This window comes from Platalea leucorodia (genome assembly GCF_965183815.1).
Source record: "Platalea leucorodia genome assembly, chromosome: 6".
NCBI lineage: Eukaryota > Metazoa > Chordata > Aves > Pelecaniformes > Threskiornithidae > Platalea > Platalea leucorodia.
The window spans coordinates 30953814-31014761 of NC_138828.1; the positions used below are offsets into that span (position 1 = coordinate 30953814).

Sequence of the window (60948 nt, forward strand, 5' to 3'; positions counted from 1 at the left end):
TAAGCTGTTTTCCTGTGTTCTTGAAGAGCTGCCTAACTGGTGCTGTTCTTATCTTAGAAAATATTGATAGACACTGAATATGATAGTTTAATATATGCTGAGGAAAAGAGAAGCCTATGCTTGTTTCTAAATCAAGCCTGTTGGGTTTTTTTTTTCCCTCTGGCCAGGTAAGCCTCAGCACTTCTTATCTCACAGTATTTGATGTAAGTCTAGAAAGAAACAGTGTTTGTACAGTCTTAAGTCCTGTCTCTTTTTTTTTTAAGGGAATTTTCTGGAACACTTCTTATTGAACATGCAACTCAGATCCTCCTGGCATCTAAGCGAGGAACTGCAGTTTGCAACCTTATGTGCAGAGCTTAGTGTGAGTCTATAACCCCTTCCTCCTGACAAATTTGTGAAGGTAAATGGTGAAGACGTATCATAGCTCTGGCAAAGACCCCTGTTCAGTAGGAAGCTGTTAATTCTTTGGGGAAGGATACTCTTGCTAAAACAAGATTTACAGATTCTTTGCCATGGTATTAATCCTGCTCTGACAGTGAATGCAGAAAACTTAATTAATTCACAGGTATCTTAGAAATTGAAGGATCTATTCAATATAACCATTATTTTATTCTTTTTCCTATTGCAAGGTTTGGAATGCTCTTATTGGAGTAAGAGGTCCAGATGTCCTTAAGGTACTAGGGTTTGTGTCTGTACTCAGAAGAGCATTGAGGAGAGTATCACTGTTAGTGACTGTCGGAGTTCTCAGGTAACAAACTTAGTGGAGAACAAGACAACTTCTGGAAGATGGCACCGATATATCCTTTTACAGAATGGATTAGTTCTGGCTGAAGAATTGAATTTAGTATTTGGGACTGAGTGTTGTTCAATCTCTATGTCCATGAGAAGTCCCTTAAAGTCTTGCATCTCTTCAGCGTATCTATCTGGTCTGATTGACATATGTGCCTTGACAAACTTAGAAGTAACAGATTTTACCGGTTTTGTTTGTGTGTTTTGCTCAGCTTTTGTATACCTGTGTTCTTCCACTCCACCCTTTCTTCAGTTTTTCTCCTTACTGTGGAGCCCAGCGAGGATTTCATCCCTTAAAGTTTCAGGAGACTTCTATTAGCACCCACAGTGCTGACCTCTGAGAGGTTTGGGATTTTTTTTGAAAGGCCAGAGGACAAACCATATAGAAATACATTAGCCACTTGAATTGAAATAGGTTCAAGAGATGCATGATGTTTGGGGAAGGCTTTCTTGCTTCAGTGATGCTATAATGAGTAGAAAATCTTACCACAGAAGCTTATAAAGGCAGTGTGCCATTAACGTGTATTAAGCCACTGTGTGATTCTGCAAGTCTCCTGTTACATGGGGTAGAAATAAACAGAAGCCCCCCCCAAGAGAATGAACGTGGCCTTGCATAAGCTTATTTTGCAAACTATTATGGTATTTTTTAATGTAGTATTAACGCTATAAAATCTTTGGGATACAATCATTTCTATATAGTTGGGGTGCTTAATACAGTTAGCTTTGCATAAATAGTGAAGGGTTTTTCGTACACTCAGAAGATGGAAGTTTTACATTGGGAGGTAGTAGTGCTATAAAAAGGAGGACACAGTTTCTCATGATTTGCCTACAAAGAGAAGTTAACTGAAATGTGTAAGCCAAAGCATACCGTTAAGTATGTACAACATATATTAGTGTAAGCCTCCTTTGACCCCGATTTTTGTAGTATAAAAATCCTTTGGTTTGGGAGTTCATGGTTTGCTTGGGAATGAGTTCTAAGCTCAGTAACGAAGCTGCCATGGGACAAGTGCGGATAGCGAGTATAACCAGCGTAAGAGGTAGAACTTGTGTAAATGAATCATGACCCCCTGTGTCTATTGTTGACTGTACTAACTGTTTTTAATGGTTTTTATAGTTGGAGTTGTATTTCATGAGGATATCTCCAAGTCTTGTTTACATAATGATTTATGTTTCCTGAGAATCCATTCCAAATTCATTGAAAGCTGCACTTCAAGGCATCGTCACACAATCAAAAGCAATTGAATTAGAGCAGAGGTAGGTAGGTGGCTCTTACTTGATTTAGCTAGGCTTTTTTCCACTCCTACTTCATATGTGCTGCATTTCACACTCAGAATTACTGTTTCAGTGCAAAGGATGTGAATTTTCATAGCCTTAACTTTTTATTTATAAATTGGGAAAGAAGACACATTCTGTTTGGATTAACCATAAATGATAGAGAAAATTCAAGCTTTAAGAAAATGCAGGTAACCCTGAAGCGTATTTTTGCATATAATATTCTTTCTGATACTGATACGACTGATGTAGGAAAATATTGCAACTTTTCAGAATGAAAACATGAGAAGACAGGCTTGTGGAAAGCCATTGACCAGTTACCTTGAAACTTTTGGATGTAAAACTATTTCCTTGAAACAGCTTGCTTTTTTTTAACGTGGCTGACTTGGCATCTTACTGGCCACACATGCATTATGCTGTGCTTTACAGGGGGGGAAAAAAGGAAGATGAAAAGAGAAGTTGCCATTTGCTGCTTAACTGAAGCTAGAACATCTCTGGTTCACAGGGCAGCAGACCGATACAGAAATAGGTTGTAGTTGACCAATCAGCCCTCCTAACCTTGTTTTCCTTCCCACAGCCACCCTGCAATGTTTGTCACCACCCTGTAGAGACCTGAACTTCTTTTTGCCTGTTTCTCCCACATACACCTACCCTGCTAGATAGGGCTGCCTTTTGCTGCCTTCCCTGGTCTCGTGGGGAATCTCTTTCATGTAACTTAGCCAGGCAGTGCCTGGGGACTCTGAGTGCCTCAGAATTACGAACCAGTATTTTATGCAGTTGCTAGGGCATGTAATGCCTCTTGAGGTGCAAAGCATGAAGAAAGGGGGAAGGGGGAACTTAGAAAAGAATCTTTTTACTCTGTCAACTGCTGCAGCGGTTCTAGTTGGGAGGAGATCTTGTAAAAATATGGAAAAAAAATGGATTAAGAAACTTTTTAGTTTAGGTAAGTATAGGTGAAACAACTGCCATGTATTAGGATTAGGAATCTAGAGTGCAGATACACGGGGACAGAGAGTGAAGGGGAAGAGCTCAATGTTGTCAGTCTCACTGAATTTTTAAAGAGAAGTTACCATGTAGTATATGCTGACGCATACATCATGAATAATTGAGGGTGTGGACAGTGGAGAGGGCAGCCAGCTGTACCTTCTGAGCCAGCTGCAGCTAACTGATAAGCTCTTCTAGAAGAGTTGTGCGAGGAGGAAGTAGCAGTAATCATAGCTTGTGGTTACAAGATTATGGGTCATTGCCGGGAAGCTGGAAGGGTAAACAGTGGATCAGCATCCTTGGTACTGAGAGAACACAACAAAACAGAAGAGGTCTTGAAAAATCTCCAAGTTCAAATTGCCACCAAGATGTTCACTAAACAACGAGTGACTCTTTCCAGTCACGCAGTGGCTTTCTCATGTCAGCGTTACGCTGTGCACTGTTAACTGTCAAAGCAGGAGATGGCCGAAGGAAGCCTCGTTGCACCCTTCTGTCCTCCAAGTAAACCTTCATGGCTGTGACCGGGTATGGAGGACTCCAAAGTGAATATTGAGGAAAATTGTTATTTGTCAACTTGCTAGGCATATTGAACTGCTTCATTAGACTGAATTGCCTAAATTTTTTTTTAAATACCTTTAAGTGTCTTTTTGGTGTGTTTCAAATTTCTCAGGGCATAGTTCGAGGCCTTTAAAACTATTTGTCAGTATGACCACTGCTGATAAACTCTATTCAAAAAATGCTGAGAGAATTAACATACTTAATAATAACATACTTAACTTTAACATGCTTAATAACCTTTTGGAGTTACGACAGCTTCCTGTGGTGAAGAAGCCCTTTTAACAGAGCGCCGTACCTTTGGAAATGATTGTTTGCTGAATGCTATTTATTTTGCTAGTATGGAAAAAGTGCCAAAAGCTTAGGTGGCTGCTCACTCTTGAACTCACTAATAATTAAAACTTCAAATACCTTTAGAATATTGCGGCACTGTTGTGAAATATTCTACAGACATCAATGCATGCTGCATATTTATATACAAAGGGTTAATGGAAGTTATAGTGTAGCTTTCCTCCTTTCAGTAGATCTATACCAGTTTAGACTAGCTGAAGGTCTTTGCACTTGCTGAAACAATCTTAGAGGATTCCCAGCAGTGATCTCTTGTGGTTTTTAGATCCTTTCTTACAGGCTGTCGTTGCTTTGTGCCTATCTGCAGCCCTAGTGGTGAGAAAGCAGAGCTCTTCCATGGAACTGTGACACTTGTAGCAGCTATCAAAGGTATAGGCAATAATTTGAGCACCAGATTATTTGGATCCACTGGGCTGAGACTTTAACTGTAAACAAAATCAGTGTGAGTAGTATCTTAATGAAGCCACTCCCTGAAGAGGTTGGGCCCTTCTTTCACCAAGGACTGAGCTGAAGAGACAAGGTTCCTAAGGGTCTTTATTACATTTCTAGCCATAAAACTACCGCCTGCCTTCCCTGCTTCCAGTGCAAGTATCAAAATAGTAAAATTTTGACTAGTACCAAACCAAGAAATTTGTAGTTGGACAGCACGAGAGTATGACAGGACACAAAACTGAATGAAGCTGCATCAGGAGAAGTTCAGATTGGACATTAGGAAAAGCTTCTTCACCGAGAGGGTTGTGGGTCACTGAAACCGGCTCTCCAGGGAAGTGGTCACAACACCAAGCCTGTCAGAGTTCAAGGAGCATCTGGATGGCACTCTTAGTCGCAGGGATTAGTTTTAGTTAGTCCTGCAAGGAGCAGGGAGTTGGACTTGATGATCCTGATGGGTCCTTTCCAGCTTGAGATACTCTATGATCCTTCTAGTACTTACTCTCTCTGTTTGCTGCAGTAGTCTTTCCTTTTTGTTTCAATGAGAATCGAACACATCACACTTTTTTTTACAGATGGGTATGTATAAAGTAGCATTTTTAGTGCTGTTTATCTACTAAGTCATTTGGGAAAAAAAAAAAATAGAGCCCATATTGAAGTATGCCTGCTTGATGAATGTGCATGAGTCAATTTTTGTAACTCTTGCTCCTGAGACGTTTGTACCAGTGAGCGATGTGGCATGTAGCATCCTGGACTGCACGAGGATGCAGTTCCGTTACGTAAGGGGTTCACACTGGAATCGTTCAGACAAGTGAGGCTTTTTTTGGATGTAGGCAGGCTCTTGGCTTATGCTTAGGTTGCATAAGTGGGGCTTGAGTCGATGGAGTGGGGGCTTTATTGATTAAGAATTCTGGCAATCCTTGTAGGTGCTGAAATCATTAATCTTTCAAGAGGGGAAAAAAGTGTCTCTTGAGGACCCACAGTTTTCAGTAAAGTTATTTTGAATATTCCCTGGTGCTTGCATTAGGGTCACTTTTGCAGAAATGAATGGACAGAGTTTGTCCTAGTGCTGAAGCCAAGTGCATTACCCCCACTAAACGTTTGAGAAACAGAGGTCCTGACCTGCCCCAGCGGTTTGTCTGGAGTGACTGAGCTAGAGAAAGAAACGCAGCTCCCAGCTGTTTTGGCAACTCCAAATCCATGTAAGTTTACTCATCCAGTTTATCAGCTATAAATTTTTGTTGATGTTCTCATAATACTCACCTGGACAGAAAACATTCATTAAAACAGTAGGCTGGATATATGTTTCCTATTTAGCGTAATCTGTTTGGTATGTCCTGTACTCAGCTGGCAAAATGCCGAGAGAAGTACACAGCGTTAGTAAGACTCGGTGAAGCCTCTCCAACTTCCATCAGGGGAGAAACCATTTGTCACCTGTGATACCCACATTTTGAGGGATTTAATTTTAGGTGTTTAGGGATGAGTCATACATTGTATTGTGGTCACAGACGACTGTGTAGTTTTAGACCTTTAAGAAAGGCAAAGCAAGCTGTTTCATAATGTCTCCATATGTATTACTGATTTCCTGTAAGTGCCAGAGAATCAGTTTTGATTCTAGATATGCTTTAATTAAGTTTTAATGAGAGTTCACGGGGAGCTTGGACAGCACCATACCTAGCCTTAAGACAGTGACTTTGCTGCTCATGAGACAAAGGGTAAATGACAGTGGTCAGTGCTACATAATCTTATAAATAGATTAGAATTGCCTCAAAATTGTTTAAAAATTGAAGAGAGTAAAAGCCATGGGAATTCCACCTCCTGAAGAACTTGTCTTTAGAAATCCGGTCATGCTGGCTTTTAAGATCCGTATGCTTTTTGTGTCTGTGCTGTGGAAGGCGGTGACCTGAAACCTAAATCCTGTGGTTTGACCCATCTCAAAACAAGATGTTATGTAGAGGTATAAATACAGGCTTCTGCCCCTGCGTACCTGATGGAGTTTAAGGGTATACTCAAGGTATCGCCTGCCTTTCTGCTTATGCAATTTTAAAATTATTATTACCTATTTTTTGCTTTTTCTCCTCCATATAGCATTTGTCTGGAGCAGTAGCTTCCTTTCCACATACTTATTTTTAATTACTTGTGATTGTTAGTGTTGAGTAATTTTGTTTGCTAAGGAAATCCCCTTGCAATGACCTACAGACTTTACAATAATTATGAAAGAAACTTTAGGCCTACTACTTAGATTGTCATTTTGTATTTTGCTCACGATAACCGTACAACGCTCTCTTCTAGTGACGTATTAATAGTGTCCTCATCTAAAAGCAATGTTAATTTATTTCCTCATTTTATTTTACCATCCTTTTTGGACGGAATTCAAGATAAACACAGAATAATGCCTGAAATGTGTTCTTTCTGTCTGTCCTTTACAAATCCATAGCTGGAGGGCTCCCTGCACCATATTGCCTTTACACCAGCCCAGAGAGGAACTATTTTGCATAGCGGTTCTATGTTTATCAGAGGCAGTCATGAAACAGAGGGCAGGCATTATGTTGAGGAGCCGTAGGGCTTTCGTACAGATGTGCTGTACTGTCTGAAGGTATTAACAGTCACGCAAACACCAGTCCGGTTTTACACCAGTATTTATCCAACGTGCCTGCGTCGATACTGCTGCATCTATGCAAAACTCCCAAAAGCAGATGATCCTTCAGTTGTTTTGCATCACTGACAAATGGTCTGTGGCGGTGGTATCCGCAGTGGTGTACGGTTACCAAAAGAGATAGCAAGCCCCGATAGGGACTGCTGTGAACACAAGTCCTCTTTTGCTTCAGAGGTGGTAACCTTCAGCAGAAGAATGGTACAGGGTGGACAGGTGGGGGCAGTAATATCTTAAAGTACTGCAGCCAAATCTGTGAGAACCTGTTTGCTTAAAGCCTTTGCATGAACTCATTGAACGTGAATTTGAAAGAGAAAGCAGCAGCAGCCGCCTGTCGTGATGATAGAGATTGCACAGCAATTGGAAACAAAAGACTTCTGGATTAACACGGCAGAATTTGGGCAGCTTCAATGGAACTGCTCTGAATTTATTCTAATAGAGCCGAAGGCATGGTTTTTGCCTTCAGCTTTTTGTCTTTGTTGATAAAGAATATCCGCTTGCACTATTGTAAAGTAAGAACTGTAGTAACCTCCTAAATTTATGGCATTTCAGAAAGAAATTGAATATGGTACACAGTAAAAAAAAAGCCACACAAAAGATCTTGCTTTGTGTCTTAAGATTTTAGAAGATAAAACCACAGCCTTTAAGACTCTAGTATCTTTAAACAGTAAAAATGTCATTTGTTTAAAAATACCCTCAAACAAACAAAAAACAAACCCTAAAACTGGGACATGAAAATGAGACATGATTTAACTTAATTATAAGCCTTGAACAAGGAAACAGCATGTTCTCAGAATACTTAATTACAGCATTGTTTTTAGGTTGAGTTTTTTGTGTGTGTGTGTGTCGCTCCAGTCAGTCTTCAGCAGAAAGAATAAAAGGCAAAGAAAACACGGAAGTACAGTAAACATCTTGAAATGTAGTTTCCTTCTTACTGGGAAGCTACCACATGACTTGCTGAAAAAGATGTATTAAAAGCAAAAAAAAAAAAAAAAAAAGCCAGCTTGCAGTTGTTCTTTGGTAGCATTGAAACTTAATTCCCTGTAAATCTGCTTCTTGAGAAATAATATCTGACAAGACCTCTCAAGCAGCACTACAGTGTTTGAATGCTTTTAGTGTTGTATGAGTGAATTTAAGGAAAATACACTGAATTGTTTGATTGTCCTGAAAGCATTACTCATTGACAGATGAAGGCAGAAACAGAACAAGGTTTTCTACTCTTAATCTACAATGATTTGAACTGAGTCTGAACTTTTAAAGGTGAGGAGATATTAATTTTGACTGAATTCTACAACATGCGGAGCCAGTTGGGTTAACTCAGTCTTCTGTGATGATAGCCTTTTTTTGCCTGCTCACTAAAAGATGGCTGGGAGTTGAACTGAAAGGGGACCTGCATTTCGGTTAGTCAATATATTGACTGTGAGTTACTCAGTCTTAAAAAGACGCACACAGTAACTGTTGGAACGGCGAAATTTCTGCACAGACTTCTGCTGCCAAACAGTATGGGTCCATCCCATCCCTTTTTGAAGTTGGTAGCAGGGATTTTTTCAGAGTGACAAAAAGATCAGCTACTGTTTCTCTCCTTGGACCAGTATTTCTCAGAACTGTGCCCCTTGTGCTTTCACAGGTGAGAATATCACCTGTGCTTATATCATGTACTTTTTCTTTATGTGGTAGATGAATGGAAGGACTGACGTTTTTATGTTGTATTGAAACGAAGGGTTGTCAGCTGAAAAGGATTTGGATCAAAACCAACAAGGCATGTTCACCATGTTCAGTAATGTTTTAAAGGCATATCTAGGGTGGATTCTTACGGTGTGCTGAATTAGGTGTGTGAAAGCCAGGAGGTAAAACAACTCTGGTATCCCTGTTCTTGTCTGCAGTTCAGTCTTGCGCTCTATGCTGCATACCAGGAGCAGCAGCATGGTTTTGTGTCAGTCACACTTCTTATGTGATTTGGTGTACGAATTGTGTATATGTTGTTAAAGTAATTAACTCTTTAGCATCCCAAGGTGCTGTATGTATTCCTTCCTCCCTAATTTTACAGTCTATAATTATAGACAATAAGAAAACATAAGGACAGAAATGGAAAAACTAAATAAAGTCCTGCAAGTTAATTGGGGTTTCTTTGAATGCTCTTGGTTAGTTGCATTTCTATGCAGAATCATGTGTATGCACCTACATGTAGTTAGTAGTTTTCTTTCTTCGTATGCACAGTGACCTGACTCTTCTGTTAAAAGAAAAAAATAAATCATATAGTAACAGGAAGATACGCGACACTACTGGTAGCATTACTCCTTTAAAGGAATTTGCAAGATTTTCTGGTTTTTAAGCATATGTCACCTGCTCACTTAAGTGTATTCTGAGACAGCAAATTACCTGCCTGACCAAGATTCTGACCTCGTTCATAAATGAAGTAAAAATTACACAAATCCAAACAGAATATTTATTTCATCAACTATGCTTTAAGAATAAACAATAACACCCCAAAGCCCAACAAAAAAAACCCAAAACTCAAAACCCACCCCAAAAATGCTACAAACCATAAGCTAAGGTTGTGGAGTGGCCGCTGAAATGAGCGTTTTCGATTTCATGTTGAGCTGTGGGAGGAAATAAAGTCATTTGTATCTGAAGAAAAGCAAACCCAATGCTTTCTCATCTGCTCACAGCTGAGCAGGCATACAGGGAATCTAGGCTTGAAAGTTTCTTGGGTACCTTTCTGTTGTGTGCTGTCACAACCTTCGGAAGGCATGTGGGCTACTCACTCTTGCAATTGTGAGAGTCTCCGAAGTCTGAGCACTTTTCTATATCGTGAAATGAGATTCAGTGGATTGCACAACTGTTTTTCTACCTGCTGTACTGCTTCAGCTGGAGGAACAGCTAGGCAAGTGCAACCATGCCGTGGTGTGAAACATCTCCATTTCATGGTGATCTAGGCCCCTCTGCACCAGGGCTCAGTGGAAACAGCATGAAGTAGGGTGGCTGGCTACCCCTAAAAGAGAGCTCAGGCCAGATTGCCTTTCGCTCCTTCCACTGAGCCATTTAAGAACTTGTTGCTTTAATTCCTGGTTTTGGGCTGTGAATGAAGGGATTAAGCTGGTGAGGGCATGCAGGAAAACTACAGTGTGGTTTAGAAACCATACTTCAGGTTGTTTCTTTGGAGCTGACCCTTCTGCTCCTTTGCAGATGAACGTACTCCATTTTTATGAACAAAATCCACAGCAGCAGTGCTAGCACTGCTTTATGAGAAACCAGAGTAGTTCTTTATGAGATGTTCATGACGTTTGTTCCAGTTTTATACGCCTCTGTAATTTTATAGGGAAAAGGAGGTGGAAGTCTGAGGCCATATAAAATCTCATGACTTGAGGGAGCCAATACTGAAAGTACCTGTTGCAGTGTGGTCACAGCTCTTCCTCATTCCTCCCACTTCACTGCAGTTTCCTAGAGCTCTAAGTAAATTTGCTACAGCTGAAAGATTTGTAACCTTGTACTGCTCCTATTATCAATGTTCCACTCTGCCTCTTCTTGGAGAAAAAAAAAAAAACCCACACTTTTTTTTTTTATTCTTTCTTCTGCTCTTAATGTGTACGCCCTGCTCGGTAAGCCGTCCTGTCCTCACGTTGTGCCGACTTGCTGCAATAGCCGCTTGGACAGGGGGGTCGTGCAAGTGCCCATCGCCGCTGTAGCCGGGGAGGGGGCGGGAAAGCGGTCGCGTCCCCCTCGCTTGCTGCCGGGGACGTCCAACGCGGGCTGCGCTCAGCCGCCAGCGGCGGGGGAAAGCCGCTCTCCGGCTGACTGGAAGCCCTCCGAGGAGCCGCGCTGCCTCCTCCTCAGCAGCGCCATCTTTCCTTCCCGCCCCTGCAGCGGGACCGTTGGGCGGTCTCCCGGTCCCGAGGAGCCGTTAACGGGCGGCGGGAGGAGGCGCGCGCCCGCCCCGCCCCCACCCCCTCCGGCCGCGAACGGCCCGAAGCGCCGCCCCAGCCCCCTGAGGCCGCGGCCGGGTCGTCCCCCGCCCCGTCTGTCCGTCCGTCCGTCGTCCCGCAGCAGCGTCTCCGCGGGCCATGGCGGTGAGGCGGCTGCGGCGCGGGGCCGCTGCTCCACCCGGGCCGCCCGCTCGCTCTTCCCGGCGGCCATGCCGGCTGCCCGCGGGGCGGGCGGGCGCCGCCGTGGGCCGCGCTGCTCCGCTGCTGTTGCTGCTGGTGGCGGCTGCGGGCCGGGCCGGCGCCTCGGCCGCGGGCGGCCCGGAGGTGCACAGCCTGCGGGGGAGCTGGCGGTTGGGCAACGGGAACGGGTCGGTGGTGCTCCGAGGGGAGGTGCCGGGCTGCGTCCACACCGCCCTGCACCGCCGGGGCCTCATCCAGGTACGGTAGGCAGCCGCGCCGGCACACCTCGCCCTTGGCGGCGCCCCGGCGGCGGGGCCGTGTCCAGCCGTGCCTGGGGCGCGGTGGGGAGAGCCAGGCAGGGCGCTGCGGTGTGGTGGGGCCCGAGGAGAGGCCTCGCACCCCCCGACGTGGGCAGCCTGCCACAAAGGAAAAAAAACAGCCCGTCGTGTGAGATTTCCAGAAGCACGGTTAGAGGCAACCCCCTCACCCCCCAAAACACTGCTCTGTCCCGGGAGCTGCCTCAGCCGCTGCAGGTTTTGCTAGCATTGCTGGTGCAGCAGCCAGACTTTGTTTCCTTAGCCCCTCGAGTGGCAAAGGGTCTGGTGGCTGCAGCATCCTCAGGTGGGTAACTGGAGGTTATCCACAGCAGAGCAGTCCCAGATTGGGCCAGGGATACAAATGCAAGCCCGCGCTCTGGAGCGTGTGAGGTTCTGTGGTTTTGACACGGAACCAAGGTGCTGACACCAGATACCTACAATATCATCGCAGAATGTAAGTCATGTTTACCTGCAATATTACCAAAAGCGAAACCCACTCTGTTGAAATTTGACTTGTTGGTGCAAGAAGTCTAGGGATTTCAGGCATTTCAGTCCATTAAAAATCCCTTTTAACACTCGCAGAGCACATCAGTTGAGATTGTATACGCCCATGCTGCCTAAGGGAAGTATACTCTGAAACATGAGTATAAAACTCTTACCCTTAAAAGACTAGTTCCTGCCTTAACACTTTTAAGAAGCTTTGCTGCTTCTGCTTACTATTGCCTCTTTAGTTTTTAGATTTATGAAAATGTAGTGACCACTTTCTGGGACGAACGATCAAAACTGCAGTTGTAGATTGGTAGCAAAATACCCTGATACCAGCATAAGCTGCTTGTCACTCAGACCTGACAAGAAACATGGCACTAACTGCGTCATCGTTAAAGTAAGATGCCTTTTTAAAAGGAAATGTGTGGAAAGTGACGTGTACCTGGAACAAGGAAAAGAAATAAAACATAGTGAAGTTAACAAAATCATCTATAAAACAGATAAATACACTTCTGTACTAGAAAATGTGAAGTACTATCATACATTGTCTGAGTATATCAGACGTGTCTATATATTGTATTTATTGTGGGCCCAATGTTGCATTTCTTGTATAGCATTTGTTTAAAAAATACAATCCGCATGCATATATTTTCTATTCTTTAATTTTTATTCTTCAGATTGTTATCTTGCTCTGCTCTGATGTTAGAGAGGTATAAGGAGAAAGTGACGCCACTTTGGGCAGGATAATTTTAACATTATTCTGTGTTGGCATAGGTTGGGAATCCCAGTACTAGTAATAGATTCTGAAGAGTGCGATTGCCAGATAAAAGAAATAGTCAATGTTGGAAAGTAAATACACTAAGAAGGGATAAGCTGAGCCATGATGGTCTGTTGTTTCAACATCTGTGTGCTAAGTGTCATGACATTTTGAACATATAGATTTAAGGTTTTAAAATGGCTTTTCTGAAGTTTTAAGAAGTGCAGTGGGCAGGTAGACTGTATATGGAGGATCAGTGAAGAGAACTGTGCCAGTTTCTTCCATGAAAAAGTGTGTAAGGTAAACTGAACGTCTCAGATGTTCAGCTGTGCTGGGAGGTGTTGCTATAAGAAGTGTGAATAATCATTCAAGAGAAACTGTGACCAATGCACTGACTCATGCACGATAATGACGTAATGAAAGACTCACATTTAACTACTCACATTAAGTACTCTTATGAAGTGAGAAAATGCAATTCCTAATCCAACTGCATTGCTGTAAACTGACTTGTACTTTTAGTCATTTTAAGGGATCATGAACTCTCATGTGCCTGGGCAGAACCCCAAGCCTGCCCAGAGGCGTGAAAGCTTAGTCAGCCTGCTGGCCAGCAGCATGGGTCTTGCTAATAGGTAGATGAGTGCTTGGCTAATTAAATCAATGATGGTTGGTTGTGGACACTTAGAACATGTTTATGTGAATACAAGTACGAACTTGCTCCAAACATGTGCTGATATGGCCGGGTGTGAACCTGCTGTAGTCTGGAAACTGTTGCTAAGTTGGTGGTGTGAGAATTAGTACACTCTTTCGAGGAGCTGAGTTAACCGAAATACTTCACTAGTGTGGTTGCTTGACCTCTGGACTGGACCTGGCTGGTGTCTGGCTAGTTCCATGCTCAGAATGAGCTAACTTCTTTCTAGGTATAGGTGTGTACAGGTAACTTAAGATCTATTTAAACCCATTCTTACTCAGTTTAGCAAAGCCCAGTTTACAGAAAGAAGCACTCACACAAATATTTGCACCAGGATAACTAAATTGTTTTAAAATCACATTTTTGTTGAAAAGATAGAAAGGAGAGCGTACCAAAATATGGGAGCCGCTTTAGCAGATTTCAGATCTGTTACAGATAGTGTTAAATGTAATCAATCTCTGCCACCATAGTTGTAGCATTCTGCAAAGCAGCAAACCTGGGTTGTTTGGAGGGAGCCAGTGACATAATTAGTTATTGCAGTGCGTGGCTTCACGCTGCAAAGTATGGCTCAGCTGTTTGTCCTGAGGTTTCTTCACTGCAGTGAAAATGCTTATGACCAAATGTTTTCAAATGCAGCTGCCTAAAATCATATTCCTATATTCCTATTTATACAAAAGCATGCACACAGCCTGAATTTTAGAGCCATAGAGCACTGGTTGCTCTGTTTCTTTAGTGCTCATTATCTCTGGAAATCAGCCCTTTTTGGGGTTGTGTCAAGTGTAGAATTAGGAGTTTTGTTATAGTTGCCTAAATACAAAACCTTTAGTCTTGAGTATTTTTTCATTTGTTCCTTTTGCTCTTCACTGTGGAGTGTAGGATTTTTATTCATCCTACTGAAAATGTCACTAGGCCAGCAATCCAAAAGCTTACTGCTTGTAATCAAAAGCGAAGATTGGTCTGAAAAGCTGTACCAGGAAATAGGAGAACAAAGCTAGTGGGAACTAAATTATTCTGGATAGCAAGACCCATACGTTCAGCGACCTAGTGAAATCTATGCGCTGTTTTTCTGTGTGATCTGCAAACTGCAAGTAGCACTGCATCGTTTGCTTCTGTATCCTTGGGAATTTTTCATGGGTTAGTACTCAAAACAGAAATCTAAAACAAAATTTGGGAGGGCCTGCTCCAACAATGTAGCTTAGTGGGCATCTCACAAATGAAGGGAAGGAGGGCAGCAAGAATAAGGTGCCGGATATTAAGCCTGCAAAATGTGGCTTAGAGTGCAAGAGTAGGCTGGAAGCAACTTATTTATCAGTCTGTGGTTCATTTCAACTTTAGGTCGATGTGCAAACTGTTTTTGCCCAGGGATGCTCTAGCTGATTGCATGTCTGTAGCCTTACTTTAATCTGCTGTGCAGGCCATACATTTGAATTGAAAGACATCTCTATGACACTGACGGTTCGTTACTCATCTTTCTGGATCCTCTTAGTATTCATTCTAGAAATGTCTTTACTCTTTGGCTTATAAAATATACACTGGATGAACACATCTTTCTGAATGCATGTATCTCTTAGAAAATGCTCTTGGGGAAGATACTTTTGAGTTTCCTACTGAAGTATTATTTTCTTCTGTGTTCAAATGCTGGATTAACTATGATAAAAGCTCTAAGGGCAGGAGATAGTATCAGAATACATGTTCAGCTGGGTTGTTTTAAGAACATTTCGTAAGGACTCCGTAGCCCTTACTACTATTTACATGTGAAATTTAAAAAAGACATGAGAAATGCACACAAACAAGGGTAATATTCCCTTGAATAAAGTTAGTGCAAAGCTCGGGCATAAGCACGGACTTTTTACAAACTTGCTGCAAATCTGTTGCTAACCCTAGATCTCTGGAAAAAGATTTGCAGAAACCATTTTGTCTGAAGATTTAGTTTTTAACTTAGCATAGTATTTTCTTCAGGCACAGTTCTGATAAGCAATATGTATCAGCAGGTAACTTGTGCATTAAATCTTTGTGCTAGAAATAGTCGTCCTCTAGCATGTACTGTCCAAGTACAGCATGATGCCATTTCTGCTGGCAGGTGACTCCTATAAAATTTCAGTTCTGATGAATATGGCTATTGTAGCTGGATTTTCTCATCTGCCAGCCGTTCGCATTCGTACAGAAAGGCTGTTTTGTCTTATTAGCTGTCACTTTGATTTGTAAAGAACTATTATGGGGGGTCTGCGACTGTGATGCTAATGTAGGGGCTGGATAACACTGCGGTTTCTGCCCCCTTATACAACAAGGGCATGCACTTGACACAGAAGGTTACAGTGGTCTTGGTCATACTTGGGTATTAAAATATATTATAAGAAGCAGAAGCTTATGTATCTCAAGTGATATTTCTGCAGTTCTGTAAAGTAGTGTGGGTTTTTTTGTAGCTTGTTCTGCATTTGTATAAAATACGTTGTTGGCGTATATTGTGACACTTCATCGTAACTTAGATTTTTTCAGAGCAAGCCAGGTAACAATTGCGTTGGGAATCCTATGGTTCTAACAGGTTATGGCATTCATTGATGAAATAGTTGAGCATTAGTGACATTCAGTTTACTGCTTTGTTAGAGTAACTACTGAAAATGAATCACTTTAGGATGAACTTCCAAAATTCATATTCCAAGAATACGATCCATTCATCACTACTGTTAGTTCAGCTTGACTTCAAGCTGTAAATATGTGAAACTGGGCTTGCTGAAAATTGTATAAATGTCCTGACTGCTGTCGCTTCAGATATCAAGGAGTGTGTGGATATAGAGAAGTATCTAAACTATTTAGCTTCCAGTCTGAAGTCGGCAGCAGCAAAATCATTAAACTGTAAATCACGAAACATCACTTGCAAGTTTTATTTTGGTAATCTGTTACATCAGCAGGATTTTCTTATGGTGTACATTATAAAATACCAGTAGCGTTGATTTATGAGAGAAGAGCATGCAAGGCAGTTTCAAATTAGATCATAACAAAAGTAGGGTAAGGCAAAGGAATCTGGTTTTTGTTCCCTTTATTACATTTCATTTTATTATACACTGATTTTCCGCCTGGATCCAGCTGACACTGTCTAGTGTGCTTCAGGTGTTCGTGCCGTGCTCCCCTGTACTCCTGGTTGTGCGGGGGCTTGAAGCCGGCCCTTCGTGGGGCCCGGGCATGCCTGGCACAACCCGCTCACTTGGGCTTTGAACCTCACTCTGATGTGCTCATGTCTCATCCGTTTCCTGCTTAACAGGAGAAGCTCTTGGCTTTTCAATATCCCCTTAAAATCATTGCAAGGAGGAGCTTCCATCTAGCCGCTTGGCAGTGCCTTCAGTTTAGTGCTGCCAGGGCTTTTGAAGTCCTGCTGATGTCCTGTTATCCGAACTGGAAATTGCTTCCTTTTGATGCTCTCTAGCAGGGCTTTTTACCTCATCTTAGCAGGTGATTTGCTGCTTTCTTAACAGCATTGAAGTTGGGAGCAGAGAACAAACAGGCAGAGAGCTTGAGTGGTTCAGAATTTTTCCCCAAATTGCAGGGAGCAGGAAAATGCAAGGCTGTCATGTTTGGTGGGATCTAAAAATAGCTGTAGCTGACTCCACCCCTCTATGACTTGCTTCCAGGAACATGTTGAGCTAATGAATGTGAAGTATATTTAATACATGTGCAGTTTATTTCCTACCATCTTTCAAATTCTCCCTTAAGAGTTTTAAGATTGTCTTTTTTTCATTCGGTTTTCTGAAATAAACCTTTAATTTTAATGTGAGCTGATTTAATGTGGGATGAAATTCTGTTTCAGATAAATCCAAACAATTTGACTTCTATAGGTACATCTTCCAACACTCAAAACAGTTGCATTTAATGATGAAAAAGTCAATAATCTCACAAGCGTGTTGGAGAAGTAATTTTCCTTTTTTACAGGACTTTGTTGTGGTCAGGCATTTTTCCTGAACCTTGAGAACTGCCTTAAAAGCATTGCTTGAACATTGCCACATGACTGATTTTACAACAAGCAACATTTGTCATGCTTAAAATGACTAACCAGTATGAGCATTTAACAGCTTTTCTGTGTGATATAGAAGCTGTATTACTAGTTATGTAGCAATATCAGTAAGCTGTTAAGTTTTATATAAAAGGTACACAGAACTAGGAGCTTCCCATCTAAAAAGGTGGATGCCTGAAGAAACAGTATTCTTAGGAGTCAGATGAGGCTAATTAGCACCTTCTGTAACACATATTTTAGCAGTCAATGCGTTTCTTGAAGTTTGAAGGCTTTAGACTAACACAGAAGAAGAAAGCCCCTTCAGGAAACAGAATCTGCAGTAAGCTCTGAGGAGATTTAAACAAGCAGCTCTGTTTGTAAACTGCTGTAAGAGCCCATCTGATGATACAATTTCTGCCTCTGATGAAACATTCCTACATTTCTCTCTGCTGCTAGACAACCAATTTTGTGTTCTCCAGTCATCAGGTGTTTCTTCATTAACATCTCAGTATCCATGCTTTCCTGGAGAAACAGCCCAGGTTTCTTTTATTCAGAGTCTTGATCTTTGATGAGGCACTGATGTTGGTTGTTTGACCACTAACCAAATTGTTTTTTGCTTTACAGTCTGCTGATGATAATGCATTTACAACTTGCATCTTATGCCTTTTGTTTAATATTTCACACACACAGGTGGCAACGACTGGAATTTAACATGCACATTTTCCAAAGCATAACCTAAAATAAAATAGTATATAATGTTAAAGCAAGACAGTTGTTAAAAATGTGCTTTTTAAGGACATATTTTGGGTTTTCACGGTCTCTGACATGTGATGCTTGCTTTTTGTTGTCTCAATACAGTAATCTTAACAGAGTTTCTTTTATGAGCCTAAATTTTGCGTTTTAATATTCATGTATTAACCTTAAATTTTGCATCTTAATGAAAGTCTGAGATATATTCCCCAAGCATTTTGCATGTAAAAGTAATGGTACGGATATCTTAAAATTCAGTACTTGTTCTAGTAAGCTCATGATGACAACTTTTAGAGAATACACTGTATTACCAATACAGAGGTCACAGTTTTACTGAGGTAACAAGACCTTTCCTTCTTGACTCGTATTCCCTTGTAGTAAGAAATTTGATTGATCAAGCATAGCATGTAGAGGCAAGGCAAGAATTTTCCCTCTGTATGGGCTCAAAGAATGATGCTTATATTGCTGTGGGACTCCAGAAGAGATTATGCTACTGAGGACAGTCACTTGGATGTTATGATTTTGCTCTGCTGTGTAAATAGGTTTGTGTTTATACTACAGAGCCTGACCCTATTTGTAAAACTAATGTGAGATATGAAACAATGTTTTAGAGAAGATTTCAAATGCAGAAGTGTCATTAGTATCTATACTGACTCCTGAAATGGGGAGAAAAATTAAGCTTCAGCAAGAAGGAAGAAAAAAGCTGGGCAGATTTTCTTCAGTGTGAATCTGGATATTCAGGGCAGATAGCTGTGCTGGTACTGTAGAAGACTCGTGTCGAAGGGAACCTTAATGCAGCTACTCTCTCTTAGCTGGGTTTGAGTCATGTAGTCCAGAAGAGATTGGTCTTTGGTTTGGGAAAGCAGTTCAGCTCTGCAGCTGCCGAAGAGGATTGAACTGAGCTGTCAGTCACTGACCCGGATTACCTCCACTCTGAACTGTCTGACATGGGGATGTAACACCGTACCTTTCTGCTGCCTTTGTATGAGGTGCAAGGTGGTGGGTTGTCAGGTCCACAGAACTGATTTGTTCAGCCTAGGTGAGGAACGTTGTGACCCACCATAAGGTAATAAATACAGCATGAATCCAAAAAGGTCGAGGACATAGCTGAGACCAACTGTGCCTTTATTCTTCCTGAGTAGTATGACTAAAGGGAAAAGAACGCATTCAGTATAAATGCAGCATTATTCTCAAAAGTAGTCATTTAATTTTATACAACAAACCAAATTGTGTTGCTTCTCCTTCTTCTCTTTCTCCCTCCCTCCAAATATAACAGTTTCATTTAGCCTTACCATATCACAACTAGTTGACAAGAAACAACTGGAGTATTTGCAATTATTTTGAACTGTAGAGATTTGTTCACTGCTGTCCCTAGAGGCCTAAAATGCTGTTTCTTTGCCTCTTAAAATCCTATTAGTCTTACTTTCTCCATCATTATGAGGGTGATTATGTTTCTGTTCCTCTCATTAAGTCACAAGCTGTCTTGATTTTTTAAAAATTTCCAGCCCAGTCATTTCTTATGTAAAAACCTGCTCCCTCTAGTTTGAGTATGAATGATTATAGCAAACAGGTTTTGACCTATATAAGTAAAGTCAAATATTACCAAAGCTTTGCTTTCACATATTATTTTGAAGGTAAAAAGGAATATCAGGACTAACTAAATAAGGTGGATTTTGCATTTGCAGACTGTCTGAAATAAGAAGTGCTCATCTAATGGATATTATGATGCATTTCATGTCGTAACACTATTACTAAATAAGTCTTGTAATTTTCTTTTTGTTGGTCTGTTGTTAGGATCCATATTATAGATTTAATGACGTGATGTACAGATGGATCTCGCTGGATAACTGGACTTACAGCAGGACATTCAAAACTCCTTTCGATGTCAGGTATGCAGTAAAGATCTGTCTAAAATAGTTCCGTGCCGTCTTTCATGCAAAATTGCTCGTTAATCCATCAGCTCAAAATCTGCGTAATACTTTTGTATCTAATAAAACAAATTATGCAATAATGTGCAGCTGCAAAGCTGTTGCTAAAGAACACTCAGTAGTTGCCTTTCCCTATTTTTTTAAATTGTTAAAAATTACTTATGAATTGCCAACTAAGGAAGAATAATACGTGGGCTAATTGGAAGCTGGCCTGTCTGATACCTGCTGGGTATGTGAACACGCTGTGTTGCAGATTTGAGCCAGTTCAGCTGTCATCCTAATTTGACTATTTAAAGATACAATGTAGCCACACTTAGTCAGACATTTTTGGAGGTAGTTGAGACAACTGCTGCTGAAGATAATGGTGACATACATTTTTATATTGTCTGTCTCCTGGGTGTTGTTAACTCTAGGTATTCTAACAGTTTTTTACGTGTATGTTATCTTCTGTAGAAAGTGGCAGAAAGTGAATTTGGTTTTCGAGGGAGTAGATACAGTAGCACAGATCCTGATCAACAATATCACTCTTGGGAGAACAGACAACATGTTCAACAGATATGTAAGTAATGTGTTTATTTCTGAAGGTGCTTCTGTTTTTTCTTCAAAGCCCTTTTGTGCTGAGCACTTTCAGTGCATTCAAGTACACATAAAAATAGGTCCCTGGACGCAGGAAGTGTTGACCTGAGGACTGAATGTGTAATCAGATAACTGTTGGAAAGAGAAGCGTACTTACCTTTTCAGTAGCAGCAGGGTCAGATCTAGAGGTGAGTGTGTCTTTTTCTAAATGAGTGGACCCATGCAAGAGGATCAGTTCAGCTAATAATATAAGTCTTGCTTCTTGGGATCTGTTACAGCTCCAAGAAAACGTAAGCTTAAATCAGTTATATTAGCTGTAAATCCGCTTATTAATTGGTATTAGAATGGTTTACATGTGAATACTGAAATGAAAATGCATGTGTTGCAAAGCCATTGTAGGTGTTTCCATGCTTTTTTATATATAGGTTTTTTGATTTTTAATATTGGGCTTTTGATAACATTGTCTTGTGGTTTTGGGCTTAGCCTATGTCAGCATGAGAGCACTCATCATGGAATGATCTTGAAAGTAGCAAAAATATTCAAACTAATTTTATAGCTTTCAAATACAAAATTATTCTGGGTACTAGCATAAGGGACAATCCCAGCTTTTCTCTTAAAAGAATCAAAAAAGGTAAAGTTAAAGAAAGAATGTTAGTGGAATAACTGAATTACAAAGGAAATCTGGTATCGTCATATCTCAGCGTTTACCATTCTGGCAGGTTTTATTGCAGAGGTACCGGACTGAGACATAAGAGCTAGATTCTGCCACCTGGGTGTGTGTGACCTGGGACAAATCACTTAGTTTCTCTGTGACTTAGTTTTACCATCTGTGAAATAAGAAATTTCATAGAGCTTTTATGAAATTGTAATTATTTACTATTTGGAGAGTATCTAAAGATTGCCAGTAGCAGGCTCTGTAGAGTTGGGCAGTGATATTATTTTGTCCTTATTTCTGCAACTTCATTCTGTCTCAAATTGTAACAGTTCATGAAATGGCCTTCACTGTAAAACCAGAGTGAACTGTATTAGACTGAGTCTAGGATTACTGTGACCCAGACTTCTGCTTTGTTCACCTGTTCCACGTGACAACTCTGTCTGCAGGAAGGACTCTGTGAAGGCTCTGTATGGGGCATCTATTTGCTTTGTAATTTTCTGCTGTATGCTACAGACATAAGTGATGTTAGCTGGGCTGCTCACAAGTTGGAAAAAATTGCCAAGACTTGGCTTGTCACAAATTAATACTATGAAGAAGAAATGGGTATTAGCCATTGAAACCATATTATCTTGATAACAAAGGGTAATTCTGAAACTGAACATTTATCCTTCTATCCAGACACACTGAAGGGGATTTTGTGAGCCAGTGAGGAAGCCCCCAAATGCTTTATTGGTGCTGGCGTAGAATATGTATCTGTACATTTCGGAGATGAGAGTGCAGGTGGCATGAAATACAGCTTTGCAGGATTCATGCAAAAGGCAGCTCAGTGCTTTGCGGTAAATAAGCTGGCAGCACAGTGTGAGTTGGAAGGACTCCTGTATAGACCAGCTTTCTGAGTTGGAGCAAGGTGTCTTTCTAAAGATGCAGATGAGTTCTGAGTGAGGAAGGAGGGTAAAGATTCTCTCGCTGTCCTTATCCTTCAGGCACTTCCATGTGCAAGCAGAGTGCTGCAGCCTGCAGTGGGGGCTCAGTATAGGGAAAGAGGTTTACCCAGAAACATCTCCTTGTATCTGGAATGTTACTGTGTATTTTCTTTTTTCAGCTTAGAAGTAGCTTTTCTTTTCCTTCAAAACCAGAGCCTGTTGAGACTGTAGTTCAAATGCCTTTGAATAATATATGTATGGTATTAAAATCCCAATGTAACAGTCATTATAAATCTCATAAATAAATGTCAGCGCTGTAATGGTTTTGTTCTATTTTCTTGACCTAGAGCTTTGATATTACCAGCGTGATCAAGGAGGTCAATTTTGTCGAAGTCCGTTTCTTATCAGCCGTTTCATACGCAGCAGAGCAGAGCAGATGTCACAAAGCATACAGCATCCCCCCGGCGTGCCCTCCACCTGTGCAGAAAGGAGAGTGCCATGCTAATTTCATCAGAAAGGTAGGGGCAGAATTGTCTGTCTCTGGCTTCAGGCTTGGAAAGGGGAATGTACCACGTGCTGTCCTTACAGATGTATTCTGAAACCTGCAATGTCATTTTATAAGTAGGGCATACTTTTCATTGCAGCTTCCTTCTCCTGTCCCCACCAGAAGCCTGTAATCTAGCATGTCGATAATACAAGAGGCATAAGAAGGCCAGGCTTCCTATCTAGGTGATAAGAATGTTTAAAGGGCTGTTTCCATCAAGGAGTCAGCAAGGAGACTTGCTGCTAAGAGAGCAGGATAGCGTTGGGAAATGTGTAATCATTACATTTTGATCCACTGGATGGGTTTAGCAATGTATGCTGACAATAGAGTTCACACTTGCAAATACCAGTGTAGACTGCCAAGGCTGTAAAAATCTCAGCCAAGCAGCTTTGTGAGTGTTTGCTATTGCTCATGTGCTGTGCTATTTATACTGGGCAGCTCTGGCATGTCCCAAGAAGTGTTATCTAACAGAGGACCTGTTCTCATCTTATTACGGTGTTGTGAAGTGTGACTTATAAGTACATATTTGGTGAAAACAACAATGTAATATACAATGAATGAAGCTCAGAAACTCTCATTTAAGACATGGCTTCATTCCTGTTAAAACTTGCTCAAGGCAAACTATCATTTGAGTAGCATCTCATATATTTCTGATAGCTTTGTAGCAGCTAGAGACAATGGCTAGGTGATCTTATTTTGGAATTTCTCTTTTTGAGTGTTTTTGCATTTTTGTCTCCACTGAAATGCCTTTCTTGTTAATTATTTTTAATCTTTTCAATAAAGTCAGTTTAGAGCCTCCTCAGAAAAATGATTGGAATCCTCTTAATCTAAACCCAGATGTGATATCCTTTAAAATTTGTATATGGAAAGATGGACTCTATGTTGTCCTGGGAAGATCTTTCAGGATTAAGATGCTGTCTTTATTACTACTTGCAGCTACTTTTATTTTCACTACATTTTAGAATGTTGATTAATTCTTCTGAGTCCACTGTGTTTCTTAGAAATCAGTGCAGGGAGGAACTTGGAAGGAAGAAGGCGCTTAAGCAGCTGTAGTCTTATTTATAGAGCAAAAATGGTCAGGAATGATTTTATGCTTTACTGAACCTTTAAATTGGTAAGAAAGTACTTTAGTGCTTTTCCTCAAAGGAGTTGTTTGCCCGTACTTGGAAGCTGCTCCAGACATTTCCAGAAACATTTTTAGTTCCAAGTATATGGCAACAACAGCAGCGATGTCACAATTAAAAGTAAACAAACATACTAAGACATTGCTAAAGTAAGCTGGCTGCTTACCATCTTAAAGTAATGGAGAGCTGTTTACACATTTGAGGTTCAGTATTACGTACAGTAAACGTATCTAAATCTTAATAGGATTTTGTGTCAAAACACAAGCCTTTCACTGGTAATGTACTTCAGTGATACAAGCGTATTGTTCTTATACTATTTCTGATAGCAGTCACTGCGATACTATTAGTGAAACCTGACAATCTGTCAGTGATTCATTTGTTTACTTTTTATAAAAGGAAAATTACTTTAAATTTGACTTGTTTTCTAAGAATGTTTTGTCCCTGTTTTTACACTTGAAATAGGTACAGTGCTTGCTTCCTGGAAGGCTCTTTTGCAACTTGATAGGCAGGCAGGCTGACTCCAGCGATGCAAAGGATAGGCCAGACTTGTGCAATGTGGTTTGCCAAAATTAGTATGCCTCGGCTGTAAGTTACTAGTCTCTAAATTTAGAACTGTAGGTCACTGTAGAAGACTTTAAGGAGATCTATTGTATTTGCTTTGGGGGCTGGGGCTGTGTGAAGCTTGGAGGGCAGCTGAATAGATGTCTTCAAGGGATTTGTTAACTAGAGGTCTGACCAGGTTTGAAAACAGCTAAATGGAAAGCAGTGTAGGTACTTCTCTGCCTGACCAGCATTTTATAATTCTGACAGTTATTCTGATGTTAGAACCAGAACTAAGGTATTTCTCAACCATGTTTTTGTTTCCTTTTTTTTTTTTTTTTTTTTTTAATAAGGGAACCATAAAAAGGGGAGAAACAGTGAACATGACTGAACTACACAAATGCACCAGACATACACATCTCTTTCCCTGTACTAATCTGTGGTGTTACAACAAAAAATAGAGGATAAAGTATTTCAGATATACCCATGATTTTTAATTTTATATTGTTCTTTTAGAATACTTTAACTTTTCTAACCAGAAGTTTTCTGCTTATTTTGTCTTTTAGGTATACAATTAAATACTGACATTACAAACTAAGATAATTCAGAGCTGCATTAAGAGTACCTTGCTGCCTTGGTTTTTTGATCTTTACTGTTTTTTTTAAGTGGTGGGCTAGGTGGTGTTTTGCTCTCTCACTAATACAAAATTTTACTATACGTGGATGTTTAATACAAAATCATATTTTTTTATATAAGTAGTAGAAGCAGAGTTCTGGTCAAGAAATAAGTGAAAAAATACTGTAGGCTCTTCTGGGTTTATGGAAATTGGAAAAATTCTTTCAGTACATGACAATATTTTATTCCTAGATAGCAAATAATTTTTATTTCTGACACAGCATCAAAATCTGTGTGAAAAATAGGCAATTGTAACATAATAATTCTGTATTCCAGGAGCAGTGTTCATTTAGTTGGGACTGGGGCCCTTCTTTTCCCACTCAAGGAATCTGGAAAGATGTTAGGATTGAGGCCTATAACCATTATCACCTGATTTACTTTTCTTTGACTTCTTTCTTTGGTAAGTCGTGTTACTACTTTTTATTTTGTTTCACCTTTGGAATACAAACCATTTTATTGTTAAGCTCAATTAACTGTCAGTTTAGGAAAGGTTCTACTGTTTTATTATGATTTTGTGTGTAGTTCTTACCACAGCACACCCTTTTAGGTCTTGAAACAGTACTTCCATACAAACAATAGTGATTAAAAATGTTAGAATTCAGAATCTTTTTTGGCCTGAAGATCCCCGAATAACTGCAGAAATAGATGTAGTATAGCTGAGGTTAGCCCCTGTTCTCCTGTTCAGAAAAATGACTTTTTTATTGGCATGTGTTTTCACCAAGACTCCCAACAAATACATCTCACTTTTTTCTCAACTCCATTTAAAACAAAGGCAAAGCTGCTATGGGAAGTTAGTTTTGTGTTGGGAAGACAAATGCACAGTGAGCAGAGTTTCAAGACCGCTGAGTTTTCAGGACACAACATGAAGTCTGAGAGAGAAGAGCAGTTGTGCTATGCGAGGATAATTTGTTAAGGCTGCAATTTGAGAGGGTAGCGTCTTGCATTCCTGCTACCTAACTTACCAAACCGGTTTCCTCCCTTGACGTGGTCTTTGATTTTCCTCTCCTCATTGCAGCTGAGCAAAAGTAGTTAATTTTCTGTTGAAACTTTCTGTAAATGGTAATATGCCCCATTGTAGACCACCCGCATGCTTTCTTTCACTGCCTGTTGAGCCCAGTCTTCAGTGGAGTAAAGGCTAGCACGTGAGTCCTCTGCACTGAGTTGAATTTCAGCCCCTGGGAATAGAGTTGTTGTGTATGAATAAAAGAGGAAGACGTCACTCCCTGGCTGCTATTAAAGCTTCCTGAAATAACTGCAGGTCTTAGCTAGAATTAACGTGACTGGAATTTCATGGAAAGCCCCAGCACAGACTCTGTGTGCTCTCTAAAATTTAGTTACAGTAAAAATCTCTGGGCCCTCCCACATTCCCACAACTCCACCTTCTGGTAGGTAAAGTCTTGCTCTCTGGATAAGCAGAGAGAGCAAACCTCTTTCATTCAGCAGAGAGTGGTTTGGAACCAGAGCCAGGGCTTATTAGTATTCAAATATAATAACATTTGAAAAATAAAGAGTAAATTAACAACTTGAATTTAAGCTGCCTATGCAGTTATATTGCTCATCAGATTTGCTGTTATAGCCTTTTGACCACTGAGTCTGTAAAAGATTCATTGTTCTTGATTTTTGTGCCTAGACCCCACAGTTCATGCAGGTAAGAGTGGGCTGGAATTTCTATACGCCCTTGGAGGGGAGGGAAAACAAACTGTGATGGCTGACCCTTACGGGGTGGGGCGGGTGTTTTTTTAACCCCTTCAACATTTCTGAAAATTGGTCTTCCCTGGGTAATGCTGGCTGTAATATAAACTTGGGAACACATTCATTGCTCTTAATTCTACAAAAGACAGTGAAAATCACACCAGGGCTGAATGTAATTCTTTGCTTTTGGAAGGACCTCTCTTTCTCTCCTGGAGGAAGGAGAGCTAGAATATATCCATGAAAAGAGAAAGTAAGTGTTTAGTAGCTTGCATATACAAAATGTGCCTTAGTTCTAGTTTTCCTTGTTTTATTTGCTTTTGCTTAGATAGATGTTCATCTGTAATAGTTAAAGTACAGGATTAGCCAGGCTATGTTTGTAGATAGGTAATTTAATTGCTGAAGTTAGTGGGAAATTTACACATTAATCTTGAGTACCCTTGACCCTGGCTTGCCTTATTCAGTAAGTTCTGTAAAGGAGAGGACCCTCTGAGGTAACTGTAGAAATCTCAGGGAAGTCATTAACTTGTTTCCTCCACCACACTTTGGTGGCAGAAGGGACATAAAGATACAGCTTGTCAAGTCTAGACACAGTGGGCCCAATTCATCCCCAGCATAACTCCATTCATTTTGTCTAGTGACTCTGGGATGAATTAGGCCCATTTTCTGTTAATACGGTTTTTGTTTCATCAACAAAAGTGATTGTACTGCTGTGTGATTACGATCTTTCCCAAAGAGTACTATGTTCATACGAGTGCTGACTAAAAGCAAATATAATGTCTACGGGAGTTGGTGGGAAAAAAATCCTTCCTAATGAAGTGACTGCTGTCATGGTCTCTGACTTTTGTACAGAACTCTGAAAAAACCCTGGATGGCTTTTGAATGAAATAGAGAGAGTTATAAAGCATAAATCATATTGCGTAGTTCTCTTCTGAGTCAACAAATGTAAACACAGATACCAAATGCACTAAACAAGAAGATTAACCTTGTAGGTCTGGTTCAAACACAGCCTGAAAATTGTTAAATTTAATCTGAGTTGTCTGAATTGTTTCTTTGATGAGAGATCAGGTTAACCAATAGGTATATAAACACAATTCCTAAATTCCCATTTTTTTCCCCCTTCACTTAGTAAAGAGTGCTCGGCAGTGGAGTCTTGAAATCGAGTCTATTTTTGATGTCGTCAGCTCCAAGCCAATTGCAGGTCTTGTGACTGTGAACATTCCCAAATTGCAAACGCAGCAAACATTCAGTGTGAAGCTTCAACCTGGAGAAGGCAGCATTGTGCTGCTTGTAAACATCAACAAGGTAAGGAGGTGTGTGTGGAACTCTAGCCAACTGCAAAATGTTTCCCCGGCCTTCCAATGTGTCTTTCTGCCTCCATGCCAGTTTTAGGCCTCCCTCCCCTTCCTTTCTGTGTTCCTGACTTTAACAACAGTTCTATACGCCTTACAGGATAGCAGAACAGTTCTTTTCCGCTCTAAAAATTTATGTCTGTGGGGCTACATAGCTCAGTGTCAAAAAGATGATGAAGCCTTTCCGTTACTGCAAAACAAAAAAGATCACATCGTCATCGGGCACTGTTAAATGAGCTACTTAGGTAGATAACCTTTGGATATCCTGTGTCACTTCACTGAACTGGCAGTAGGTGTCTTGTCTGCCATGCTATTGTTTCCTAGTCTGATTGGGACTAGGATGGACTACAATATGCATGGCTCTCCCAGGAAAGAGAGGAAACATTCCTCAAACCTCTCAGTAGATACTCTTTCAGGTAAATAAAAGCAAAAGGCGGTAAGGTTCGCAGAAATTTTGTGGAGTAGTACTTCCTTACATTGGCTTGTAGTCCCTTGGGTAGACAAAACTCATGAGGAATTTTAGAAAGGTAAAGGATGCTCTAATGAGGAGAGAACTCAATTGAAAAACGATTAATTTGGTATACACCCCAGTGATGAAAGAGGAAAGCATTGGTCTGCTTGCCTTCAGAGGGGGTGTTGGGGAAACTGTCTGCTGGTAGACTTAATTCACCAATATTATTTCACTTCTATAGAATTTGTTTTGTTTGTGTTTTTTTTAGAAACTGTTGAGTTTTATCACACAAGTGTCATTAAGAAAAGATATATAGACTTGAGAGATGAAGAAAATCAGTGTGTCTGTTCTAGTTGACAAATAGGTAGGTGTCTTGAAATAGGCAGTGAGCCCAGTGTGGCAAAAAGAAGCATGAACTTTGTCTTGGCTTCTTGCTCAGAGAGCAGGGCCCTAGTAGAGCTGACTGTGCAGAACTGAACCTGAGAGCGGCAGGCCCAGGCCAGCGGGCAGGGTGGGAGCCCTGGCAGGCGCAGCGGCAGCTGCAGCTGATGGTGTTCTCCACTGCAGCCAGCAGTGTACTGGGAGCTGCTGTCCGCTTCACTGCCACAGGGCACAGTGAGATTTGTGGGTGAGCGATGTGCTGCGAGCAGGAATTTGGGGCTTCTGACAATTCTGGCAGTTAATAACATTTGAGGGTCTGCCCTCAAACTTTTGTGTATTTTACTAGCTCTACTGATTTTCTCTCTTGCTGTGTAACTCTGCATTTGTTTCCCCAGTTTGAATGCATTATGCGTGTATTCTCAAGTTCTTTTGTCAGTTGTTTGAGTGGAGAAAAAGCATATGTTAAAGGCAAGCAGGGTATTTATGTTCTAGTATGCACACTCAGTGACTTGCATACTTATGTACTTTGTTTTGTTTTGACATGAAAGCATAAAAGCATACAAACATACGATTTTTGTTACTGTTGTGATCTGACACGCAAGTTGCACGAGCAATTACAAATACCCAGTTTCATTTAAAACAATCATTATTCTCTGCTTAGCCTTTTCAGGGATTACATTAAGCAGGCACTGCAATGTGAAACTTCAAAAATTATTTTGGTTTATTTAATTGCCCCACCCCCAACCTCAGAAGAAATCTGCTAGTGGAGTACGACTGCAAGTTTGTGAGGAAGCACTTCCTTTAGAGCAGAGGAACAGTGTTTTATTATTCTTTGTACACAGAAGGCTTTGCTGCATGAATTCATGTCAGCAGATTTTACAAGAAGCCCTGCAACGTGTACTCTTGTATTGATGAGCCTAACGGAGCCCTTATTCTGTATGACAGACCTGTGTGGTGCATGTTAAAGAGTGAAGCCTTACCAGAAATTTATTTCTAGTTGAGAGCTTATTGCAGATTATGTTGCGAAGTCAGTAGATGTTTGAGTGGTGTGTATCACCCGAGATGTGTAGCAGTCTTCCTGCAATTGCCACACAAAATGCTGTGTTGCTAACATGACAGCATTTTGCTTATCAGCTACTGGTGAGCATGGGGATGACATCATTAGTGGCCAATGAGACACACCAGCCGTGCCAGGTGGCTGCGAACCGTCCCTTGTTGTTGAGGCACACGCTGATTTTGTGCTTCCATTTGTATCTGTGCAACACAGAGATTAGTACTTCTGCACAAGCGGTTATGATAATTCTGCATCAGGGAAGCTGAAATGTTAGTAGATACATTCATGATTGTGTCCAAGTATCGCTGCAGCAAAACATATTGTTGGGCTGCTCTCTGGCCTCATTTTATTTGAAAAGATTGAGGCACTCCTTACATGACTCTATTCAGTGCTGATCCTTCCATTGTTTGGTTGCACGCATAATTGCTTTCTTTCCACGATTTTTGTGTTGTGCACTCAACTGGCAACAGTTGGCAATAGGATTGAGCAGCAGAAGTAGGCTGCTGGAATGAAGATATAAATATTACTCTGCGACTAGAAAAATGAGACAGCTAAATCATTCTGTCATCCTAGAGGTAGTTTTTTTTTATGTTTGTAGAAATTATGGAGTACTAATGATGTAATTAGGAAGCATAGAGAAAAAGCAGAAAACACTGAAAAGAAAGAATGAAACTTATAATTTGACTTAAATAAGCTTGACATAAGTGAAGCAGTCAGTATGGTCACATATTACCAAAGTCACAGTTGAAAAGTGTCACCTCTGTATATTGAATGTTGTATGTGATAGGTAAAAGGGTCAATGAGAGGAGGGGTATGATACAGAGGCTAGCGAACAACGTCTGCTCCTGACACAGATATTTGAGTTTTGGAGGAATATTCTGTTAATATACCTCAGCTGAAGGGTAACAGCTGGACATGCATGTGTAGGTGTGCTCATGGCCTATTGTGGACACAAGATGAAGCGACAGCCTGGACTTCAGTGGAAGAAATCATACTTCTCTCTTTAAATAATTTTCACCTCAGAGCTGCAGCTGGAGAGGTCCCAGTTACCATGGCTCAGCTGAGGCACATAAACTCATTAGACTTGTGGTAATTCACTAAAAGATATCTGAGCCCCTAGGTGCATGTTACGCTTCTTTTTATACACGTTGCTCTGAATTTCTCTCTTGTACCTTCAAGAGTTCTACAGTTGAGGCTTGGTGGCCAAATGGACATGGAAAGCAAACTGGATACAACATGACAACAACTTTCGTCATGGAGGCAGGATACCAGATTGAGAAATTTTCAAAGGTGAGCTCTTCAGCTTGATTACAGCTGGCATTTCACTGCTACTGTTAGGACATCTGTGCTGCATAGCAGGTATCTAGTGCTCTTAAATATTTTGCTGGATTGTGATATGCATGTGAAAATGCTCCTGAGAAACAAGAGGTTTTTCTAATGTCACAATGCATGCTTAGCTGTTTTCTGGTGGCCTTAACTTGTATGGATGCCTTTACTTGCATTCGGACTGGAAGATATGTTACAGTTACTTGGAAACCTCAGAAAGAAAAAGATGTTTACTTTGTGAGTCTTCTATTTTATGAAAAAAAGTACTTTTAAACTTGATACATCATGCTGATGTTTTTGTGTCATGCACTGAAAAACCCTTTTAGATTTCTATAGGTTATATGAAGGTTTATTATTGAGATTTTTCTTGTTGATGGAATTTTTAAAAAATATTTGGGATAGACACATTCCTAAAAAGCTAACATACATTCATTTATTAGAATGTGATAGATGTGTTTCAGGTTTAAGAAGAGGTAACATCTTAAATATGACCATGAATGTAATATTCAGGGATATTTGCATAAGGGTTCCTGCAAATATATATATTATACTGGCTGTATAATTATCTGTTTCTTTTTACTAAGAAGCCTAGAAGAGGTAATTTTCAAATGTCCATTGAAAAAAAAAATCATATAAATTAGACTGGGCTCAACTGATTATGCCATCAACATGTGGAAACAACCAAGTAAATTTACACATTTATTAAGTGTTTCTGATGTTTATTGCTTCACTGAAAACTGATCTGGTCACCAGGCATCTAAAACTGCTATTTGCTGTAACATTTGTTCATGTGAAAAATTCTATGAAAAGCAGTAGCTTCTGGCATCCTAGCCTTTATAGGGCTAGCCCTTAGTTTGATTATGAAGTCATAATAATAAATAATTCTTCTCTATTATTAGCAATTTAATTTTGAAACAATTAAAAAAACCACACCAAATAAACACGGCATGTTATGCTTGGAAAAACTGATTGTAGGAAATATGGCTATAAAGCCTGTAAAAAGGAAAATTCTGTTGTTACTGTGTGAGAACTGCACGATAGGAAAACTAATTGATTCCACTTGGGTAGTTGCATCATGATATTTCATAGAGCCCTGTGGTATATGATCATAGGCACTTCATGGTCTACCGAAGATATTCAGGAGCCTCTTCTTTTTTTCTTCTTAAGGGGAAAGAGCGGGGGGGGGGAAGCAAACGCACCACGTAGTGGGCGTTATAAATTAACCAGCATATGAAACCTTTACAAATTCATAGTGTGAAGTCTAGTCTTCCTTCATGTGTTCTGTGAAGCTCTGTCTTGGATTCTGACGTGCGTCCCCCCCAAGCTGTACGAGTGCAGAAAGGCTCCATATGCATTTTTTCATGTTCTAGCACAATTTGCTCTCGTGTCAGCAGGACTGAATAGCAACATTCATATGGCTTAATAAAAACTTTGAGTAGTTCAGAAGATACAATCGAGGATAAATGTTCCTGAAAGTTGTTGTTCTGTTGTCCACCCAGTACTGTATTCAGGTGAAATATGTTTACTGCTCCCCTCCCCACCCTCTGCTTTTTAAAAAAGAAAAAAAATAGGGGTGGGACATTTCACAAGTGGTTTGTCTCTGTAGAACGGTATATGTGAGAAAACACAGCTTGGTCTTATGTCAGATTTGGCTACCCTTAGTTTGAACTACTCTCTGGTTTCTGACATGTTAGAGTAGTCTCCAACACATTAACTAATTCTTTGGGAAAATTTCTAGGTAGTCTCCCAGTATGTACTTGTGCGAGCTCTATAGAGCTCTAGCCAGCTGTGCTGGGAACCTCTTTGACTGAGGGAAGAACCTACTCACTCCTGTTGAGAGTAACAGAAGAACAAAACAGAATAAAGCCAACATCCAGGACAGAGTTGGGTTCGGATTTGTTTTGTTTTTCTATTTGAATGCTTTGGTTTAGAGTTTGTTTCTCAGGTGAATGTGAAACAAAGTCATAGCCAGAAATTCTCTCGGAATGAAATTGTTTTTCTTGAGGGAGGGTCTATTCAGTCCTGTTTGCTGTTGATAAGTTGCTTTTCTTCTTGCCATGCCTCCATCAAGGAATTTATTACCTTTTCATTGCCTTGTGAGGCATTTGTTTGCTTTTTGATTCTGTTTCCCCATCTTTCTGTATGCTTATTTCTTCAACACTATAATCAGATTTTTTTTTTTTATTTCATGAGGCTATTTTAGTACTTGGAAGATCTTAACCTCTAGCTGTCTTTCCCTCCTTCCCTCTACACTGTCTTTTCCCCACAGGCCTTTTAGCATGACTTCCAGAAGTCTTTCCTTTTGGCTTTGTAGTTTTCACGCCACTTTCATGCTGTGTGCTAATTTGTTAGGTCACTGGGGCGTTCTGTGATCTTATTTCAGCTCTGGGCATCTTCATCCCTATTAATTTTCCTACTGCTAAATCTGGGAATGCCAAATGTGATCCACAGGTCACTTAACTGGGTACAAAGTCTTTGTATGTGACTCAAAAAGACAGGGATCTGTTTCTTAATTGTGCACAGAACCAGCTGATTAGTCTGTGGTGGCCAGAGAGCCTCTTCTGTGTGCTCCAAGACTGGGAGAAACGTTCAGTCCTCAGGCAGCAAGGTCTATCAGACAGATTTCAAGGTGGCCAAGGTCTTGGTAGCCAGAAAGGGACATAACCAAGCATGTCAGATGCTAGTTGTCTCCCCTTGCCCTTTTACCTCACAAGGCAGAAGGAAGCTGCTGTAGGAACAGGAAGAGGTGCTGTCTTACCAGGTGGGCCCCTGGGGAGCGATGGAATGGGAGAACAAAGGCACTGAACCCTGGAGGCCTGGGAATGTGAGATGGGGCTGAGGAGCTTTTCCTCTTGCTCGTGCTGTATGGGTGGTCCTGGCTGGCTGTTTCAGCCTCTCAGATTGCCTCGGGTTTGGCCAGTTGCATGAGTTCCACTTGAGCATGAATAAAGCAATATCACATTACTTCTGTTAGTAATATAAATACTCCATTACAAATGCACTCTGAGACAGTCCCAACCTGCCCGATGACATCCATTAAGAGGACCTCCCAAATACTTTGGGACCCCCAACTGTAAATCCCTTTCCATTTTGTGCCACAAAAAAGAGCCACACTGGAGACTGAGGAGTTTTTCTCCACGCAATTGAATTCACTGGAGGAACATCAGAACTTTTCCGCTGGTGTAGTACTCATAATGTAGTTGTTCTTTTATAGCCTTCAGTAGTTAGGCTAACCATGGAAGTTGTATGAAATATTAGTTATTTTTTTAATTCGACTTCTCATGTTGAAATAAATTTGCAAAATTCTAGGAATGGGTGTTAAGACTCTTGTCCTAAAGTTAAGCTCATCATTCTGGTCTATATTCAACTGACCCAGTGTGCAATGGGATCGCAGAAGAAAAAAGGCAGGGCACACTGTTCTCAGTACTTGTATGTGCATGGAGATATTGGGCAAGGAGTCTGAAATCTCCTCTCAGTGGTCTGACTTCGTAGTTTTTCTCTGGCTGCGAATTTCTTTAGTGGTATGGATGCTGAGCCCCACTTGCCATTAATCCACTGTTGCCCCGGGGCAACACTGTAAAACAGTGCAGGACTTCGAGCAAGTCCCATTTTTTTATTCATTCAGTTTCTATGTTTTGGTCATTGCCATGATGCAGAGGGGTTTAGTTTGAGGTCAGTGATCTGCAGTCTCCACTCATGAATCTAGTTTGTCATGTGCATTGTCTGTGGCCAGGTGTTCAATTAATAATTGGCCAGTTGACTAAGCAGCACCAAAGAGGGAAGCAAAAAAAGCAGTGATTTTCTTTGTCTTCTCTACCACTAGAAATAATTTTTTGTTTATCTGTATGATTTTTTTTTTTTTTATAAGCTGAAAGTTTAAAAAACACAGTCCCACAGTGGGATTAGTCATTTCCCATTTGGACTTCAGCTTTGTCTGGTGTGTGAAATAAAGAATTACATTTTATCTTAAAGACAGGTATATCGCTTTCACTTAACTAGGTTTATTTTAGCCTGATTTACTGATGGATACTTGTCTCAACTGTAGCTTGTGGCAGAGAGAGAACAGGCTGTACCCTAGAAGCTGACCTTTTGAAAAGGTATAGCAAATAGTCATTTGAGGGAGGAGTGGTTGCCATCTTAGGGGTAGTCCAGAAAAAAGTAGGTTCCTGCCCTCCTGATCCAAACTTGTTGCTTGGTGTGAATTGGCTGAAATTTGCTATTAGCTTTCCTTCACTTTATTTAATTTCCCAGTTATCTCCCTATGATAATGAGCAACAGGTACCAGAAAGAGAAAGAATTTTCTTTCTGATCTAGATAAGTTGAACTGGAACAAGGATGCAAGAGAAAAAGAAGTCTACAGTCTCCCTGAAAGAGATGTTTTCTGTAACACTTTGCAGCTGTGCAGGAGCCTAACGTGGCAGCTGCCCCGCATCTGCCTCATGGCAGGTGGGGAAGACACCTCTACAAATAAGGGGTTAGTGCAAAGTATTATTGCAGTCAACTAACTGCGCTCTTGTAACTGTGGAATTGGCTGTGTTTATGTCGGTGCAATCACGATACCCCTGAGAGTAGCCTTGTTGCTTTGACTGAAGTAAAATCCCAGCAAATGTCCATAATAATTTCTTGAGAACTTTTCTTCCACCTGCAGCAGGAAGAAGGAAATGCTTTCTTTTCTCAGTGTCTGCACTACACAATACCAGATATTAGGCTGAAAGAGCAGCTGTAAAAGTTTGGCTTCCGCTTGAGATGTGCTTTTATCTGGAATGACCTTTAATACCTTACACAGAGTTAGTGGTTATTTAGCTGAACTGGTCCCTCTGAAACCTTATTGCTGATCTCGCTGTTCAAACACAGCTGCGATGGCCAGAAGCCCCTTCGCTTCCAAACTGGCATTTGTGTTTGCATGCATATCTTTTTCTCTTTAATTGCTACATCTACTAAAAAGGTATCATTTCAGGGCAGCAAAAGAGGATTTTGCCTTTACTGCATGAATCTGAAGCTAGGCATTCTGGGACAAGACTTACAGCTGAGCTGCTGCAGTCTCCTTCTGTAAGGAGAAAATTGCAGATTAAATGGTGTGTCTGATCGAATGCAACCACTGCATTCCTCTTGCTGGTCCTCAGCTGGACTTTTGACTGAATTCTGTGGCAAGCAAACATGCACCTGTCTCTTACACACATATATACATGCATGCACATGTATGCTCATTTGCGCATGCTTTCTCTCTCTCTTAATATGATAGTAACTTTAAGAAGTGAACAGATTTATCGCTCTCTTTCTCTCCTAATACGATAGTAACTTTAAAAAGTGAACAGGTTTATCAGAAGGGTTCTTTTCAGCCCTGTTACAGTGTGTTTTAATCAAGCAGGAATTTAGAGATGAGACTGTGTCTTCTGATTCCTTGATAAATTAAGCTGTTAGTGTTCAGTTGAATCCCTTTTGGAATATTTTTTGTGATTTATTTTGTTTTAATTAATTTTTATCTGCTTTAAACCTAGGTTTCATGTTTTCACAGGCCTATTTTCGGACAGTAGAACTTGTTCAGGAGCCTATTCCTGGCTCACCAGGTCTGAGTTTCTACTTTAGAATCAATGGCCGACCCATTTTCATCAAGGGCTCAAACTGGATTCCAGCAGATTCTTTCCAGGACAGAGTGACCTATGACACGTAAGCCACATTTGATGTTCTTGAAGGAGAAGGGATCACGTCTTCCTCCTCCCGATTCTCTATCCACCCCCAATCAAAGGGTGGCATTGGGAGGTGGAACTCCTTTCAAGGTAGGACACTAATTGTTGTGGGTTCAAGGCCTCAGAATTAGGGCTTAGTTAATAGATTTGAGTGATGTTCAAGGCATGTAAGTGCAATAACAGATGGGAAGATGGTGTTTTGCTGTCAACAGGTTATTGGCCTTTCGGGTATTTTTAGCAATGGTCCTCAGACTGTCTGATCCTATTGCCTGGGATACGTTCATTGGTACTCAAAGGAAGTGCACTTCAGCCATGTCCTAACCCATCTCGTGCAGGGAGACCTAAGTGCATAGTAGCTTCTCTCCCTTTTTCCCCCTCTGGTCCAGGCTTCTTGGATTTCAATGACACAACACCTCAGAGACGTAGGTGGGATGGGGGCCACGCTGTACTTTCACTAAACTTTGTTCTGGGTAGTCGGGCAACTGGGACAACAGGGCATGCTGCAGTGTGCATTCATATGCAATTTAGAGGCTGCCAGCATGATTAAAGAAAAATTAATGGAGCCTGAATCCTTAAAATGAGATTCAGAGTCTCAGTCTTTCTCCTCCCCCTCTCACTCATCCCCCCTTCTCACTATGCATTGTGGAACTCAGGAAGAGAATATAGATTTCTGAATGTGTTTAAAAGAGGATTTGAATTCAAGTGATTGATATTTAAAGCAAGTAATGTCTAAGGAGAAAAGAGCAACCTGATTAATAAATATAGTATTTCTAAATCTGGTCCTGCCAATGCTTCTGTAAAAGCACTTACTTGCATGTGTCACTCCATCCATTTCATAAGTGTTAACAGGACCAAGTAACTTTTTCTGCATAAAAAATTGCTTTTTGAGAGCTCTGTCCAGACACGCAGGCTTAGAAGGTATCAAAATAGTCTGGTTTCTATCAGAGTTATAAGTCTTAGATTGCCTGCTAATGGTGAATGTTTGGGTGGTGGGGTTTTTTTGTTGTTGTGGTTTGTTTTTTTTTTTTGTATAACCTTAGAAACTCCTAAGTGATACAGTTTCACAAAATTTGTATAAATCTTCTTTTTGTATTTGACAGATTATGGCTACTCCTGAAGTCTGCAGCAGATGCTAACATGAATGCACTTCGGGTTTGGGGAGGAGGAGTATATGAACAAGATGAATTTTATGATATTTGCGATGAACTAGGAATAATGGTAAAAGTAATAAACACAGAACACTTATTTAAAAACTGACAAGAACTTATAAATAAAAATCCACTCTAAATGAACAAAATAAGAGAATTAATACATAAGTTCTAGCTATCTTTCCAAAGGACACGGTAGAGTACCAACCTGAAGTCAGATCAACCTGATTTTTTTTTTAATTTCTTTCTAATTTGCGTGGTTCCTGATAACTGAGGCTGTCTGTTGAAACTGGAAGTGACATTTTGGTGACTATATTAGAACTCCAGCTTGTGTTTTCTCTTGTAACTAAGGCTACAACTCTGTTCCTCACTCATCCTCACTTCCCAGCCCAGAATCTAACCTTCAACTCCCCTTCCTTTTCTCCCCACTGTCTATCCACTCCCACCCTTACATTTCCCAAAATCGGAGCAACGGGACTGTGGCTTTAACTTTCTGTCTTCTAGCTCTTTTCAGACCAAACCTTTCATCTTTATATACTGTACCTCTCTCCCAGTTCTACATTTTCTACTCTTTTGGGAAAGAATGAGAGAAGAAATAAACAGCTGAGGGACTGGTACTAGTGATGTTACTTAACGCGGGAAGATGTTTACACTGTAATGATGAGCATGATAGAAGAACTTTTGTGGACTGTAGGCATCAACAGGGACTTGCAATACTCAGTCGAATAGTTGTGAAACAAGCAATGCATGCGAGGGCAGTTATTCACAAGATCAAATAATATTTTTTCCACGGGAGCCAGACTGTGGGGTCTTGTAGCTGTGTTCAGGGCTTGCTCATGTGATAATAGCCCTGCTGAAGAATCTGAGTGCTTGACTGTATGCCCCAGATTGAGAGCAAAGGCCTTGCAATCTGCCCTCAATGAGAATTTAAGGCCTGCTGTATTTTAGTTTAGTGCTTTCAGCTACCTCTTAGTTATCAAAACACCAAAGAAGGTAGTCATGCTTTTCTCTGCTGTGGAAATGGATTTTATTTCTTGTAAAAGTATTTTCTCCTTTATAGCAATAGCTAAAAAGGTTGGGGTTTTTTTTAGTTTAAACTTTTTAAACAAAAATATTTCACTTGGCCTGAAGCCAAGCATGGAAGGCCTTATCCAAAGGGCCATTTTGAACAAGCTATAATTGAATATAAATGTAGCTGTAAGGGGAACACCTGCTGCAAACACTGATAATCCTAGATGAGTACCTTTGATTATATGATAAGTTTTGATGAAATAGTCACTAGATGAGTGAAGGCCAAGTTGCATCTGGTATTAAAATCCTAAGAAGTATGTTTGGTCTTACTCTATAGCATAAAACGCAGGGAAACAGAATTGATACCTTGCTGCCTTCTGCTGTGTGTGCTTGGAAAAAATAAAATGTTACATCTATTTTAGTCATCTGAATGAGTGCCCTCATTTTCAGGGCTTCTGAGCACTTACAGTTCTTTCATTTTTTGACACTAGGCACCTAAGTAGGCCACTTAAGATCTGTGCCTGTACAGTGCTCAATGCAAGGTTTAGATCTTATTTAGCAGCCAAAATAGCAAGTAGGCACAGAAAATCAGACCCTTATTCTGGAGGGGGTGGTGCTGGAGGCTTTTGGGTTTGTTTCTTCTGATGGTCTTGCAAAGGCTTAAAAGTGCATTAGAGTCAAACTGTGCTTGAGGAAAAACAGTGATAGCTCACTGAGGGCAATAGCGAGAAAGTTTCTTTCGTAGAGAGTTTTTGACTCTACGCAGTCACTGAAGGATTCAGAGTGATTCTTCAGCAATAGCTTTGCTTTTTTTTGTACAGTGCTCGGAGTGTAACAGTTATTAATGGATCCATTACCTCCCACTGTCCTGTTCCCTACCTTCAGTTTTCTGAAGGAATATACACTGAAGAGAGTCATAGAAAAGCATGTTCTCACTGCAAGGAAAATGCAATTGTATGAGGAGCTGCTCTGGCTCTCGCTATTGTTTATGTAGTATGGCGTTCAGAAAAGCGTAGTCTCCTACAGACTCCTTTGGGTTAATGTGCTCCTTCAAGAGATCTTTCCATTAACATTTGAGATAGTCTATCAGGAGTCTCAAAGTTACAGCAATTTAAAAAACAGAACAGGTAAAACAAGAAATCTTACCCATTTCATCAGGCTTCTTCCTTTCCCTGTTTTTGTAATTCTTCTCCTTCAAGGTACAAATGGAGTTCATTGTTGAATTGAAAGGCTTACTGTTCTGTAGTGGTATCTACTTGATGTTTCTTTGAAGAGAAAGATCACTGTGCTGTTAGAGGATGTTAGTTTGTTTCTGCCCCTCTTACTGGGTAACATTTGCTCTTTTTAAGATCAGTTTGCGCATTTGGTATGGAAGTGTTTTGTTAACAAGTACGCTTGAACATCTGTTAAGCATGCTCAATACCATGCTGGAAGAATTACTGTCTCTTTTTAATAAGTAGTGGGGATTGGGTGTTAAACCGTAAAGTAGTAAATACAAAATTGTTCTGTTCAGCTGGAGATTGCCCCACGTTCACATCTGAGCAGTGCATGGGTTCTAATTATTCCATTGAAACTTACTGAACTCCATCTACTGAGCAATATTCCACTCATCAGTGAAGGCTGTCAGGATCTCATTCCTAAGGGTAACTATTTTGTAACTCTGATATTGAGGAAAACCGCAGTGGAGTATGCATGTACTGAACCCTATGGATGATGTGATTGTTTTGGTGGTACTTTCCAAGAATAATAGAAAAACAAATAGAACATTTCAGTTTAATTCTTTTTGAGATAAATAACTTCTGTCTGAACAAAGGATTGTGCATTCCAATAACCATATATTTTTCCGGTATGTACAATGATTTGCTAACGGATTTTTTTTTTCTTTCCTTTTCCCTGCAGATTTGGCAGGATTTTATGTTTGCGTGTGCACTATATCCAACTGACCAGAATTATTTAGAGTCTGTAAGAGCAGAAGTTTCTCATCAGGTATTTTGTCTGTGTGTCAAAGCTCTATTTCCCATTACCTATTTTTGATTGACTGTATAAGTTAGCTTTCCAAAAATGCTTATTTGGATGTGTTTGTTAGTGTACCTTTATGTAGCAGACACAAAACGTAACCTTGCTAAATCCTCTTTAACTTACTTGCAGTAGTAGTCAGTCAAGCAGAGGTACAGGCCTTCCTCATGTCCAAACTGCCCTCTTCTCAAGGCTGTTTAAGAGCATTCACTGAGAGTGAGCTCTCATTATTGCAGCATGCCTTAGCACAGAATTTACCCTTCACATGTGGCTGAGTAGATGAGGATGGAGGTGCACATGTGCCTATGGAGGATATATGTCAGCCTGTTAAAAGTTTGCTGCTCTGTAAGTGTATATTACAAAAGTTTGAGCCTGGTGGAGAGTTGAGGGAATAGTGAACAGTGTGGATGAAAACAGGAATTGTAGGCTCAGTGTACGTAATATGCATGTGGACTTGTAATTCAAGTAGTAATAAAATGTTTTGTTTTGGTTTTTAAGAGAAGTAATTTTACTTGATTTCTGAAACTGTAAGTTGTATTTCAGGTAAGGCGTTTAAAATCCCATCCATCAATTATTCTGTGGAGTGGTAACAATGAAAATGAAGCAGCAATTGCAAGCAACTGGTTCTCCATACCTTATGCTGACAGAGAAGTCTATGTCAAAGACTACGTGATGCTTTATGTGAAGAACATCCAAGAAATAGTTCTTACTGTAAGTGATCTCAAGAAACTGTAGGGGGATATGGCTTGGCCAAAGGTTTTAATGTTTGCAATTTGAGCAACTTGGGATTTCACACACACACACACACCCCGTTTTTTTTTAAACCTTTTGGGAAATGAAAACCAGCACATTATTGAGGAGTTGCACTTTCCAAGCTCTTGTAAACAACTCTCTAAACACAAGAGTTATACTCAAAGTAAAACAAACAAAAAAATTACTTACATCTTTAACACTCTGGGATATGTAAAGGAAGACCTGAAAATGAAGTGGATCTTGCTTGGATCTTGCTTCTTTTTTTCTTCCTATTTTTAATACCTCCACAAATGCCTTCACTTCCACTGGACAAAAGTCAACTTGCCTGTGAATTAATTAATCTAGATGATCAGATTTTCTTCATCCTGATTTTGTTGAAGTCTACTGTAAGAAGGATTTAACAACCCTTAGGCCTTTAAAAGGCAGTTGAAGAAATTAGTAAAGATGTTATTTCTTCAGTGTGCTCTTCCAGTATTTATCTTAAGTTTTTTGGCTTAAGCAGGTTAAACAAAAGCTATGCTAAACATTGTCCTCATGCTGTGTAGTCATTATATTGTGTGTTTTTGAAAAACAGACTAGTGGTGTATTACAGTATGTGAAGGCAAAATAAAATATTTTGAGGTAAGACTTAAACTGTGCACATGCAGACCAGAAGTTCCTGGAATCTGTGATGAAGTCTACTGTGATTTGACGCTACCCATTTTGCACAGCTTTTGTAGTTTTATTTGTCCTCCTAGAAGTATTGCAGTTCTTCATTACTTAATGGAATCTGCTTTTAATTAAATTTTATGTGTGTATGTAGAATGAAATTGATTTAAAAGTCCCAAATTGATGTTGCATAACTGTATAAGGATTAATAAACAATGCTTGAACCACAGGTGAGTATTCTAAACTTCCCTGTTAGCCAGGAGTTGTAAGAGTTTTGTCCAGTTAAAACTTCCTTCTTCAACAAGAATATGAGGTTTTGTTATCCTAAAAATGCTAGTGGCCTTTTCCTACCCAGTTATCCCTTGTATGGTATGATCTTACTGAGTTCAGGGTGTGATAATTTCAGTCTAATCTCTGTCCTTTTCAGGATGAGATACATTTCATGTTATGAGGCTCATGACCCAAAGTTTCCCTTTGCTAAGACAGACACTCAGTATGTAGGTGACAGCAATATTATTGCTTCTTATTGGAGGCTGCCGGCATTGTCAGAGTAGTTGTACTCTCAGAATTTAGAATACCTTTGTACTGGAAAAGTTGAGATATCGGGAAACAATAAAAATGAGGCCAAGTTTGAAAAAAACTGCTGAAAAGGATCCTGCTCTTGAGGGCAGTTACGCATTCTAAATGGTAATGGTGTCTTATATTCCTGCTTAACATCTTGATTCTAGATTTCTATATTTCAGTTAGGTTTTTTGGAATGGAGTTCTTTGTAAAGGTATGCTGTGGTGTTTCTGTGATTAGCTACATGAGTTGGATGGCCAGTGCGTGTGCAGCAAAGTGAGGTGTTCTGGCTTGATACTGGTTTTTAGTTACAGTTCACTTGTGCAGTGTTGCCGTCCAAGACAGACCCTCCTTTAGTTTAAACCCGTAGAATAACTATTTTGAGTGCCAGAAGGAACCATACAGTGAAATAATTTCAAGTCCTGTGTAATACAACCCAGCTGAGGAAACCTGTAACTACTAGCAGTACTGGGCTGCGTAACTTAAAAAGACTTCTAAGTTTGAGGTAAGACTTCAGGGAATCCAGGATATCCTGTAGTAAATTGTTTCAGTTAATTATTAATTACTTATGTCAAAAAAAAAAAAAAAAGGAAAAGAAAGACAAGGAACAGGACTATTTCTTAAAATGAAGCACATGTCTAAGTGCTTTGCTGTATTGGAGCCAATTGCTGTAACTTGTGACTGATAACTAACTCGGGCCTTTGTCTTACTACAAGTAGGGTGCTAAATGAATTACACCTGCAAAAAGAGTCCTTCAGTACTTTGTAGGGTACTGCTAAAAGATTTAGTATTCTAAATCTACTGAGGCTATAAATAAAGGCAGCTCTGAACAATTTGAAATGTAACCCTTCTTATAGTCTCATCTATCTTAACGTGCGGAGCCAGCCAAAATGACAATGTGCAATGCTACCGTGCAAGCATTAGTAGCAGAATACTTTGGCTTTGTTAGGACTAAATTTAGATGACTACTTAATAAGAAGGGGGAAAATCATGGCCTTGTTCCTGCAAAAACACTGTAAAAGTAATGATTTTCTGTAAAGAAGTCACAGTACTCAAAATATTAATGTTCCTTGAGTTTATTTTTCACGAGGCACACTTTAAATAGCTTTCATTAAGAATTTAGAAGCATATAAAGATAGAAAAACTCTTGATGTGAGGAGAGAATCCCTTAGAACAGCAGAACAAGCAATATCATGCCCAGCTGTCCTCCAAGAACATAAATAAGAAGCTAATTAAGCAAGTAAAGATGATGAATGTCAGGACGCAAAGGGGAATGTTTCCTAGGCAGTGACTCAGAAATTTGGAAAAGGCATGTTCTCCCTGCCGCCCACCCCACCTCCCCTTTTCAAAATGTGGTCTATGTATTCAGATGATAAAAGCCAATCACTTTGTGAGGGGGTTGTGTTTTTGTTTTGTTTGGTTTTTCTTTTAAATCCCAGGAAGATAAGAGTCGTCCTTTTATTGCATCCAGTCCCACCAATGGCTTGGAGTCAGTTAAAGAAGGTTGGCTCTCTCAGAATCCTTATGATACCCATTATGGTGACACTCACTTTTATGACTACAGCAGTGACTGCTGGAACTGGACAGTGTATCCTAAAACTCGTTTTGCTTCAGAATATGGATTTCAATCCTGGCCTTCCTTCAGTACTATCGAAAAGGTAAGGCTGGGCTCCCATGCCTTACTGTCCCTTCTGCTTTCGTTTAGTGAGGGCACTGAGTCTCTTCCCAACAAACTACAGCAAACTGTAGTTGGGATAATACATTGTTAGGTGTGGTATGGCACAGGTGGGATAGAGGTGCGTGCTGGTGTGGCGGGAGGGGACGAAACCGGACTGTTTCCCTCCTCAGTGTTCAATATATTTACCTTGATGTTGCAAGAGGAACCAAGTTTAGATGAGAGACTAATATGAGACTATTAATTTTAATAGTAATTCTATTTAATATATAGCTAAGTAATGATTGCCTAATGTCTGTTTCCTTTTGCTGTGTCTAAGGATATGTGTTCATTTAGAAACAGAAGAAACATGATAAATGCTGAATTGTGCTAAATTCTAAAATGTATTGATTTTTATAATTTTTACCAATTTTTTACTTAAATAATTTGTTTATGTATTGCATGTAAGAGAATTTGGTTTTGTCTCCTGTTAAATTTAGATATTGTATATTCTATCTTATTTATCCCGTTGGAGCAGAGACATGTCGTGCTGTTTATCCATTTGTTCCGAGAGAGATGAATATCATGTTGATACTCCTGCATGCAACTAAAAGGAGTTCAGAATGTTCCTTTCAATTTGCTGGGCAAAGTATATTATCCGAGACATAATCAGTACATTCATCCATATTAATAATAATGAAAATTATTCAGTCCAGCCTAAAAAGGAACAAATTTAAATAAAAAGATTTTTATAGAGATTGTAATTACAATGAAAGCTTGACAATAATAACTGTATGAGCTATGCTGCATTGTTGTCATTAGTTTGGAAAAAAAAAAAAGTTTCATGATAATTTGTTCTCAGAGGCAGGTTTTGAAAATATACACATTATTAGAATTTGTAGCCCTACTAACTTCTGTAACTTTTGTGCCTAAATGTGTTTGACTAGAGTCCATTCTTCCATCTTAATCTAGGGTGTTTCTGATTTACTATGAATGCAGGCAAACCTCTGAGGTCCCTTGGCCAAATGGACCTTAGGACAAATAAGTTAAATGCCATTGACCCAAAAGTTGCTCTTCTGGGTTCAACAGCATGTCTGTTTCCATTTATTTATACAAGGAGTATAAGCAAAGGATGTTATTGATTCAAAATCCTTGCATGACTGCATGAGGCACTATAGAAATGTACTACCAATTTTAAAGGTTTTGGATGAAGTCAGCAGGCTGTAATGGATATCCGTTTCTGAATATCCTGTCAGTCACTGAATGCACATTTTGCCTTTTCATTCAGATCTCTAACTTTTTTGTGTTTTTTAAAAGGTATCCTCCACTGAGGACTGGTCCTACACAAGCAATTTTTCTCTCCATCGACAACACCATGAAAATGGCAATGATCAGATGCTTCAACAGATTGGGCATCATTTCAAGCTTCCCCAGAGCACAGATCCCATAAAGAAGTTCAAAGATATGATTTACCTCACTCAGGTAACAGTGATGTCTTCAATATAAGTAGCTGTCAATACTTGTTCCATTAGATACTGTCAGCGGTTAAAACTGGGCCTATTCTGTTAGGTAACGTTCCGTTATACAGAAAGTTTCTGCAGTGAAGCATTGCAGAATCCAGTTTAATTTGGAAATAGCTTGTCTCTTGTTCATTGGAGAGAGACTCTAGTTTTCATCATAGAAGGGCTGGAGTGCTTCTTGGGGAATCTCCCAGAACCTGGCTCAACTGGGAGAAAGTCTGGCTGCATGTGCTACCTTGGTCCCTGTCCTTAGCTGGCCCACTCATGAAGCTGGCTGGGGATGCAGGGGTCTGCTGGCCTGCCTTGCTACACGGTTATTCCCAGTGCTACTGTTACTCCCTGTTCCAGGGTGGGTATGTTTTGCCCTTCTTGTGTACCCTGTAGGCTTACCCCTTTGATTTTTGCCACAAGGAATACATGAGCTTTTGGAACAAGATTGTTTCTAGAAAATGCAGATCTCTATGAATGAGATTGTTAGTAGCTTTTACTTTGTTATGGACTCAGATATTGATATTTTACAGAATCTATTTTGTGGTTTTTTTGTTTTGTTTTGTTTTGTTTTTCCCAAATAAAAGGTTGTATTTTGCTCTTCATCCTCAGTAGTGTACCTCATGCTTGTTTCTTTCTTCATGATTTCTATGTGACTTTTAAATGATGTTAAGTAACTTTTAAATGTTATTAGACAAGTTTAAAGCGCTGCTACTTTTTGTTGTGTTCCATGAATTTCAGAAACACTCTTGATGGGAATAACTGCACATTCACTAAGTTTTTAATGTTTGAGAGGTGCTGTCAGCAAGTTTTATGTAAAAACAAAACAGCTGGAGAACTTTAGGCACTGATGACAAGAGAAAAAGGATAGATGATGCTGTGAAATTGAAAAGGGGTAAAACTTGTGCAATGAGGTTCTGACTCAAAAAGCTATGAGAGTTTCTGCAGGGTTAAGCCTGTCAGGGCCTTATTAACAGGTTAAACAATTTAAGAATACCAAAATAAGGATAGCAGAAAGGATAAGGAGAGTAAACTTGGTGCTAGTGGTTAACTAGAAGTGTTATCTTTACCTTTTGAGCTGTCCTAAAGAATAACTTTTTCCTTTATTTTGAGACTTTTTTTAATAGCTCCCCAGCCTAGTAACATACTTTTGTGGAAAAAAAAAATAACAGGCTGTTTGGCTTCTATTGAGAACTTGAAAAATTCTGAACAATGAAAAATTCTGAAAAGTGTTTTTTTAAAGACAAGGTGGGGAAGGAGGCAAGAAGTGGGAGTGCAGGTGAAAAACAGTTGCTCTTCCAGTGCACAATTTTGTATACTGGGAATGTGTGTTATGTGTTCAGAGTATAGGGATGTGGACATCATGGTAATGTATACTGGAGGTAGTGCGGCGTAATGTAATTTTGCAACTCTTGGGTTTTTTATTTATATTAATTAAAAAAATTATTTTAAATTTGTTTTCTTGTCTTCCATTTGCCTTTCAAAGACCCTGTTGCCCAGTGATCTTCACTGGATGGAGGACAAAAATAGCCCTCCAGAGTTTCTCTAAAGATACTGCTTGTAAAGCTGTTGGGAGCTGCTAGGAATAGATCTCCTCCAAGTAGAGGCCCACTGCACTGCAGGTGTATACTCTTGAAGCTCAAGTTTAAAGTTATGTGCTGCTGCTGCGAAGTCTGTGTTCTATGTTAATATATACATACATGCTTTGAAAGTAAAGTAAAATACAAAATACAATACACCAAAAAAATTTTTTTTTATGTGTTTGTTGACCAAGGTGATGCAGGCTCAATGTATAAAGACAGAAACCGAATTCTATCGTTTTAGTCAAAGTGAAATAATCAAGGGAGAAGGACACACAATGGGAGCTCTGTACTGGCAACTCAATGACATTTGGCAGGCACCTTCATGGGCTTCCTTGGGTAAGTTTTATGACAGTCTAGTAAAAAGCGCCAGCTATCAGTCTTGTTTTGTTTTCCTCATCTGGAAGTATCAGAATAAGAAGTATGGCTCTGCTCTCTCTCTCTTGGGCAACTTTGCAAACTTTGAACATGTTTCTGTCCGTCCTTTAGAAATGCTTTCCAGAAAAGTGTTTTTCAGGATCATCCTACTAGTCTGTGAAAGTGGAAGAGGGTAAAGAACAAAGCAATTCTTTTCCTATGGAAGTTTTGCTGTTTAAGTTCAGATTTAGCAGCCACTAACTCTCACCCTTGTTTTAGCAAGGTTTAGTTTAGAGAAGTTAAAATCGTATGCAACTCCTAATTTCTCAAAAATACTTTTTTTTGTTGTTGTTGTTGTTTAAGCAATGTTGTCGTTTCTCCCAAGAAAATATTATCATTGAAGCCAGACAAAGCTGCCTATTAGGAAGCAGTGATGGTTAAGATTGAGGGCACAACCTCCTTGTGAGGTAAACTTTCAACTACCCTTGCTTTTCTTATGTAGAGCTGGATCATCCTGAAATGGTGTGTGATCCAGGTTTTTCCAGAGAAATTTTTCATTGTTTGCAAGTTTAATTATTTTAAAATTAGAAATATCAATTCTCTGAAAAATTGGAGACTTCTAAGAAATGTTGTTTCCCAAAGGGCCTGTCCTAGAAATCCCTGATCATATTTATTGGCTCAGCCATACAGATGCATGTATATACCCAGCCACCGTGGGTGAGAATGGACAGAGAGGGACCTAGTGAGATAGAAGGGTAAGAAGGAGCACCCAGGTATAGTTACACTTTCCATAATCCCAACAAATTTGGTTGATTTTATTCCCCCTGCCCCCCCCATGGTAAAGTGATCAAAACCTCTCCCTTCAGTAGGCAGTAGTGCAGTCAAAATAAAACTACAGAACTGTGATCCTGTTCTGAGCAGTATGTAAAGGCTAGGCATCTGCATTTCTTCTGTAGTCAGTTGGGGGAGAGACGGTTATCTCTAGAGTGTGATTCATTGTGTCCTTAGCTGTCTAATAAGTGGGATGAATTATCTTCTCCATGCTGAATTTGATTTTCATGGAACTTCATATGACACCTCTCACCCAGCATAGCTTCTGAGAAGCTCTTTATATGAGATGACTAGCTGAGATTTGGTGTCTTGCTTAGTGTCAGGTGAGGTGAATCACTCTTTGTGACTAAATTACTCTGCTAATATGCTATTTATGCACATGGTATCTCCTTATATATTATTCATATATTTTTTCCTTTTAGAATACAAAAATGGAGTAATCAGATGTATAAAGACGTAAGTCACTTAGGCAGTAAGAAATAGGGGAGGAATGTGTGGTATGAGGGAAGTGGCTGTGTTTCATGTTCTGAACTTTTTGTTTAGAAGTAATTTTGAAATGGAGAAGCTGTTCTATGGCAGCTGTATAGGACTTGGGTAGATTCAATTTTAGTTGTTTCTCACATTTTCTGGTTTTGAAAAATCTTTATTTAAGAATTTCATGTGTGAAGAAATACGAGTGAACTAGAAAAAGCTAAGAGTTAGTGTAAAGTTCTCGATCTGTCCTTAGAACAAAATGCCATTTGGCCTTGCTTTAAAAAAAATTAGCCCACCCCATCCTCCCGCTCTTTCTCTGGGAGATGTTTGTCCCTCTCCCTTCTTCTTTTTGGTCTTTTTTTCCTTTATTCATCCAGGCAAAGTAACTGCAACCAACAAAGGAAAACAAACCAGCAGAAGAAACAGGCTATTTTATTTAAATGTTAAGGCACTGGTCCAACTATAATGCTCATCTTTCTGGACTTTTTAGACTTGTATTAGGAAATGGAGTATCCCAATGTTCGTTTTTATGATTCTAGCAATGGCTGATGCTCTTAGATTTTAAGTGCCTCAAGAGAAAAAGATGCTTGGAAAAATGTCTCTTTGTAAAGACAGGTGTATTGACAGATGAAGTGATCATGGAGACCATAAATGTCTTTTTAAGTACAGAGCTGATGTCATTGTAGAAAATATATCAAATACTTGAATTATTCATATGTTGTTGAAGTTAGTTTACAGAAAAGAAGCTCAGCAGAGATACAGCTGTCCCTTTGTTTTGTTCTATTCCCTCAGTGGAATGAGGAAAGGTTTAATATTCATTTAATTAGGCAGTGTGGTAGAGGGATTTTTGAAATGCTAATGGCTGAAATTATGCAAAACTTCAGAGAAATTAGTTTTATTTGCACTTCAAAAACACGTTTCTGCATCTTGTTAGATGGCACAGTAGTATCACCAAGGAGTGCTTCTTATTTAAATCTGGTATTTCACAGAGCGCTATGGGGGGGCTTACATAATTTCCCTGTACAAAGCGGAAGTGTTTCCTCATGAAGTGGGGAGGGGAGAAGGTAGCAAACGTTTCTCCTTTTGACTTACCTTTAAGATGTTTGCTTGGGATTAAATGAAAACACAGCACTCCTCTGTCATAGTACTTCTGCCTTCAGTTCAGAACTAAATAGCTTTTACCACAACTGGGTTTTGATTGTTAGTGCCTAGTTGCAGAGCCGCTTGTGCCATGTTGAATGCTTTCGCATCTATGCAGTGTGTTTTGGTGAAGAGTGCTGCGATACACAGGGCAATTTATATCACTCCCGCACAAGTGTCGCCTTGAGGTACACGGCTTGGTTGTCACGAGATTCCCTTAAACAGATAACTGGCTTTTATTGCAGGTTCAATATATAGAGCCCCTGGTGAGCTGAAACCACAGGCTATTACGGAGAATAATAGATCTGAATTCATGAGACTGAGGTGAGGAAAGAACTAGCAGCATGTTTCTCAGGTTGCATTTAATGGTGTGAAGTGATTAATTTAAAATCCGTTCCAGGGAGAACTGTTTGTTCTCACTCCCTCTATCAGTGTAGAAGGCTTCAGGGGGAAGAGTCAGAAAAAGGGGTACTGGGGTCTCGTAACAAACCTAATTTTAGCTTTCTGTTCTGAAGTTTGATACTGCAGAGAGTGCAGACCCCATGTTATTATCAGGAAAAAAATTGGGAACTTGGATTTCTTTAAGAATTCATTTAAATGCGGGGGGAGGAGGAGAAAACCATCCCAGGGCTGTTTTAAATGACTAGTGGCTGTTGCCTTTGGGCATGCATGTCTGTAACAGGAAAATTTTAAGCCCAGAGATTTCTCGCATAGCTACCTGATCTCCAGATTTCTTACATCCGTTTTTGGGGCAGGGGGAGTGTTTTATATGCAACTTGCCTATTTTTAAATCAAGAAATGTGACTCTGGTCTTAAGGAGATCAAGCCAACAGATGAGCTGAAGAATGTGGCTTTTTTTTATTGGTGAGCGTCAGTTTTCTGTGCTGTCTGAAGTTACATTGACAATTGTATTGTCAAGATCCTGTTGCTGGAAAAGTTATCTTTGGAAGACCCTTCCTGTGTGAAACTGCTCCAGCAGTTGAGCTTTGGTTCTTCAAAACCAAAGGTTTTCTGAGAAGGGAAACATCAACCTTAAAAAGCTGATCTGAGGTAAGCAGACTAGTGATGTTTTCAAACATCCCAAAACAATAACTGTAGTAGTTGAACCCTAGAATGAGTTTTGAAATGGTACAAACTTTTAAGTGTGTGGTTTGTTTGCTTTTGTTTGTTGGTTGTTTTTTTTTTGTTTGTTTGTTTTTCCCACGGAAGTGTGATGCCAAGCTTAGTCTGAGTTGTTTGCTGTACAGGTTTCCTGAGGATCTCTGTGTCTGGTGCCTAGGTAGCAAACCTCTCTTTCCCTCCAGTAACCACTGCAATGTGGTTACGTAATCCAGTTGCAAATAAAGGCACAGCAGAAATTGAGGGTAGGGCCCGTTGGAAGAGAAATGGGATTTTATATTACACTAAATAACAGAAGCTGCTCTACTTCAATAGCTTTATTCATTTTCATATTTAAGACATTTGAAGCCTAGATTTTCATCATGTGAATTAAACTGAGGAAAAAATTCAAGTCAGCAGGCACTGAAACCTCAGCCCATGCTGGGTAACTTGGCTGAGCCATGGTGGCCTCTGTCTGAGGCCTGCAGTGAGCAGCATCTATTGCACTGACAATTGAAATTCCTGAGAGTCTTGTGGCAGTCCTGAGGGCTTCAGAGAGTTCAGCCCCTCCCAAAGCCTGAGGTTAGGCGCGGTGCCCATTTCTCATACAAGGCCCATTGCTTGTAATTTTTAAATCAGATGCTGCCCCACAGTTTACTCTGTTTCAGATAATCCATCCCCAGTCCAGATCTCTCATCTTCTCAAGTTTCATGACCCTGAAAAGTAATTTGTTAGCACTCCCTGTTTTTGGCAGAATTGTCTTTTAGACCACCCACGTTCTCTGCCAGGAATTGTCCTTGGAATGCAAGAGTGTGGCTTCGTTCATATACTGAACAGGACCAATATGCTGAGTCTGTTCATCAGTTTATCAGCAGTCTGTCTGTTTTGAAGAAACTCAGCAGTCTCTCCTGAAGTCTTCTTTCAGACTTCACCTCTTTGGTTTGCTTCAGTGCTATTAACTTGAATGCCGGTGGTGTTTTGTTGGCAACAGTCTGATCTCATAGCACAGTTGAATCTTGTATGGGTTTTCCAGGCAGATATGAGCTTTTCTTGTCTGTTCTCCAAGCTAGCTGGTTGTGAACTTGCTGAAAACAAGGTGATGTGCAAGGTGCTAAGCTGGAGCTAATGCACTTTGCTCTCCACAAAGTTCATTCATGTCTGTGTGGAGCGCAGGCAGAGCATGTTCAGGTCTGCCTGTGAAAGCCACAAACACACCCTTTAACGACTACATCACTCTGGATGAAGTCCTTGATTTTGAGATGTTTGAAAGGGCTAAGAGCTTTGTACAAGCACCAAGACGCAGAGAGATAATTAGCTACAACAAAAACATATTATGGAAATATTTTGGACTTTAAACCTGTTGTATAAAACAAGGAGCCAGAAACAAGAATGAAACTAGTATCTAACTTCTCTTTCCTTATGAGATGATGCAGCTGACTTGCTACTTCTTTTTAGTGCCATTTCAATGACTAGATAATTTTTGAGCAAAGACAGAGTTAAAATGCTGACAGTGGGTGCTAGATGGAAAACCAGTAGAGGATGGAAAATTAATAGAGAAAAAATGGAAGCAGCTTCTCTTTCAAAATGGTTGTGTGGCAGTGTTGCATCTGGCAAAATTGCTTTTTTTGGAGAGGACACAACATTTGATGGCTTTTCCGGTTTGTTAATGGCAGACTTTCAAAGTACTAAAAGTAATGAGGTACATCTTTCCATTAAAGAGGCAAAGTAAACTGATTGGCATATGTCTGCGTCATGTATACTAACTCCCATAAAGTGTTGTCTCTAGATCTTGGCAAATTGGTGTCCAAAGAAGGGCAACGAAGCTGGTGAAGGGTCTAGAGCACAAGTCTTATGAGGAGCAGCTGAGGGAGCTGGGGTTGTTTAGCCTGGAGAGGAGGCTGAGGGGAGACCTTATCGCTCTCTACAACTACCTGAAAGGAGGCTGTAGCAAGGCAGGAGTTGGTCTCTTCTCCCAGGTAACAAGCGATAGGACAAGAGGAAATGGCCTCGAGTTGCGCCAGGGCAGGTTTAGGTTGGATATTAGGAAAAACTTCTTCACCGAAAGGGTAGTCGGGCACTGGAACAGGCTGCCCAGGGAAGTGGTTGAGTCTCCATCCCTGGAGGTATTTAAAAGACGGGTAGATGTGGTGCTTGAGGACATGGTTTAGTGGTGGACTTGGCAGTGATAGGTTAACGGTTGGACTTGATGATCTTAAAGGTCTTTTCCAACCTAAACAATTCTATGATTTTGCCTAAGTCAGAGTTGTCTTTGGTTTGAGAACTTGTTTGTTGGTGGTTTTTTTTTTTTTTTTGGTCTTCATTGCTATTGGTGTTCCTCTAAGGAAGAACTGAAAGAGGAGGACTGAAAAAAGGGAAGAGAGCACTTTGTATAAGCACCGAAAGTCAGACTCTGTTGTCTCTTTACAGTGGTGGTAGTTTGTGGCAATGCCACCATGTTTGTCTGGATTCTCAACAGCATAGGTGCTCCAGCTGCTTGCTTAACGTGTGGTACGCTGTGTCAGTTTTGTTAATGTCGCTTGTGTTTAAGGCTTTCTCTAACTGAATAACAGCCGAGCAATGATAGGACTAACACTTACCAAATGTGACCTTTTGGTGAAGCGGAAAGAAAAACTTGAAAGAGCATCAAATCCCTTCCAGAGCAGAGCCTTGCCTGGAAGAAAACAAGAGTAACTTCAGTCATTCTCTGCACCTGACAGAAGTGAAAAAGGGTGGAGGGGGGATATTGTATTGCCATAGCAGGACCAGAGCGCACAGGAGCGGATTGTGTGCCAAGGCAATCTTGGATTCAGTCTGAATCTTTCCTCCTTTTAACCCTTTCCAGAGTATGGTGGTAAGTGGAAACTGCTCCATTATTTTGCCCAGAACTTCTTTGCACCACTGCTGCCTGTGGCCTATGAAGACAAAGGTGTGTTGTACATTTACGGTGTCTCAGATCTTCACGTGGACCACAAGCTGACATTGAGGGTAAGTGACACCTCTCTCACCACTCTTGTGTCCCTCCCGCAAAAAATGTGAGAAGCTGAAACGAGTGTATCTTTGTACAGAGAAGCTTCAGTAAATCCATGCTCAAACACAATGAGGTGCAATTCTTGTCTTTAGTCTCCTTAGGGGCAACACTATCCTTTATTATAGTGGTTTGTACTGCTTCACAGAACAAGGGCTTAATTGCCTTGCTTATAGCCTGTAGGTATAGGCCTGAAATTAAGTATTCTGTTGAAATCTTAAAAGGATTGGTGGTTAAATAGAACAAAGTATGAAAAACAGTACCTCACGACTTAACGAAATTGTTCCCTGGTTGTTAGAACTAGATTAACTGATAAAGAGGGAAAAAAAGGATTGTATCATTGCTTGCCAGTACTCAAACTACACCACTGTAGGAAAAAGAACTAGATTATTTTCTGAAATATCAACAGAACATCTAGGTGTACTTTAATTGCAAGGTCACCTATGCAATGTCACCATTTCACAATTGATGCCTTAACTGTTTTCTGATAATGCTATAGAAACTGATAGGATTTCTTAGGCAGTATTTCAGTTGCTGAGTTGTGCTGTAGAACAGTCTCGCTTTTCAATTTGTTACATTTTGTTGCTGTTAATCTTATGGCAACCAGATCGCAAATGAATTTAGGGGCCATTTTGCACTACGAGATACAATTCCTGATGTAAAGGGCATCCCATGTGAAAAGGCTGGGAAGGATGGAAAAATAGACCTAGGGACCTGGAATGACTCACTAGTCATTTTGGAACTAGTAGTAAGAGTATGTCAATTCCTAGTTCCCGGCTCTGTCTGGTGGGCTGCCATGAATTTTCAGATTTATAAGGTTACTTATATATATAGTATAGAAAATGGTTGCAATTTCTGGATAGTCAGTTCTTAGAGTAGGACTGCACTTCATGAAATAGTTTATTTCTAGTCTGAGTTCTTGTAACAGGCTTAAATTCAGATTTGCTGGTAATGTCAGAGAAGCATTGGCAGTAGAGTAGTTCCAATGAATACTGTATTTCACACTTCAAGAAAATTTGGAACTTAAGACTTTTGAAAGGAGTTAAGATCTGTTCCTGACTGCAGACCCCTGTTAAAGTAAAAAATAACCTAAAATCTATGAAGAGATAGAATGCTGTAATTCTCATTAAGTGCCTACCTTCCAAATTATGAGCTTTTTAATTTTTTTTTTTTAAATTTGAGATAAGGGCACATTCATAATGCATGCATGATCTCTGGGAATGTATATTTTACTGTATTAATACAACTTCCGTAATCCCTTTTAAGATGATGCAGGTTGCTTCTGTTTAATGGTGATTGTGCAGAAGCTCTAGATTACCCAGTTGGGTTACATCAGATAACACTGAGCAATCTCAAGAAAATCCTTTGTTTGACTTTTTTTAATCAGGGAAGGGAGGAAAAAGTCAACAGATTAGTCACTCACTAATTCCATTTCCCAGCACTCCCTTGGCAGGCATTGGCAACCCCCTCCTCTCAAGGAGCCTGGAGAAAACAAAAAGCTTTGCAGATCAAGAGCAACAACAGATCCAGACTGTTTGAAACTGACTTCTTGTTAGGCTTATATAATGATCTAATTATTATGCCATATCGGTTGTTTAAATCTTTGTGGAGTTTCTTGCTAGGTGGAAATCAGCTGGTACAGTCAGAAGAACATCTCTTGCAATGAGCAATCCGAAACGTAGGATGCTGGGTTATCTTCACAGATGTAGCTTTTCTTCTAAGCTTTGTGCTCTCTCAACATGCTTGATAGGTCGTTGTGCATGCCTGGAGCTCTTTGGAGCCAGTATGCACCCTTGCCGAAGACGGTGTGACTGTTAAAGCACAAAGTGCTGTCCCCATCTACAAGGAGTCCATAAATGACTTGCTGGAAAGATGCAGAAACTGTACCAGGAGAAGCTGCGTTATTACTTTCTGCCTTGTGGGAGAAGGTGGGCTCCAGAGTCCTACGAACCATCACTTCCTTTCATCTCTAAAAGATGCTGTAGGATTGGAGAAGACCCAGCTTAGTGTAAGCATCAGTCATGCTAAATTACTCTATTTAGTTTTGCTAATCTTACTGTTTTGAGTTGTTTGCCTGCTACACAGTGTCTGATTCCAGTGAATGTTCTTTCTCCTTAGCTGTTGCAATTCTAGCTTCCACGCTGAATTCAAAATCAGATTTTTTTTTTTTTTTTTCTGTGTCACCATATGCATAGCTACATAACACTGGTGGGGTTTTGGTTTTTTGGTGTTTTTTTTTTTTTTTTTTTGGTGTGTTCTTTGCATTTTGTTTTAAATAATGAAGCCTCCATTTCATTTGCTTTGACTGTCTCTCACCTGACTGCTGCAGCATTGCTCCTTTCATTCTTTTTGTCCCTAGATAGCAAATAGCATCATGGCAAGTGCTTTGGCTTGCGGACAGTGCTGTATGTCAGTACTAGGTGATGCTAGTTAGCTTAAGTGTGGAGTGCGTTATTGTCAGCAGTATTTCCTCTCGCAGTGCTCAGACTCTCAGATCAGTGTACCATTGCTAGCATGCAATATTGCATGCTCCTTTCCTCCTTCTGCAAATCCCTGCCCTCCAGCTAAGGGTTCTGATTTGCATAATAGTGATTATTTCTTAATATCTGGCAAGTGTCTCAGTCTTCTGAACAGGCACAAAAAGCATCTGTGTTGTATAACACTGTCATTTAGTCCATTTTGCTCCTTTTCCCTAGATTTCGTCCACTCCTAGCAAGCGTGCTCTATATGTGTGTGTGTGTGTACACACATTTTGTTAAGCCTCACTTCTTAGCATGTAAATCTTATTGCAAAATTCTTGATCAGCAGATTGCCAGGATGGGGACCTGTGCGTTCTCACATTTGGCTTCTAAACTGCAGCTTTGCTCTTTACAGCTAAACTAAACAAGGGAGGAATAGAGATCTTTAATCTCTTTGAATCTGGACCGGCGTAATTGCTTTACAAAAAGAAAATGGGCCAGATGTCCCCCTCTTATTTCTTTCATGGCAGCATGGCCTGCCTCCTGAGTATACAAAGGAAAGAAACCAGCCTGTTTGTATTTTTTTTAAGCTGGTGGCACAATCTGGAGTCTGAGTCATGCTGGGTTTTTTGTGGATGACATCATCAGTAATAAAAGCTCTGTAACTGGAGCATCGTTGGGAAATTTCACTCCTTTTTCCCATGGCTGTGTTGTCTCCGCAGTACTAACTAATAAGGAAAGCTAGCAAGGATAAATGCAAAGTGGTTATTTTAAGAAAGTATGCAGCTGTGATTTAAAAAAAATATTCTGTTTTGTAAGAAGCTGGTGCTTCTATACATAGTTACTAATAAACTAACTAGACTTTCAAATACATTGCTAATCCAAGTGCTACTCTTCATAGCATTGCTTTTAAAAACATGAAGACTTTAGCATTTCTTCAGAAAACACAAAATATAAAGGATTTATGCTTTTTCTTAAATATGAATAGTGTTGTTTTTCTTGTAAGTGGGACGTGATTTCTGCACTTAACATAATTCGTCTGCTTTTTATATATAGTTAATTGGTATTTGAAAATGATGTAGCATATTTCATGATGGTGAATGGGGAGTGCTGCATCAAAATGCGTCCTGGTTGTGCTTTTAAGCCTCTTGGAGATTAACTACTCATAGAAGTTAATTTAAAACATTATACCTTGTCCTGATGTTTCACAACATAGCTGCCTTCTAAATGTAGCGTAAGGACTTCACTGCCATGTTCCATCAAGATGAGATGACCTCCTGTGTTACTGTGATTTTTACTATCTTTTGCTTCTGTTTGTTTCTACTACTGATGTAATCGGAAAGGCCAGCTACTTTAGTAGTTGTGAATTTATAGGTTGAGTAAAGTATGTTGGTGAAGGGACAAATCTCTTTCACTGCAGTAAGTATAGGATACCAGTACTAGGTACATGTCAGATTACCATTTATTTGGTAATTTTCATAAGAAGATGGTAGAGTGATAATACTTCATGGCATTTTCCCACAATCTGTAGTATTCTGTAGGAAGGCTATAATAACATTGGCAGTTTTTGCGTGATTCTTACATATGAATCCTGTTGGTTTGACCTCTTGTTCCAGAAGAGATTTCCATAAGAGAATAGTAATTTTGATCAAATGTGATTTTTCATTCTGTTTTACTGACATGCAGGTCTTTCCCAGTTTGGGTGTAACTGGGTTCTTGTTTAGGATGTATATTTTCATTTATTTATTTTTTTCTCTTCCAGGCCTCTGTATCCCAACGAGATGACGTTTATATATTTGTTCTTCAGACCACGGGAATTGCTCCTTTTGTTTCTCTGGATGTAGGGAGTGTAAAAGGCAGATTTAGTGATAATGGTTTCCTCATGACCAAAAAGAAGAAAGTGGTTGTGTTTTATCCTTGGGAACCTACCAGTGTTGAAGAACTAGAAAAGTCGCTAACCTTGACCTCTCTGATGGATGTTGTCTGAGGATACTTTGTTTCCTTCTAGATAAGGAGTGAAACAGGAAGAGGAAAAAATGAGAAGAATTTGATTAAAGTTGAAGTGATGTACAATTTGAGCTGACTGGAGAACATACTGTCTATTCCTGTCGCGTGAATTTTAACTGCTGGTTCAATGTAAAGATACCAACAGCAAAGCTTGCATATAATATATGTGGTGCATTGAAAGTAAGGCTTCCTCAGGTCATGGGAAAAAATATATCCCATGTATAAAATGTGAGGGGTGAGTTGGTGCAAGAGAGCTAGTCTGGGCTCTCTAGTTCACATGAGATGAATTACTGGGTTGTGAGCTCATCCTAACTAAGAGGCAGCGTAAATCTACACCTCCAGACTATGGTTGTAAAAATCTGTATTTTTTCCAGTTTCACTATGCTGTAAGTGGAAATTTATCTTAGGATAACAGCAAGGTCTGGTGGGGGCAAGGGGGAAGGGCAGGGAGTGAAGCTGGGACCACCTCCACAGGTATGCCCCCACTTGGAGTGGTTTGATCCATCTACAGCCAAACTGGGAGAGCGCTACTCCTACCCTTTCAGATCTATGGCTGTCACTCCATCAGGTGTCCCGCCTGCCTCCTGCAAGGCAGGCTTCCAAACAGACATGAAACCTGGATGGGGTAATCAGACATCAGGCAGATCTGTTCCCCCTTCTGAAAGGGGAATTGAGTGTGAGACTTGTTTTCTTCTCTCTTCTCATGCGTTGAGCAATAACCTTGAGCGCTCTGCATCTAGCTTTGCCTCTTCCCAGAGGGCTGCAGGTGCAGTCACAAACCTCTTGCTGCTGCGTGGGATCCTGCATAATGTGGCATAGTATGAGATATGCCTGGCCATGGGAGAAGGAATGGGGAGAAGACTTGACCAAAGGTGCAAAGAGAAAGGAGGCAGTACAGAGAAGGAATGGTTGTGTGAGAGAACCAGAGAGTTACAAGTGACTGCTTTTTCTCTAGTGGATGCGTAGTGCTGGGGCTGCTGTTCTTGCTCAGACATTGCTGTGCAGCCATTCTCTTACCTCCTGGTATTCTTCACTAGTGACCCTGTGCTCGACACTGATCTTTCTCTCCCTCCAGAGGAGGAGCTGGCTTAGCTTTGTTTATCAAGCAAATTGTGTCATAATTCTGTTTGGGTTTTTTTGGTGTGTGTGTGACCTTTAAAATACAGGCATCAACAAAGGAAAACCTCAACATCTTAATTTTGCTTCTTTGTGTGTGGGTTCCCCATAGAAGACGCTGTTGACTCATGATTAGATCTGGTGGCACATAGAACTCCTTAGTCCATACAAAGTAATGGTGCTTCAACTTCTATTTTGTTTCCGAGTAAGTTTTTAACATGTTTAGGCTTCCCATAGAAATGTCATCTCACTTTGCCATCTGATAGAAAGAAAATAAGCTTGCTTCAGCATGGGGGGCTGCTGTAGCCTGTGGAGCTGAAAGCCTGAGGGTTTGGCTGTCAGGAAATCCAGGCCACCGAGCTGTGCCATGGGCAGGTTGCTAAACATTGCGCTTGGCTGTCAGGTGTGGTTTGAAATGCAGCTGGGATCTTGCTGGGGTTCCACAAGGATCCTCTCACAGTCCAAGCAAGTATTAATTTTCTTGCAAAGCACCTAGCAGAATCAGCACTTTACAGTGGAAGGTGTTTGAACAAGCTCTACT

The 60948-nt window shown here is 40.2% G+C and overlaps 1 protein-coding gene across 6 annotated transcripts; it reads left to right on the forward strand.

Moving 5' to 3' along the window:
* Positions 1-11064: 11064 nt before the first annotated feature.
* Positions 11065-59271, forward strand: MANBA (mannosidase beta; the record flags this gene model as incomplete). 6 transcript variants are annotated; one of them, XR_014228594.1, is made up of 17 exons in its annotated part: positions 11065-11391; positions 19911-20005; positions 20498-20603; positions 22546-22716; positions 25358-25481; positions 27900-28075; positions 31188-31298; positions 36850-37001; positions 38122-38245; positions 41080-41166; positions 41740-41907; positions 44598-44816; positions 46130-46294; positions 48095-48239; positions 50948-51026; positions 51458-51752; positions 54643-54778. XR_014228594.1 is itself a non-coding variant. In XM_082315951.1 (17 exons), exons 1-17 carry the CDS (start codon positions 11092-11094, stop codon positions 59269-59271), a joined length of 2769 nt encoding a protein of 922 aa, XP_082172077.1. In that variant the 5' UTR covers positions 11065-11091. The 6 variants fall into 6 exon arrangements, 2 of the variants coding, with proteins under 2 accessions (XP_082172077.1, XP_082172078.1); XR_014228595.1 differs by having other exon boundaries at positions 51499-51752; XR_014228596.1 differs by having other exon boundaries at positions 51520-51752.
* Between the last annotated feature and the right edge of the window lie 1677 nt (positions 59272-60948).